This window comes from Marmota monax, unplaced genomic scaffold, assembly GCF_021218885.2.
Source record: "Marmota monax isolate L192 unplaced genomic scaffold, Marmota_monax_Labrador192_F-V1.1 WCK01_AAM20220418_F8-fsc00015, whole genome shotgun sequence".
Lineage (NCBI taxonomy): Eukaryota > Metazoa > Chordata > Mammalia > Rodentia > Sciuridae > Marmota > Marmota monax.
In genome coordinates, this window is record NW_026692194.1 from 1465012 (window position 1) to 1537100 (window position 72089).

Sequence of the window (72089 nt, forward strand, 5' to 3'; positions counted from 1 at the left end):
GGTTTCTGGCTAGATGACTTAGTTTCTCTCCCCATAGGTTTTGCAATCGTGCTACTTAAGCTTCCTCAATAAATGGAAGCTAGGTTCCATGAGTATTTCAAGTGACAGAAAGTAGAATCCATCCTGAAACTAGAAACTAGAAGCATCACTTCTACCATATTCTATTGGTCAAGGAGTTAGAGTGTTTGCCTATTGTCAAGGGAAGAGGCATAGACCCCTCCTCTCAATGGGAAAGAGGGTCAAAGAATTTGTAGTCATCTTTAATCTGGAGCAAGGTGTTAAAAATACAAGGTCTAACATGCATCCATTTCTTGTTATAAAATATCAGCTTCTATGACTACAGCATATTTATGTTTTAAAAGCATCTCCTCCCCTTTTGGATCTCTATATGAGATAGATGTCTCAATTCCCTGTGTCCTCATTTCACAGGGGATTTAGGGTTATTTGAGGTACATAAAGAACACTGCAAAGTCAAGGAAGTTTGTTTCCTTCCAGACCCCAGATGATTTCCATAACCTTGTCCAGTTGTAGTTAAGCTTTGTCTAGTCATATACACTGGTCTGTGGGTGAGGAAGACCACGGTTTTAATGGTCAGAACAGTGTACCACTGCTACCCAGAGTTTTACGATATCCAGCTGCAGAATGTATCGTTGTGTCTCTAGGCCTCACTGAGATCATTGTTCAGTTTTGGTGTACCATCTGTTGTCTGGATCTTCCTAAATGATTTTCTGGTCTGGCTTCCTTTTTTCACTGGGAATGGAAGAAGTTGTCAAACGCCCAGTACATTCTTTTCTGAATTGTAAAGCCATCAGGAATTAATTAGGGAAAAATTCCTCAGTAACAATTGATTTGTTGAACTATCATTCAATTTCAAGTACTCTTTAAAAAAAAAAAAAATTACTTGCAAATTGTTGGATGACCAGCTTTGGGCTTTTTTTTTGTGTGTGTGAGTCTCCATCTATTTTACATCTTGTCTTTAGTGAATTTTCTATAATTAGATTATAAGTTTGTAAACTACTTCTAGTTGGAATTTGTTAGACATTTTCATTTAACACTGCTTTTTCTTAGATATCTGTAGATTCAGATAACTAAGCTAAAAAATAGAGCTGATTAAAACTGACAGCTTTGAGTTTTTTGAAAATGTTTTAAACTATTGTCTAGGTCTTTGGAAAATCGGCTTCATGTTTGTTTCTAACTCTTTTCCCTGGATTTTTAGCCTCTTTTGTATTTAGAGAAAAGTTACAGCCATATGTTTCTGATTCATTTATAATTAACTTATTTAGACTTAGCTCAGGAAGCTATTGTTTTGTAAGAACATCTACTTTAAAGTGGCATGTAAGCCATTTTAAATGCTTTCTCTTCCTTAAATAGGGGAAAATTTTTTGCCAAACTTTACCTGAAAAATTAAACATTGGTTTGTTTTAAGGTGATGAAGCCATAGACAGTACTAGATGTAAGTCGGTGTCATGTACCAAACTCTCTGACCCTCCAGGTTTGCCTCAGAATCTGTATGGATAAGGGTTGTGAGCATGTCATTGGATCATGAGGCTATCCTATTTATAGTTGAGGTTTCTTTATGAGCTAAAGAACATCCATTTACTTGGCTATGTATGAGTTGATGGGTCCCTTCTTTGGTGAGGCCATACTAGGACTTTAAGAGATTCAGGGATACAACTTAATATAGGGTCGAGTTCTCCCTTACTGAAAACTTTCAGAAATTGAATGAATGATAGTTGATAGTTCCATGTGGAAAAATAAGCAGCTTTGTAAATCCAAGAAAGAAATAGTTTGTGTAGACCAAATGCACATCAAAATACAAAGGGAAAAAAAATGAAAGGGAGATTAGAAATTTGGGAAACTAAATCACTAGAAGAAAACTAGCAAAGAAATGGTAAGGGTTAGGTGAGGAATGGAATTTATGTCAGTAATTGTACTTTCAGCCAATAACCAATTACCTTGGCTTGGTATCTGCTTCACATGTAGAATGATTCCTGGGCCCAGGGCTGGGATAGTCTAGGCATCTCTGTTTTTAAGACCTCCTCAAATGGTTATGATGATCAATCTAGTTTAACAACTACAGAGTTTCTGAGAACAACTTGTGGAGTCTTTACATACATGTATGCACACGTGCATGCACACACATACACACACACACAAATGCATAATTATGAAGAGGAAATCGAGTCCAGTCTAGGCCACAGCATCCTATCCTCATCCTCTGAAACCTGAATCTGTCCTTCCTCAAGCTTTAGAAATTAGTCTCAGGTAAATTGGCAGTTTTACTGCTATGTTCTTCTATATAGTTAAGAGCACTTCTTCCACCAGGTCTCAAATCAAGGCCTGAGGAGAAGAACAAACCAAAATAGGTGGCTATTAACATCTGCGGTTCTGAAGAAGCTCTTACCTGACACTTTTTTCAGCCTTTTACTTCCAGCTCACAGCTTCACTATGTGCTTCATGATGAAAATCCAGTGCCCTGAACAGAGCACTGACACATGCTTAAATCCTTTAAACCAGAATTATATTATATATATTTTATTGCTTCTTGGAATCTTGTCAATATCCTCAATGGAATTTCTCAATCGTCCAAACGGAATTGAGTAAAAGGTTTGGTCATGGCACCAAGTCCAGTGAGTGAGGTAGAGCCCTGAGATGGTAAATCCAGAGCACCATATTGGTCAGCCCACCAGAGCTGTACCTTCCCATATCTTGTTTGAGGAACATATAGGGTCAGAATTGATTGTCTCAAGACAGTGTTTAGGAGTGGGTCCAACTTGGCTTCAACAATTAAATTTACCAGCTGAAAGCTCTTCTTATGAGTTTAGTAGACTAGCATTTTCAACAGTCATTAATGAGCCAAATACTATGCCATTTTAATAAATGAAGGGATTTGGGCAATTATTATGTGCAAATCCTCCTCACATCACCTGCTGTGGTTCGAAGACATGATCTGAAAAAGGAAACGATAATGTTTTGGAAGATGATGACATCCTGGAAATAAGATCTGGAAGCAAAAGTTCTTGGCAAAAGCAATGCTCAAGTCAACACACCTCAATTTATTGCTATGTGAATCAGAAATTATCCCTTCTCCAGTTATTCCTGTGCTCCTGGAGTGTAATGTCATTTGCAGGGTCTGAACCCTGTACTAGCACCGAGGTACTTAACATAATAAGCCCAAATGAATAGAAACAGTTGAAGAGGGATGTAAGTTAACTTTCTTGAAATTTTCTGGAGAATGGAGTCTATGGTGACTAAAATACATAGAGTTGCCAAAGGATGAGGAGTAATGGGACAAATGGAATTATTGTGACTTTGGTGTCCTTTTGGCAGTTTGTAGTCCCTGGGTGATAAAAAGGGTCAAGCACTCAAAGTCTATATTGACAGAGCCATAGTTGCTGAAAATAGTTTTTTAGCCAACTTCTTCAATAACTTCTTCATCTCCAAAGAATGGTACCAGTTCTGAATCTGCTTCTAGAGCACTTTCCAGCCTTCTAACGTTCCATCCAAGTGTCAGAGGGTGGTGAAAACATCCCAGTGCCACGCTGAGGATAATAGATTTGCTACTGATGATGTTTGGCAAAGCATCTCGATGGGGTGTTTTAGATGTGAAAAGTTAAGCCCCAAGTCAAGACCCAGAAGGGTAAGTCAAAATTAATGCGAAACCACATTGCTTTTACAAGAAAAGATGTACAAACTTTTTGTATGACCAACCTGAGAGATAAAATGAAGGAGGGACACAGAGAATTGGAGTCATGGAGCTACAAGAAGACCAAGAGAGAGAGGGTGACATAGCTACATAACGGACATCAAGGATGGTGGGAGATGGGCAAGAGAGTTTTTATAACAGCACTGTTAAATATTATATTTTAGATTGTTTGCCGCATATTTTGTGCTGGAACATAAGCTCCCTGGGTACCTTAAACCTTAGAGTCTGTTATGGTGGTGATGATCTGACAAAGGAATTGCAAGGATCTCTGCATTCCACATACAGGGTCAGCACGTAGTAGGATGATTGTCGCAGGAGATGAGACACTGGGTAGAGAGTCAGAATCCAGACAGAGCAAAGTATCAGAGCAGGAGGACATTAAGAGACCAAGAAGCACCTGAGACCCCTCGACCCTTTGTCCAAGTTGCCATCACATCTCATAGGCATCACTGAGTTGATCTCTCCTCTGACCTTTCTGTTCCCTCTCGTTCCTCACTACGGTCCATCATTCTGCAGCTGGAACTAGATGAACTTTTAAAAAGGTAAATCTGATCATGATGGATTCCCAGTCCTTTTAGGCTTAAGTCCACATTCTCCGCCTTGTTCAACGTGCAGGCTGACGTGTAGCTGCCCCTCTGAACACATCCCTTTCATACTCCTTCCCAGTGATTTGACCACACTGGCCTCCTTGCCATTTATCCCACACACCAAGCTCCTTCCCATCTTAGGGTTTTGCACTATGGGTCCCCTCTGTTGGTATCCTCTTTGCCCAGGTTCTGCCATAGCTGGTTCCCAAACTTTATTCATATCCTAACTTATATATCATCTTTGCAAAGACATCTTCCTTGACCATTGCATTTAAAACCCTTGACCCTCAGCTGATTCTCTGTTCTTCTTTCTGTTTCACTCTCTTCAATAACATTTATAATTGCCTTTAAATTTTTTTGTTTTAGTTATACATGAAAACAGAATGCGTTTATGCTCTTTGATATACATAGATAGAATACAATTTCTCATTTTTCTGAGTGTACATGTTGCAGAATCATATTGGACATGTACATACAGTAATATATATATATATATATATATATATATATATATATATATATATACACACACACACACACACACACACACACACACAGTAATAATGTCTGTTTCAGTCTACTATTTTTCCTTTTCCCACATCCCTTCCCCTCCCCTCCCATCACTTCCCCCTACCTAATCTAAGGTAATGCTATTCTTCCCTAATGCTCTCCCTACCCCCGCCCCCCACCTTATTGTGAATTAGCATTTGCATATAAGAGAAAACATTTGGCCTTTGGTTTTGTAGGATTGGCTTATTTCACTTAGCATGATATTCCCCAACTCTGACCATTTACTGGCAAATGCATAACTTCACTCTTCTTTAAAGCTGAGTAATATTCCATTGAGTTTATATATCACATTTTCTTTATCCATTCATCTATTGAGGAACACCTAGGTTGGTTCCATAGTCTAGTTATTGTGAGGTGAGCTGCTATAAGCATTGATGTGGCTGCATCACTATAGTATGCTGATTTTACGTCTTTGGTGTATAAACCAAGGGGTGGGATAGCTGGGTCAAATGGTGGTTTCATTCCCAATTTTCTGAGGAATCTCCACACTGCTTTCCATAGTGGTTGCACCAATTTGCAGTCCCACCAGCAATGTATGAGTGTACATTTTTCACTACATCCTTGCCAACATTTATTGTTGCCTGTTTTCTTGATGATTGCTATTATGGGATGGATTCAAGTTAAAAAGCTTCTTCTCAGCAAAAGAAACAATTAATAACGTGAGGAGAGAACCTACAGATTGGGAGAAAATCTTTACCACATGCACATCCAATAAAGCATTAATTTCTAGGATATATAAAGAACTCAAAAAACTTAACACCAAAAAAACCACAAATAACCCAATCAATAAATGGGCTAAGGAACCGAACAGATGCTTCACAGAAGAAAAAATACAATTGATCAACAAATATATGAAAAAGTGTTGAACATCTCTAGCAAATTAGAAAAATGCAAATCAAAACTACTCTAAGATTTCATCTCACTCCTGTCAGAATGGCAATCATCAAGAATATAATTGCCTTTTAAAAATTTTATTTACTTATCTATTTAGTGTCTTTTGGTGGTTGATGGCTTCTAAAATAGCACCCAGTAGTCTCTGTCTTCTGGTATTTATGCCCTAGCACAAACCCAACTGTCTTAAGTGTGGATTTAGCCTGGTAACTTCTCTCTAATGAATACAATCCAATGACAGTGATGGCACTGGATTACAAAAAGAGACTGTGACTGGCATCTTATCTTCTCTGGCCATCTCTCACTGTCTCTCTGGAAGCTGCAACCACCATGGTGGGTGTCACCTATGAGAAGGCCTACGTGGCAAAGCACTGACATCTCTGGCCAACAATCAGTGAGAACCTGAGTCTTTTCAACGATCTCAAGAGTGAGTCTGGAAGTACATCCTCTCCCACTTTGGCCTTCAGGTGACTACAGCCCCATCTGACACTTTGCAGACTCTACCTAATCTAAGGTAGAATATATGTATGGATTCCTGATCCACAGAAACTACAAGATAATAAATATTTCTTGTTTCAAGTCACTAACTTTTGGGGTCATTTGTTAGCATCAATAGATAATGAACATTCTTCTCCATTGAAACATAAGCTCCATGGGAAAGAGTGTTATTTTTGTCTTGTTTAGTATGCTCCCTAGATATACATTCTGCTAATACCAGCCTCACCATATGAGTCTCTTGATCACAATTATTGAGGCTGGCCTATTTGCTTAGCAGACCTTCACTGACAAGTCGGTTTGAGGACAGGGCAAATGCACAGTGCCTTTTGGAAGAATGACTCAAACCTCACCCATGTTCTTCATCTGTAAAGGCTCACAGGGCTGTTGATGACACAAAAAATATAATACATAATGGGCTGGAGTTTGTTCTCAGTCAGTGGTGGTCTCCTCTCTCCTAGGGAGCTTATTATCTGAGGGGATAAAATTTGTATTTAAGAAAGATAATTCACAACACTGCACAGGAAGTAGCACAGGTTTTTGAGGCAAGAATTATAAGGGAATGATTATTTTCTGGTTCTTTCTTTCTATACTGTAAGGTGGATACACATTTGTCACCTGGGAATACTACCAGCAAACCCCTTAATTTTTAATTTAATTTTTCCCCCAATATATTTTAAAAAGACAAAAAAATGCTGAAAATGATAAATGTATACCAACTTTTTCAAAGTGAATCTAGAAATCTCATAAAGAAAAGTGACAAGAATATAAGACAACTCCTACTACTAATTACATTATAGTGATCATTTCATGCATTTCGAGGACAATTCACTGTTCTCAAAACCCAGAATCCATTTTTAGGGAAGACAGCATAGGTTTTCTGAATCCATCCTTTCATAGGAAAATCACATAAAAAAATAATAATAATTTCCTTCTAATGGCTCACTCTAAATTATCTCAAAAATTCCTTGGGATAATAAGAAAAACCAATAATAATACCGATTTTTCTTTTGCTATGTGCTATCTAATGTGCAGATTTTGAGTAGCTGTTTGGGAAGGAAAGGGGAATGAATGGATGTGAAACCATTTCAGAAATTTCCAGCTTTCCCAAAAGAAATTTGAAAGGAAAATATAGCCTAATATGAACCACATTGGAAACGGCATATCAAATCCTCTGGAGAAAAAGTGACCATGGTTGTCTTCACATACAGGCAGGTCATTCAAGCTGATTCAAAAGCTCTACTTCCTTTCGTGGTCTGTGTGTGTCCACATGGTGACAAATGGCCCCGGCAGAGCTTTTGAGGTGTTGGCGCCACCAGTGAGTGCCAGATGGAAAGTGGTGAAAGTTCTGATTTGTACCTTTCAGGCCAGAGGTACTTGCCAGAATGGATGGGTCCTTCTGGCCACCTTTTGTAAGTAGAGCCACAGGTATTCAATTGAAGCCTGTGGGTGAGAAAGACATAAACAGGTGCTATAAATTTGTCAGACCAGGAAGCCACAGGCTGTTTAGTAAATGGTAAACCCAATGGCCCAAAAGAACAAAGGAGTCTCTTTTCATCAGAATGATCAGGCTCATTCACCAAATATTTATGGAGTGCTCACTCAGCCTGTCGGAAGAGCCATGGACAAGGTCACTTATTTAAAGAGCGCCTGAAGTGAGGGAGCAAAACCTCCAGTCACCTGGGATGGTATAGACATAACTCTAGGCTGCTTCCTGATGAAAAGGAATTGCCCCTGTCCTGGGGACAGGCTGGACAACCTGGACACTGTGACATTCATTCTTTCCATAGACTTCCAGGGCCATACTTTTCATGGGATGAGTTTTCTACCTTGGCTTGCTCAGGCCAAGACTTTTTTCATAGTTTGAAGGAAATTCAGCTTTTTTTTTTTAACTAGTATTTTACAAAGAAGTGAATTATCTCAGTGGAAGTATAAGAGCTTTGCTTCTCAACTGAAATCTGAATTTCATCTCCCTGAGATTTTATTTTGGGGTAGCATCTATTGAGCCATAAAGCTACAAAGGATGTCAAAATTTAATTTACTCACCTCCCTCCTGACTTCCACTATTGGAGAGAGGTGAAAATATCTCCTATGAAAGCAGATCTTCTGAAAAGGAGGAGCTATTCCCACTTCTAGCACCATTTTATCATGTTTTATTGCTTTTATAGTTAACTGCTTTTATCATATCTATGCCCCTCAAGTAGTATTTTACATATCTTTTATAATAGTTTGCTCCTGGATAGTTGAATAGCATTTCATCACAAGCCTCACATGATAACAGTTATAAAATGATCATAACAGTGTTTTTCAGATCCATTCTTGCTAATTCTTTCTTTGTATCATGAATTCTTATAAATGAGCATGTTGAATGGGACACCAAGAAAAATGATGATATGGAGCTGTTACTGATGATATTGACCTGGAGATGTTGAATTTCCCGTGTAGTCATCTCAGTCACTCTGTGCAACAAACCACTGGAATTAGGTTCAATCATTTCTCCAATTTTCTGTGAGAAAATTGAGGGTTTTATTTGCAAAAAAATTATTTGTTCTTTTTAGTTATACATGAAAGTGCAATGTATTTTGCCATATTATATATACATGGAATATAACTTCCCAATCTTATGGTTGTACATGATGTGAGTTACAAAGGTTGTGTATTCATATATGAACATAGAAAAGTTATGGCCAATTCATTCTTATCTTTTCTATTCCCATCTCCCCTCCCTTCCCTTCATTCCCCTTTGTTTAATCCAGTAAACTTCTATTTTCCATCCCACCCCCCTTATTGTATGTTAGCATTCACATATCAGAGAAAACATTAAGCCTTTGGATTTTGGGGGATTGGCTTAGTTTACTTAGCATGATAGTCTCTAGTTCTATCCATTTACAGGCAAATGCCATAATTTCATTCTTCTTTATGACTGAGTAATAGTCCATTGTGTATGCGTACCACATGAAAATTGAGATTTTAAAGAGAGATTAGTACTTTACACTAGATTTCAGCTGAAGAGTGGGGCTGGGATGTGTATAAAAGTCCCAAAGTTTTCCAGTTATTTCTAGGGATAAGATTGCCTACCCATTGTGCCAATAGATCAAATATTGAGTTGAGTGTGTGTTAATTCATCAACATGCTACTTTAATTTTTTTTTACTTGTAGAGGGACACAATACCTTTATTTTTATTTACTTATTTTTATGTGGTACTGAGGATTGAACCCAGTGCCTCGCACGTGCCAGGCACATGCTACTTTTGAAAAGAAGCTTGCTCACATTTTATCTAATGCTCATTTGTCACTCAAGTATTTGTAAAATAAATTTTTTTCTAGATTCTAAACCTTTTTCCAGATATAAGCTCTTTTGTAAGCCTTTGTTTAATCTTTAACTTTAAATCCATAAATATAATACCTTCTTAAGCTAGTAACTCTCAACCTTGAATGATCATTAGACTCATTTAGAGGAACTTTTAAAGATTTTAATGCCAGGCCATACCTAAGATCAATTATATTAGAAGCACTATGGATGGTACTCAGGTAATTACAATGAGCATCCAAGGTTGAAACCACTGATTTTAAATAATGCTGGCCTAGATTATTCCTATATATTCATTCTAACTGCCCTCTCTGGCTTTAGCTCATATAGCTAGAGTTAAAATTTGGCCAATTCGATGCCCGTTTCTAAATGATACCTCATTACCTGCCTTTAATAAACAGACTAAAAAAGATAAATATTCCTTCTTCTGGAATTCCTTGCAGCTGGAGGTAACACATAATACAGTTCTGGCTGGAATAAGAAAGTGAATATTTGTTGAGGGTTTCCAGAAAGTTCATACAACCAGGTTCTTCCAAGAAGGTGTTAGTCAATTCAGGAGGTTGAATTCTTTACTTTTCATCTGAATGTTGACATTTATCTGCATGCTGACATCTATCTGAATGTTTCTACAGACATAGACTGAGCATGTGATTAAGTCAAAGGCAATTTGAATGAGAAACCAGTGGAAATTCTTTCTTTTTCAATGTGTGGTCCGGTGTCTGTTTCCTCATAGAGACTTTGAAGTCCATGTCAAGAGAATTCCATGGAGAGCCGGGGGTGATAGTACATGTGGCTCAGGAGGCGGAGGCAAAAGTATTGCAAGTTTAACACCAGCCTCAGCAACTTAGTGAGGTCCTAAGCAATTTGGTGAAACCTTGTCTTAAAATAAAAAAATAAGGGGCTGGGGAGCTAGCTCAGTGGTTAAGAGCCCCTGAGTTCAATCTGCAGTAAAGGATAAAGAGCTTTGAGAACTTTAAGGTTTCCTTTGAAATCCTGTGGGGATGATTGTGAAATGATCACTTCTTAAATGTTTTGGGGACATAATTCTACATTGGAAGTGTGGTGTTTCTAGGGAGAAACCTAAGGGATTATAGACAACATAGAGTTTCAAGGAAAAACAAAACGAAACAAAAATAAATGCTGACTCAGAACCTATATATTTATGGTGTGTGTGTGTGTGTGATTTATTTATTCTTTGATCAGTTTTTTATTGTAGTGTAATGTACATGCAAAAAGTGCACATATTACTGGGTGAAGTGGTGCACACCTGTAATTCCAGGGAGAAGGATCACAAGTTCAAAGCCAGCCTCAGTAATTTAGTGAGAGTCTAAGCAACTTAGCAAGACCCTGCCTCAAAACACAACATAGAAAGGGCTGGAATGTTGCTTGGTGGTTAAGTGTCCCTGGGTTCAATCCATACACTACCCTGACCCCAAAGTGTACATATTATAAAGTAAAGCTAAAAGGATTTTCACAAACATATCTTTGTACCCAATTCCACCTCAACAGACAGAGCATTATCCAGGACCCCGAAAACTACTGTCCTTCCAAGACCACCTTCTTGACCAAAGAAAACCATAATGCTGCTTTTTTAAAAAAAAATTTATTTTGTAAAAACAAACCAAAGAATGGAAGTACAAGGTCACTTCTTCTGCCGTTTTTCACGTGTTCTCTGTTGAGATGGGGAAGTCAAATCTGTACCATGACACATTTAATTATGGGAAAATGAAAAGAAAGAAATAAAAATCCAGACCAACGAAGCAAAGATTTAAGTTGGCATCGCTTTCCATATAATTGTGATGCCGGCAGACACTCAATAAACATATCAGCATTGTTAAAATGATTTATCAGCCAAATAGTTGAATGTAAAATATTATCAATACAGGTGTCATCATTGATCTTTCTTGGATTTCAGTGCTGAAGAATGGGGCTGTAAGATGATTTCAGCAAACAATCCTTGACAGGAAACCAAAGGCAACAAGGCACAGGGACAGACAGCTGACAAATGCAGTATGGGGCCATTAAAGCATGTGATGGATTTGCCAGGAAAGTATATATTTGTGCAAGAGGTGAGCTCATATCTCCCATAAATTTGTCAGCTGTGACACAGTGTTCTCTGGCTTGGCATGAGTAATGCTTTGAGACTTGCTGCTTTTGTCTGGCAAAAGCTCTATCAGTCACTCCAGGGTTATTTACAAAGAAACGTGTCTATCAGTTACAAGGACATGACTTTGCCGCTAAAAGATAACAAAAGAGGAAATCAGGCAGTGGCCTCTCAGCGAGGGATGCGTCTTTTCCAGACAGGCTCTGGACTGGAATGAATCAGATGGACGGCAATTGGCCGGGCTGGCCCTGTGCCTGGCATGACCAGCCTTAGTGCATTTATCCACACTGATTAGATTAGAAATTATTAATAGGGGGCTATGGAGTAGAGCAAAAGGTCATTTAGAGTTTAATTCTGTTCTCAGATAACTTCATTTCGGCTGATGGGATTGTTATTGTAGGGGTTTTATATGTTTATAGGAAACAATATACTCAATAATGAAGTCCTGCCTCCTTTTGCAAGGTCAGGAAAGCTATTGTGTAGCTAGATTGAAGTCTTCACAATTGTGTTAATTAAGTAACAGTGATTGGACTTGGTCTCCTCTTGAAATGCATTTAAGGGCCTAAAAGCTGCTGAGAATGTATTCTTTCAATATAAATATATAGTAAAGCAAGTGAGACCAGAAAGCAGCCTACGATTGAGTAAACAGAAGTAAGAGCTGACACGAAGCTTTTACTTAAGGAGGACGGGAGCCTGGATGGCAGATGCAAATTCTTGCCACATAAATACAAATGTCTTGTCAGTTTAGGATTAAACCTAACAGGTCCCTTTTTCTTTACTCAATTCCTGATGAATCTGAGAGATGAAGTTATAGAATTCGATGTTGATGGTACATTATGTCTAGTGAGTGAATTGACTCCCTCTCAGGCCTGTCTGTTTGAGGTACATAATCAGTGCACAATAAAGGTACATCCTTCTGGGATAAAAGGCCATTTCTTTGGTCTTGCCTAATAGACCAGAGCCATTAGTGATGGGGAGCTCAGCTCTGTCCTCCTCTGGATCCCTTCCTCTGGAGGGTTTATAACTTAGACACTGAACTTTGCAGAAGAGGAATGTAATTTTGTTTGTTCTGAGATACAAGGGCCCTTCTAAACAGCCAAACAAGAATTTGATTGACTTTAAATGGAAAATGAGTTCATAGAGAGTCATCATTGTCACATAGGTCTAAAAGACCACAGAAAATGTTTGGTCTCTGTTTAATAAAATTCCCCTCCATTGGGCTCCAGATGTTGTAAGGAACTTTGAGGGTAAATCTTGGTAACTGGTGATTGACTATGACCTTTCCACCTCTCCCCCAGATAACCCTCTTACAAGAGAATCCCATCCCAATACAGAATTTCCTTTTCCCCATAGAAAGAATATTGAATAGAAACAAAATCTTCATTATTATATGCTTCTAAAAATACCTCTAAGACAGTGATTTTTTTAAAAAAATTTTAGTTATAGTTGGACACAATACCTTTATTTTATTTATTTATTTTTTTATGTGGTGCTGAGGATCGAACCCAGGGACTCACACATGCTAGGCGAACCCTCTACTGCTGAGCCACAACCCCAGCCCAAGACAGGGATTCATAACTAGGAGTGATTTTTGTCCCCCAAAGGACATTTGCAATATTTGGAGACATTACTGATTGTAACAACTGGTGGTAGGGGTGTTAAGTACCATTGGCATCCGGCAGGTAGAGACCGAGGATTCTGCTAAATATTCTATAATGCACAGGACAATCCCCAGAATGAAGAGTTATCCAGTCTAAAATGTCACTACTGTCAAGGTTGAGGATCCCTTTTGAAACTATGAAGAATGAGGACTTGGGAGAGATTATTTACCCAGGGAGCAGAACACCACAGAATTTCTCATTAGGAAGCATGTATACTTATAACATTAGAAATAAATAATCATATTAGAATTTTCAAAATAAAATATATGTTATAAAGCCATGCATTTCAATAAAAAGTTGGGAGACAGAAAAAATTGGGTGAGTGTGTGTATTATAAGATGTTCCACATGGTTTTAAAATTATTGTGGTGTGGCATGATGTCAAGACTCAAAGCTTTGCATGAAATATGCATGAGGTGGCATGATATGCTGGAAGACAGGCTAAGCTGAGATTCCAAATATTTAAATGCAACTTTGCCATTAACTAAACATGAGCTTGGTCAAGTTATCAACCTTCCCAAGCTTTGGTTACTATTTCTGACCAGATACAGACTGAGAAGCTTGACATCCACGCCTTGACCATTCCTTCTCCTTCAGTGACAGCCATAGTCAAGACAAAGACTTCTCCTTGTTTTCAAGGCTCACAATCATCTCCTCCTTCACTTTCCCACTGGCCCAACTTGAGTTGTTTGGTTCTTTGTGATGTTAATGTCATATCTGGTTGGTGCTGCAGTTTCCATTTTACCCTGGGGCATATAATGTGAAATGCTTCCATCTTTTCTGTTTAAACCCTGACATTGTTCATGGGTGTGACAACCCAGACTCTCTCGTCTCTGCTCAAGAAGGAAAGGTAGCAGAATACAACAGTTACTAATAGGGCATTATGTAAAAATGTGGATGTGTAACCGATGTGATTCTGCAATCTGTATTTGGGGTAAAATTGGGAGTTCATAACCAACTTGAATCTAATGTATGAAATATGATATGTCAAGAGCTTTATAATGTTTTGAACAACCAATAAAAAAAATAAAAAAAATTTAAAAAAAAAAAAAAAAAATAAAAAAAATAAAAAAAAAAAAAGAATGCTTTTCTATACTTGTCCCAGGTGTTTGCTCTACTTGGATCTTCATGGTCTCCACTACATTAATGTACTCACAACCTTGTTCATGATAACATATACTTGATAATCTCTCTGTTGGGTTTTTGTTCAGAAGTATCTTCCAGCCTGGAATATTCTCCCCTGTCCCTTTGTTATCTCCTAGTCTTCCCTTAAATCTTAAATCCAATAGTCTCTCAGAATGTTGACTAACATCTCCAGCAATGCCTCTGTCTTCTAAGTTTATATGTACTTATTATTGTGTACAACATACCGTATTTGACCTTGTACCTATATGTCATCTTTTTCACTTATTGAAATCTTTTATCTCCTTTCCATTATCTAACAGACACAGACCACACACTAGGATTTCTACCTGAACAAATAGGAAGTTCAGCTGGGAAGGTAAGTAAATTCTTTGCACCATACTCTGGATTCCCTGAACATTCATGATGGCTTAAACTAAGAAAGCTAAAGTTGCCACTTTTTTCAATGTGCCTCTTATATTCTAAAAGTAAAAGTTTTTTTGAGGGCCTCAGGTGATATATATTTATTTTTTTTTATTTAATCAACGATTAAACCTAGGAGCACTTATCCACTAAGCCACATCCCCAGAACATTTTGTTTTTTATTTTGAGATAGGTTGCTAAAGCTGGCCTCAGACTTGTAATACTCTTGCCTCAGCTTCCTGAGTTGCTGGTATTACTGGCCTGCACCACTGTGCCAGGCTCTCAGTTGATTCTTGTTAGACATTCCAAAGATGATGGTTTCCACTACACTGTTCTAAACAAATGAAATTCTCAAATTTGGGTATGGAGTTGGAAGACATTATCTGTGATGCTTAATTGCTAAGTGATTTGGGTTTTGCTTTTTTCTTTCCTTTCTCTTCCCTTCCCTTCCTTTTCTTTTTCCTTTCTCCTGTCCTTTCCAATTCTCTTCTCTTCTGGGAACAGGTAACAGTGTGGAGTTTTTATAGTCACAAATGCACCAAAGGATTCTTTTCATTTTTTCCCTTCTGACCAGCATGCTCAGGGTTAGTGAATGCCATTTGTTTTCAGTGGTGGAACCTCTGCCTTGTCTTACCTGTAAAAGTTTGCTTGCTCTTATATTATTATAGGTCCCCAAAGTTTTATACTTTGGGTTTAAAAAGGTTAGCATCTCTACACTGCAACGTTCACTCCAGGATTTCCAAATCTCAGCTGTGATTTTATTTTGTTTTTAAATGAAATCACAAACATGAAAAATGTAGTTAGATGAGTTTTTTTTTCCTTTTTACCTGACTCGATCTCTTTTTAATCTATGCATTTGCTGATGTGATTCCCCGCAACCAGAAAAATCACCTAGTAAAAGGGCACTATAGCTTCCTGCGGTAATTCTCAAAGTATGGTCCCAGGACCAGCGGCATCTGCATCCTAGAAAAACTTGTTAGAAAGGCAAATTCTTCCATTTATTGAGTAAGAACTCTGAGGCTGGGCTAGGAATGTGGGTTTTAACAAGCCCTCCAGAGATTCAGATGGAAGAGGAAGTGTGAGAACTACTTTGCTATTAACACTGCAGGCTCTGGGGCAGACTGCCTGCATTCAAATACTGAACTTTCTAATCACTTAACCTTTCTGTACCTCAGTTTTCTTGCCCACAAATGGGATAATAACATTACCATCTGTAAGAATTATGGTGAGGTTAAATTGAGGTAATGCATGGGACAAATTTAGCAAGACCTTGTATTCGATAAGCACTTCATAAGTTTCAGCTGTTATTGTTCAAATTCTGCCCATTCTATAGACTTAGAACGCCTCCTCCTGTGTGTCATCATTCCAACCCTTGCTGGGGAGCCCTTTTTGCTCTTGTGAGTATCTCTGCCACCTCTCTTTATTTCTTCTAACATGGTGAAATCAAGGGGAGGAATGCATATACTTTTCTATAGTCCAATATCAAGTTTCCCCTCACAAACTTATTTTGTCCTTGAAAAACTAAACCTAATAATAAGCAAACATATAAAAGGCAGAGTATAACACTTTTAATTTTTTTTCTTAGATCTGGTTTCTATTCTAACAATAATCTAATTTCCTTAGGGCCAACCTGATTTTTTTTTTCTTTCAGGTCTACAGAATGTGAGCCAGTACTGATTTTCAGGGCTAGTATCATTGATATGAGGATGGATGGGGATATGTTTTTACCCTGTCTTTAGTGATGAATCATTCTTGTTTGTTCTAGATGCTTCTGGACTTGTTATCCTGTGTCATTTCTAACTGGTGCCAGTTTTTGACAAATGATAGTAGCAAGGCATGGTGTGCTACTTCGACTTCCTATTTTCCCTGAGTGTTTGAATGTAATGATTTCAGAGACGGGCCACATGGCTAATGAGTCTTGCCCTCAGGAGCTCAGCACAGAGGGAGCCCTCACTAGCCTATCAGACACCTCTTTGGCAAATGGTGGAAACATGAGAGAGCAAGATGAATGGACATCCGCGCATCATATTCTTTGAGAATTGAATAGAGGATTTATGGTGTTCCCTGACTTGACACACTTCACACTTGTCATGTTGGCACATTGCATTATACTCTGCTGCCCATGGGGCTTTGGATGATGTTTCGGAAACAGGTAATAGATGTCTCTGAGCCCTACCCATACATTTGCAGAGAAAGATCCAATATTAAAAACAGAGGTATAGTAGAAACGATTATCAACCAAACACAAAAGCCTACCTCTGCCTCATGAGTCCCAGTTCCTTGCCTAGGAATATGGAGTCCTCCTGCAAATGGAACGGGTCCCACCGGAAATAACAATGTAACCCAAATGTCTATTTAGGGGTGAAATAATTGGTGACTACTATTAGGGGAGCCATCATGCGGTAGGAAGTACATGGTATTAAGTATCCAGAACTCTTCATTTTAAGCCTGGCTTGACCGTGGATTTCCTGTGCATGAGCTCAGATGAGTCTCGTAAGGCAGTGTCCTAATTGCTTCATCTCTCACATGAGGACAAGAATTCCTGACCCGCCTCCCTCCCAGGAGGAATATGTGAGAACTTGTTTTGAAAGTATACTTTTCATACTTTCTCAATTTGAAAAATGGAAGTGAGAGAAAACTAGTTGGCTATGCATGAGGCAGCTGGAATACAAATGTATTTGCCCTCTGTGTGCAGAAGGAGAAACAGAGACTTTAAAAGGGTGGGTTTTTTTTTTTTTTTTAAGGAATCTACATGTGATGGACAAAGCCTGTCTCCTGCTCCTCAGTGGAGATGCCCAGAGATTCCTACGTCTACCTCAAACCCACAATCCAAGCTCAAGGGGCCACTGCAGTGAGGATGAGCTATGGCTATATTGTACTCACCTCTCAGGTATGATTCTCTGTCAATCCTTGAAAGAGAAGCCCTCAATAATGGCTATTACCAAGTTTTCCATTATCCAGGCAAGAGAGAGGCCATAGATGGATTTAGTTTTATTAGGGAAAAGTTTTAAACGGGCATTTCATGTACAGCTGCATTTTTGAACTGAGAGTCTTACTAGTCACCTATAATTAGTGGGAACTATGTGTTTACTGCCTTCTGAGAAATTGGGACTGTGTGTTTAGCATTTTGTAGGTCTTTCTCATACATATCTCATCCTCATTAATAAAATGTTGTTGGGCTGGGGATGTGGCTCAAGCGGTAGCGTGCTTGCCTGGCATGCGTGGGGTTTGATCCTCAGCACCACATAAAAATAAAATAAAGATGTTGTGTCCACCGAAAAACTAAAAGATAAATATTAAAAAATTCTCTCTCTCTCTCTCTCTCAAAAAAAAAAATAGAATGTTGTTAAAAGCAGAAACTTTCTTACTTCTTTAACCATCATCCCAAATACCCTACTTCAGTGCTCATTAAACATAGACTTAACAAGTTCAAGTGAAGAAAAGATAAAAAAAAGCATCTGGAGTAAAACAAAGGGAAAATCTCAGCTCACCTTCCAAATTAGGATCCCTTGAAGACATGATCTGTCAGGACTGACTGTACATATTCCCCAATGTCAATATTTCTGTTCCTATTTAGGGCTTTTGTCGGGCTGTGACAGGTTCTTGTGAGACTCCCTGCTAAATACGGTGATGTTCGGGCTGCTGATAGTGCTGCCTCTGTGTCATGAGCTTTCAATATTCAACCTCCTGTCTTTACTTTCTATTTATGTCACAGGGGTAGTACCACTTTCATCAAGGTCCTTCTCAAAGGATCTGACGTCAAGGGGAAAGCCCTGAGAAACATGCATAAGACCCTCACAGGCTCATTGGTGGTAAAGGGAGGACTGTGACTACCTGAGTCTCCATCCAGTTAGCATGGGAGGTGGGTTACACTGTTCAGGTCATGAGCAGAGTAATGTTTGGGATGGCATCCCAGTGTTGATCTGTCACATAAATCAAGGGGCTTTGATTTTTGTATAGCTGACGTTGCCTTTATATTACTTGTCTATTGCCATGTAACAAATTATAAAACCATTTAGCAGCTCAAAATGACACACATTTATTACCACATAGTTTCTATGGTTCAGACCCAGCTAAGCTGGGTCTTCTGCTTCATAGTTGTTCATAAGGCTGAAATCAACGTGAGTGGAGGGGCTACATTCTTATCTGAAGCTTGGATTTAGGAAGGATCTGCTTACAAAGCCACTCAATGGCTGAAGGTATGACTCAGTTTTTTTTTTTTTTTTTAGGGTACTGGACTGAAGGCTTCAGTTCCTAACTGACCATTGGTGGAAGGCCACCACTCAGTTCCTCACTATGTCGGTCTCTCCAACATGGCAACCTCCTTCATCAGAATATGCAACCCTAGAAGGCCACTATACACTGAAGGTTTATGTCCCCTCCAAAATTCATATGTTGAAACCCAATCTTGATGTGTGATGGTATTAATACATGAGATTTGGGGGACGTGATTAGATCATAAGGACAATGCCTTCATGAATGGGATTAAAGTCCATATAAAAGAGGCCCCATTGATTCTGTAGATTACTTTCTGTAATATGGTCATTTTAACAATGTGAATTCTGCCTATTATTCCATGAATGTGGGCAGGGGGTCTTTTCATCTTCTAGTATCTTCTATTTATTTTTTCAATGTTTTGTAATTCTGTAACATTTCAGTGTTCTGTAGTTTACCTCTTTGGTTAGATTTATTTCTAAGTAATTTTTTTCAGGCAAGTGTGAATGGAATTTTTTTTCTGATTTCCCTTTCATGGGTATATAAACAATATTGATTTTTTTATATTGATTTATAATAACCAACTCATAGAACTAGACTAGATGAATGAATAAAGAGAATGTGATATATATATATCACATTTTCTTATACTTTGTTATATATATATATATATATATATATATATATATATATATATATATATAAGTTTTATCCAACTATAGAGAGGAATGAAATAATGTAATTCACAGGAAAATGGATAGAACTAGAGAGCATCATGTTAAGTGAAAACAAACAGACAAAGAAAGTCAGGGGTCATATGTCTTCTTTCATACATGGAAGCTAGAGAGAAAAAATGTTTAAAAAGAGGCCTTATAAAAATAGAAGGGTGAAACCCACTATTCTGTATAATTAGTATGTATCAGTAAAAAAAAAATTCAGGAAAAGAACCCCTGAGAGCTGGCTCTTCTTTCCCCATGTGAGGGCACGGTGAGAAGACAGATGTCTGACCTGGGAAGCAAGCCCTCACCGACTCTGCACCCAGGGACTTGATCTTGGACTTCCAGCTTCCAAAGCTATAAGAAATAAATTTCTGTTTCCTATAAGCCACCCAGTTGATGGTATTCTTTTAGAGCAACCAGAAAGGACTCATACAAAGGAAATGAAGAGAATCTGCCAGAAAGATGAAAAATACAATCTTTTGTAGCCTAATCACAGAAGTGGCACTTTTGTCTCAATCTGTTCATTAGAGGCAAGTCACTAGGTCTAGCCTACCTCTAGGGGAAGGAATTTCACAAAAGCATGAATACCAGGAGGTGTGAACCATTGAGTGCCATCTGGGAAGTCTGCTGTCTAAAGCCTTCCCTATCTATGTCTGAAAAGGAAATCCACCATAGTTATTACATGTGTCCTAATCACCTGTTCTGGATGACATTAAGCATAACCAAGGTAATTGTGAAAAGAATCTTCAGTAGGAGAGTCTGTCTTGTGTCTAATTTCTTTTTTTCTTTTTTGCTTCAGAAAACACTTGATATGTGTTTAACTTAGTAATAGTCTGTGCTACCCTGTTCTATCATCAGCGTTAGAACAACAGCAACAACAAAACTTCCTTCATTTTCTAGGAGGTCTTAGATCATGGATTTACTTTGCTGGCATAGTAACTGGCTCTCACAGTTTCTAGTAAAGGTTACCTATTGACTGTACTGGTGGCTTGGGACCATCAAGGGTCTAGAGTTAGGATACAGGGGACAAAATATTAAACTCTGAATCAAGGTGTCCTAAAATGACTTGTTTATGTACCTTATCTCTTCCATCTGCAAACTGTAAGCTCCAATATTTTTTCCTCAGTTGGTCACAATACAGTTTTGGAATAGAGATTGTGGATGAAGATGCTGTAAATTCTTCAGAAGAGATGCACTGAATAAACATTGGAGGGTTGTTGTTTGATTAAAATATCTAGTTTTAGGTCTTTATTTTCTTTCCATTCCATTACTACTACCTCATGTCAGATCCAGGTCATACCTTGTCCTGTTGCCTTCACACCTCTTCTTTATACTGCAGCCACAAACTATGAATCTGAGTATATCGCTCCTCTGTTTAAAACTCTTTCATTATGTGGAAGGAGCACTACAGTGTCAGGTGAACAAAGCAGGCTTATATGTGCATATTGTTTATAGATGTAAAGCAGATATCCTAACAAATGTTTAAGAAACTTGCGTCAGAAATTTCCATTGCTAAAGGAAAATAGGGAAGAGAAATTTTTAAAGTTATAAATCTTTAGTACTTTAGAATTTCATGCCATGTGACAATATAACTTCATTTAAAAAAAGCAAAGCAAACATAAACCTCTTCTATGACCCCCCCCACCCACTTCTATAAGATCAAATTCATGGGGCTGGTATTGTGGCTCAGTGGTAGAGAGCTTGTCTAGCACATGGGAATTTCTAGCACAACTCCTCTCTTAGGTCAGATTCAATCCTCAGCACCACATAAAAATAAATAAGTAAAATAAAGGTTTTTGTGTTCAACTACAACATATTATATAAATGACCAGTGCCATTTCTTTGTGCAAATTGTGATTGTAGAATTTATTATGTATGTGTATATATATATGAATATATATATTCTAAATTCCTAACATGGAAGAATCCATTGATTGGGCCCTTTGCTCCCTGTATTCGTCAGCTTTTCATCACTTTGACAAATACTTGAAAAAAACAACTTAAAGGAGAGAAGAGTAATTTTGGCTCACAATTTCAGAGGCTTCATTCTATGGTTAGCCAACTCCATTGCTTAGGACCTCATCTTAAGGGGTAGAACATCATGGCAGAAGGTCATGGTGGGGGAAAACTGTTAGCTCATGGCAGCAGGAAGTAGAGAGAGAGGAAGGAAGAGGACAGAGACACGATATAATCACAAAAAGCACAGTGACCTACAACCTACTTGCCCCACTTGCATATAATTTCTACCACCTCCCAGTAGTCCATTCAGCTACCAAAGGATTCATCCACAGATGATGAGGTTAGAGTCATCATACTTCAATCACTTCCCCATGCCCCACCTCAGAACATTGCTGCACTGGGGACCAAGCCTTCAACACATGAACTTTTGGGGGATACTCACTTTGCAACATCTGTGCTGCTCTCCCTCTGCCCACCATTCTCTCCTCCCCAACATTTTATGGTCTAAGCACCCTGCAAATACACCTTTCTGCAGCTATATGCCACAACTCTCTATAGCAGACCTACAGAGCCAGGTGCAGGCCCCACACATTGTGACATTTGCTTGTATCTGCACTTGTGCCCTTACTGTCCCTTCTTGGCATGACATCCTACCACTCTTCACCCAGCTAAATCATCCTCCAGGGTGGCCTTTATGCTCCTCTACTATGGACCAGTGCCATTTCTTTGTGCAGATTGTGATTGTAGAATTTATTGTATTATATTTTCATCAGGGTCCAGGCTCAAGTTTCAACTCAGAAATGCAATAAGTATAAATTTGAAAATGTTTTCAGTTACTAAGCTTAATTTCTAACACAACTCCTCTCTTAGGTCAGGTTCCCCCAAAAGAAGATCCTGAGATGAAGGTTTGCATGCAAGTAATTTATTAAGGAAGGGCTCTCAGAAAAAAAAAAAAAAAACAAGGTAGTTGGAGAGACTAAGGGAAAGCTATCGAGCAAGGGTCAAGTTTCAGAGAAAGTCTAAGGGAGGATGACTACAGCCTGATCCTGCAGGGAAACAGAGTCAACTTATTACCTGGTTCAGTGTTTATTGTTTATCTCCCCTAATAAAATACAAACTCCAAAGGGGCAGGCACCTTTTTTTCTTGTTCATGGATTTATTCTGAGCATTTGAGCAATGCCGATAGTCATTCACCCTAATCTTTGTTGCATGAGTTTAGTTCAACCCCCCTCTCCTGGCTATTTCAAAGAAGCATATTAATTTATCCACTAAATAAATTAAGAAACTCATTAGGTCCCAGAAACTATTCTAGGCATTGGGATTATAACAGTGACCAAACAGTTAATAACCTTGCCCTTGAGGAGATTTTAATCGTAAATTTGAGAAACATTTGGCTTCTTCCTACAACACATCAGGTGGAGAAAAACTTGTGACAACATGCCGTCTCGTGTATAGAGGTACCTTTTGCTGCTGTCTCTGTGGGTCCATCCTACCTGAGTGTGGAGAGTTGTAAGAGGCCCACCATTTCCCTTGGTGATCTCATGCAGCCTCATGCTTAAATACCAGCTACATGTTAATGAGGCAAATTCATTTCTCCTGCTCAGAACTCACTCTTAAACACCAACTGTCCAGAAAACAAGGGATAATCTCTTCTGGATCTTTCCAAGGCATCCCTCTCACGGACTCATCTCAGAGACTCTTGCCAGCCTCCAACTATTTAGCTTCTCTTCTCATTTTCCTTCTCCTCTTCTAGAAGGATGGGTAGAAAGAGGAAAACTGAGCCAGACCTGGAATCCTCCTGAAGTCTTCTAAATCTCTTGTTTATGGTGTAGTTTATGCTCTGGGTTCTGTAGAGCCTGGAGTTTGCTTCTAAAAATTTCCCTTCTGCTTTTTTTGCTTTGATAATCTTGATATCTAGTTTGGATGAGAGACGGGTCACGGAGTAAAAGGGAATTACAGAGAATAAAAAGGTAATCAGTTAACATATTGAAACATTATCCTACATTAAATTGAAATTAGCTTAATAAGGGTCTCTCTCCCTATTACACCTCCAGTACCTTGGGGGCAGGACCTGTAGCTTGTTCATCATGTAACATCAGCTCTTGGTACAGCACTTGTTTCATAATAGATGCACTGGTTGAGCTGAACTGGGGGTATTTGAAAACTCCACATCTTTAAACCAAAGAAAGGCAGCACAAAAGGCAGCACATGATAGTAGTGAAGATCACAGAGCTGGGCACAGTGGCGCAGGCCTGTAATCCCAGCACCTCAGCACTGAGTCAGAAGGATTGCAAGTTCGAGGCCAGCCTCTGCAACTTAGCAAGACTCTATCTCAAAATTAAACATACTACTATTACTACTCCTGATAATAATGACTGAGGATGTGGCTCGGTGGTAGAAAGCCCTTTGGTTCAATCCCAGGTACCAACTTCAGTCTACCCGGGTTCTAGTTCTCCTTCTCTACTTTAATGGCAGTTTGTCCTTGATCAAGTTATTTGTTCTCTTCCTGCCTCATTTTCCTTACCTATAAAACAGGAGTGTGGATGATATCATTTCTTCTATATGGCTGTTAAGTGAATTAATATTTAAAGTGCTGAGACTTGTCTGCAAGTGTTACCTGGGATTACTCCCTCTTAAAACCCCTTTGTCTTTGTCAACCTGGTTACTTTACTGCCTTATCTTTTCAAGTCTTTTCTGGAAAGACTTGTATTATTTTCCCCAGAAGCATGCCTTTTTTTCTGCAGGATAAGTTGCATGCTGCTCTATCCTGCTCACCCTTAGCTAGGAGTCCTTCCACCTTTTGTAATGGGCACCCCACTGGGTATCCTGGGGGTAGTTCTGCACCAGCTTGGACTGGCCTCTTACTCATCTTTATCTCCCCGGCATTTACACTATGCCTGCCATACAACAGATACCAGACAAATGATGTAAGGGAAGTAGGTAAAGATTCATATGCTCTAATTGCTATTCTCACAACTAGCTTGAAGTTGTAGCCTTGCTTCCGCCCAATGCCCTCATTTTCCATACCAGGAATCAGTCTTGCCAGCAAGAAGGATTGTTGGTTCCTTCAATAAGCTCAGAGAATGTGGCTTACCAGAGGCAGAATGCCTCTGAAGGAGCTATGTGTGTTGGTCCCCTCTTTGAACTATATTATAGAATGATTCATCTTCCATGAGCCACATAACCTCATATCAGGGCTCCCATCCACCTTCATCTTTCATTCCTTCTTCCGTTGCTCATTTTTCCTCCCCTCTTCCCATGCCTTCCATCTCCCTCCTGCCATGTCTGTGCAGACTCACAGGCATGCACACACACACCTTTGATCCTGCTGACATCCAGTGGCACTAAGGAAAGAAGTTCAATATGTCCACTGGTGTCAGAATATAGTAATAACAGTCCTTCAAAATGACAATCACAGGCAGCTGGGGGCATTCCAGGGCTCTTCTGCCTTCTGTCTTCTTTAGTGTTTTTCTTTGGTGTTTTAAAGCACAGGTAACTGTAGTTCGCTCGACATGAGAGGTGCTAGTGAGCTGGCATTGAACAGACAGACGGTTAGGCAATTCCTGTGGCGAGGAACATCAGAGTGGGGGGTTGTTTTGTGCCACATCTCGTAGATTCCAGCAGAGCATGGTCTCCCGTTAGCAACCAGTTACTCAGCTGCATTCGTGTTTTGTATTGTGTTGACAAGGAAAAAGGTGCCATTTCTGGCAGCATCTCTCAGCTTCCTGAGCCGCCCCAGGCACTTAGACAATGCAGGAGGCACATATTGACTTGGTTGCCACCTGACACCTCTTCTGCTTACCTAAGCCCAGAGTACCCATTGGGAGTCCACAAACAGCATCCTAACTAGGCATCTGTTCACTGGATGTCTCTTTGTCTTCCTGTAGCTTCTGCTACGCCCTCTCTGCCAAGTACAACCTCACATCCAGGGGCAAAGAACACCATGTTATTTCTGACTCCTAGGACAAGCCATGTCGACCTTTCCTAGTGAGATTTCCACCCCCCTCTCTGATTTTTTTCTCTTCCCCTTCTCTATCAGCAGAAGTAAGGAAACTCTGAACTTTAAAACCCAAATACCACCTTGAGCTGCACTGAGCTGGAATTTTCTAACTCTGATTCAAAATGTAATGTTCTTTTTATGGCAGATGAAATATAGCTTTCTGGTTTAGGAGGGCAAGTGGCTGGTTAAAGGAATCATAAAACCACAAGATGTTTCTGGGTGATCCACCAGCCACATCAAATCAATATTTAATAATTTATAAATTAATTAAACACACAGATTAGCTTTCCTTCTGAATACACAGTGCATGGACAATACTGGCAGAAATGATCCTGGTTTGGTGTTGTCTGGGGCACTTGAAACATAGATTACAGATATGAAGATAGGGCATTTTTAGATGTGCTGACATAGAGTCTGGTGTAATTGTGTTGAATAACTTTTTTTTTCACTTCTCTTTTGATAGCATGTGGGGGTGATGTTAGTTTGTGTGTATTTTTATCACATTTTCAAAGATGAATATTTGACTATCTGGTTATAAGAGAGAGAGAGAGAGAGAGAGAGAGAGAGAGAGAGAGAGAGAGAACCACACACAAGATAATGAATCTAGAGGTGATACAGGTTCAGCTAGAATGAATGAATGAATCTAGAGGGCATCTCCTCAGGGTCACAATGAAGGGCATCTGCTTTCCAAAAGAACCCACATGGCCTGATCATGCAGGAGAGCTAGTCCCTAAAAACAACTCTCAACCAAGCGGAGTTAAAGTTAGCAAATAAGGCCCAGCCTCCTTTTCTTTGGTCTGACAGGCCAATTCTGAAATATGTTTTACACAGTGTTTCAGACACACCCAGTAGAACTATGCCTCAGTTTTCCACAGTGGTAGCCATCACAGCCCTGTTCTTCCTTTACTGTTAGAGTCTGTAAACAAGTCAGGATGGCGCCTGGCATTTTGCCAGAGGGAGTGGTTTGTGAAGTAACGCCAGCGAGCCATTAAGTGTGGAGATTCCTTATTGGTTGACTGCTGTATCTAGTTTGTGTTAATTAGATAAGCTGTGTGGAATGTATAAATACCCCTCCGGTCCTACAATAAATGGCTCCTACTCCTGCTGTATTAATCTACACAAGTTCTTCGTCACCCCCCGGTTATTTTGCTGCAGCCGGACTGCGGCACTTTACCTTTTACCTCCCTCAATCTCTAGCCCACCACCATGTTTCTGCTCCCTGGGATCACCTCCAAAACACACAACCTACAGCCAGATCCTTTTCTCAGTTACTACTTTGGGGGAAACCCAAACCATGCCATCAAGTATGGTCCCATTTGTATGCAGTTCAAAAATAGACAAGATTAAATATACATAGATAGATATACATCTAAGGTAACACTAATAAGGAAATCAAGAGACTACTAAATGTAAAATTAATATGACGTGTTCATTCCTGGGAGAATGGAGAAAACTAGATTTTGGGAAGGACACACATACACAGTGGCTCCAAAGATGGAAGTCTTGTTTTATTCCTCAAACTATGTTTCCTATGTGGCCATAAGTTTTATTATCTCTTTAAATGATTAATTATCCCCTTTTTAGTCTCAGGATTGCTTTATGGTTCCCAAAATCATTTCAGACATCAAAGGACTTTTGTGTATAGAAGTTATACTAAATGGTACTTTCTGTATTCAAAATTAAACCTGAGTAATTTTTAATACTTGTATTTATTTGAAAATTATAATAATAAACTCACTACCTGGTCATGTGAATAATTCATTTTTATGAAATTTTTTTTTTTTGCAAAATAAAAACAAAACAAAGCAAATCAAAGTTGAATGAAAAGAGTGGCAATTGGTTTTCATTTCTTCAAACCTCTTCAATGTCTGGCTTAGTAGAAGACAGTAGAGTCCTGTATCTGGTCTATCATCCCATTCATTCTATAGAATTGTGCTTCTGGATTTAAGAATATGAAGAAAATTCAGCCACAATCAACTATGCAATTGAATAGAGGTCTATTTTGGATCAGGCAGAGGGGAGTGAAGGGAAGGAAGGGGATATGGGTATAAGAAGGATAGTAGAATGAATCGGACATTAATACCCTAGGTGCATATGACTACACAATCTGTATAACTCTGCATCATGTACAACCAGAAGAATGAGAAGTCATACTCCATTTATGTATGATGTATCAGAATGCATTCTACTGTCCTGTATAACTAATTAGAACAAATTTAAAAAATGGAGAATTTTCATAGCTTTAAAGAATCTTAATGTGAATCTTCTTGGATACTATATTAAACTTGACAAGTGGTAGTTTCTCAAAGTTTTTCTGGAATGTGGCATCTAAAAGACTTAGCAATGAGCTTTTAAAATTCTGTTATATCAAAATCCAGTAGTGATGTTGTACTTTGAATGTCTGTGTTTTACCCATTTGTGATGTTACGACATTGGAAAACAATGGTTCATTGAGTTATTATATACCTTACAATGTTGATACATTTCAGTCTACAACACCAAAAACTCAAATCACCAATATCACCACTGATACAATCAAAAAAGTCTTTAAGTATCAGGAACTTTCAGGCTAATGGTGGTAAATAAACATTTTGTTCAAAATTCCAATTATTGGCTTGAAAGCACAAATTTTACTACGAGCAACCAATGCTGTCAATGGTTTTCCTGCTGATGACAGGTTCACTTCATTCATTTTTGAGAAAAGTTTTCCATATGTCCAAGTCTGAATAATCTTAGTTTTCTGTCACTCACGTTTCCCAGTACAAATCATACTCCCTGAACAAAGCAGCCAGTTGGACTCACAACACACACACACACACACACACACACACACAAGTGCTTCACCTTGAAATGGCTATCACACCTCCCTGTGCAGAGTGCTTGCTGGCTACTTCCATTTTGCTGTGTTCTTATGTCAAGATTTAATGAAGTGAACACTCTTTACAGCTTCATCAAAAGCATTCTTCAGCGAGGCTAGCACACTTTCATCTGCAAGCGCAGAGTGATGGGGAATACAGTGATTATCCACAGAACTTGGTGCTGGGTCTTGGTTCAGGCTCCAGCATTTTCACCCACTATTATTTTTGCGTCATCGGTGCAAATGTCAACACAAGGGAAAGGCATGCAGTGACGGGATGTTGTTATGAATAGAGTTTTGCCTCTTAGAACCTCTGAAAGAAAGGGTCTCGGGGATCTATAGACCACACTCAAATACATGACTTGCATCTTTTAAATAAATATTTCTCAATAATCAAAAAGACAAATTAAGTTCCTGTGCTGCTAAATAGACATTTTACATAGTCTTTCACTCCCTTTGAGAGAGAAAAATTTCTTGTTGAATGGGGTTCCCTCCTCTCCTTTGACCACACCATTTCTCACTTCCCTTCCATAGCCATGCAAGTACTCCATTTTTTTTTGTACCAGACATTGAACCCAGGTGTGCTTAATCACTGAGCCACATCCCCAGCTCTTTTTATATTTTATTTAGAGTCACGGTCTCACTAAGTTGCTTAGTGCCTCACTAAATTACCCGGGCTGGCTTTGAACTTGCCATACTCCTGCCTCAGCCTCCAGAGCTGCTGGGATTATAGGCATGCGCCACCAAGTCTGGGTAGGCACTTGAATTCTTAAGAAAAAAATAATAAACTTTAAAGCAAAACTGTTTTTGAACCTAAGCAATCTTAGGTTTATAGCAGTATTGAGCAAATGGTACAGAGAGGTCTTACGTACATTCTGTATTCACACATGCATAGGTACCTCCATGGTGGGCATCCTGTACCCCAGTGATCCCTTTGTTACAACAGATAAACCTACATTGGCATATTTGTATTACCCCAAATTGTAATTTACTTCAGGGGTCACTCTTTGTATTGCACATTCTACTTGTTTGAACAAATATTTAATGACATGTATTCATCATTGTAGTATCATACAGAAGAGTTTCACTGACCTAAAAATTCTCTATTCTCTACCAGTTTATTCCTCCCTCCCCCATAATCTCTGCCAATCATGGATCTTTTTACTGTCTCCATGGTTTTGCATTTTTCAGAATGTCAGTTTGAGTAATACTGTATGAATGAAGCCTTTGAAGATTGGCTTCTTTCACTTAGTAATAATTCAAGTAATATGAACCCATTTCTTTTCATGACTCAGTACCTCTTTTCTTTTTAGTACTGAACAGTGTTCTATTGTCTGCATATGCTACAATTTGTTTATGCATTCACCTACTGAAGGATATCTTGGTTTCTTCCATGTTTTGAAAAATATAAATAAAGTGGCTGTAAACATCTGTGTGCCAATTTTTGTGTCAATGTAAGTTTTCAATTCATTTGGGTATCAAGGAGTGATATTGCTGGATTGTATGGTTAAGAATATATTTCACTTCGTATACTGTCTTCCAAAGTGGCTGTACCATTTTGCATTCCCACCAACAGTGAATGATGATAGTTCTTGCTGCTCAACTTCCTCTCCAGCTTGTGGTATTGTTAGTGATATGAATTTTGATAATCCTAATAGATGTGGAGTGATATCTCCTTGATTTAATTTGCACTTATCTAATGACATATAATGTGGACTATCTTTTTATATGCTTGTCATCTGTATATAATATTTCTTGGTGGTGTGTCCAGTTCTTTTGTCAGGTTTTAAAGAGTTGCTCATTTTTTTTAAATTGCTGAATTTAAAGAGTTCTTTGTAATTTTGAATGATACTTCTTTATCAAATGTGTCATTTGCAAATGTTTTTTCCCAGTCTGTAGCATATCTTCTCATCTTCTTGGCAGTGTCTCTCACAGATTGGTTTTTAATTCTAGTGAAGCCCCACTTATCAATTATTTCTTTCATGGATCCTGCTCTTGGTGTTATATCTGAAAACTCACCGCCACACCAAAAGTCAATTGTGTTTCCTTCTATGTTCTCTTCTGGAAAGTTTTATAGGTTTCCTTCTCTACATTCAGGTCTGTAATCCATTTTGAATTATTTTTTGAGAATGGTATAAAGCCTGAGTCCAATCTTTTTCTGATTGTTTTGTTTTGTTGGGTTTTTGTTATGTTTGCATGTGAATGTCCGGTGGTTCCAGCATCGTTTGATGAGAGGACTATCTCTGCTGCATGCCCTTGTCTTTGCTCCTGTGTCTTAGATGAACTGGCTGTGTGTCCATTTCCAAGCTTTCCGTTCTGTTTCATTGTTCTATTTGTTTATGCCTCCACCAAAACCACGCTTTCTTGTTTACTATGTCTTAAGTAAGTCTCGGAGTTGGATGGTGTCCTCCAACTTTGTTCTTCTTTTTTTAACATTGTGTTGGTTGTTCTGGGTCTTTTCTCTCTATATATAAACTTTAGAGTCAACTGCAATAATTTTCTAGCATTTTTATGAGGGTTGGATTGAATTGATCAATAAAGTTAAGAAGAATTGATCCATTGACAATTCAGGAATATGAATATCTTCCCATGTATCTAATTCTTTTGCTATCTTTCATTGGAGTTTTGTAATATTCCTCATGTAGGTGGTTTACATATTTTATTAGGTGATACTCGGCTTCTACACTCCCCCCCAAAAAATTTATTATGTAACCCAGACATTTGATGCCACCATTTTAATTTGAGAATATTGTGACAATACTTATAAAACCAACTCATTCAACTTCATAGTTTAGAGACTACCAAATTCTTAGCAGGCACCTTGAAAACATGTTTACCAATAAATTATTTTTAAAAATCTGAAGAGTAATCTGAGAGATGGACTGAGGAATGAGATTATAGTCAGGGATATCAATTGAGGACAGAACTATTTTAACCATGTTAACATGTTGGCAACTATATGACGGTCTCAAAAAACAGAAACAGAAAACAACAACAACAACAAAAGCTATGTCAAGATATACTGTTTGGGCAATTATTTCTATAAAAATTCAAGTTGGCAGTTAGAATCTAGTCTCAGGGAAAAATCCAGCATAGCTCAAGTGTTCCAGTGGGTAAATCCCAGAGCATATAAATACAGTTCTTGGATTCCCTGACCTTGAGGACTTCATTTCATTTTGTGCCATAAGCCAGAAGCTGTACCCTTTCTCCCCTTGCTGCTTTTTCTCTCTGGTGTCACCTGACTCTCAAATAATGGTGGCCCTCTTGTGCATTTCCAGCTCATGCATTTCATTTCCCCTGTTTGTTTCTTGAGTGAATATTTCATATGGGTTTCCAGTATCATTTTTAGTGATGCATAATCACATTCTACATGCCAACATTTTTCATGCTTGGTTTCCGACCCCAGTGTAGTGGTTTTGGAGTGCTCGTTCAACTGGCTTTGGCTTTTCATGTGGCCAAAAAAATAATCCAACAATCCACAAACAAAAACAATAATAAATTGGTGGATGATTTAACCATGCGTTTTGTTCTTAGTGAGAAAAATCTCTTGGGTAATTTTGGAAAACAAATTAAAAAGTAATGAATTTCTAAATGATCAAGGGCTGCATTTGTGTATGCAACTAGTCTTTCTACCATGATATTTACAGCATATTTACACATTTGGTCCTAACTTTTTAATTCAAAATCTCATAGTAGTATTTGAATAATTTATCCCTATTTATCTCCTTCTATCTGCATAGCACTTTTAGACACAAAGGGTTAGATTTTAGCCCAAGGTATTATTGTGCGTGGCTGGCTTTTAATATGGTTGTTTTGAAGTTGCAGAACTGGTGGTTTACTTTATCTATTTCCTTTATTGTTCTTTTTTTAATATTTAAAATCTTTATTAACCCAAATTAGAATTATCAAAATGCTTATGTAAAACCCAATAATTTTGATATTTAAGTACAGAATTGTGGTGCAGCCTTCTTGTAAACAATGACTTGAGCTAAGTAAGCAGCTGGGCAAAGGAAGCTAAAGGCAGAGAATGGAAAGACACAAAAGAAAACAAATATAACAAGAAGCAAAGATACAATGGATACATTTCTAGTCAGATACAATAAACTATTTTTTTAGGAAAGGTAAAAGTGCTTAATACAAAAATTTTCAATGTCACTATTTTAAGTTCCATAAAATGTTATTAAAATAACTTTATTAAGAGTTGGCCAAACTTCAAGTACTAGTATTATTATAGTGCTTTGCTCAAACAAACTTTCAATGTTTTGTTTGTGAGTTATGCCCATTTTTATAGAACTTTCTTTCCTTTTTGATGTGATCCTTTACTGTTTTAGAAAACTATCTGAGAAACTCTAAAAAAATCTAGCTAATGGTTATTCTCTTTTCATGACTTCTTTTCCATGAATTCTGCATTGATGGTGTGATTTAATATGGAGTGGCAACCAGCTTGGGAATATTCTGATTCCACAGGGAATTCAGCAAAGTGACTGAGATTCCATCTCTACAATATTTTGACACCTGTCAAAGAATGTACAAGTCAATGAAACCAGTAATTTTTTTCAAAGTGTTATTTTACTCCACAAACGTGACTTTGCTGAATTCAAATGCTTAAAAATGATTATTTCACGGGCTCAATTATATGACAGTAGCCAAATCCTTGAGGTTAGGTTTTATACTTCTTGTTTTACCTCTTAATTTTTTAAAAAAGAGTTTTATAATACTGAAAGATAACCAGGTATAATGGGAAGGACCCTGGTTCTAAAACAGAAACTCGATTTTGATTTCCATGTTGGCAACATGCTAGTTATTTGACCATGAACAAATCATTTAACCTAAACTTCAGTTTTAATTAAATAGAGCTCTTTGACTGATGTGACTATTGGGAAGATCAAATATTAGTTACTATATTGTTCTGGGATTAGTGCTGATATTAATCTTAGCACATGAAGGAAGTGCAAGGCAGTCAAATTCTAGCAGCATCACGTGTCTTTTCTTCCCAATGTGGTTTACAGTTTCCCAAGAACAGGTATGACATCATACATCTCCTGATGTTTCACAGAGCCCAAATCAGGATTAGTATATGTAAGCTAGTAAAATATTCCCTGAATTTAGCTGAGGCAATTCCATGAAGGGAAAGGCCCCCAAGGAAGGTCAACATGAGTTATATGTTCTTGTCACTGTTGTATCACTAATTTTAAATGTGTTAATTTTCACTCAGGTTCTTCAACATTGATTGGGTCAATAGGCTAGGCTCCCTAGAATATGTCTTAAGCTGAAGTTACAGGAAATGCAGCGGCTTTCTCTGGAAATATTCAACTAGGCCACTTCCTATTGCAAAATTGGAAAGAGTCTATTTCCAAAGAAATACATCTGTGAACCTTCTAACTCTTTCTTCTTTGCAGGGAATATTGTGTCTGGACAGGGCAATTCTTCCTCCCTGTTTGCTTATAAACACTGAAACTGGCCTCTTTTGCCAAAGTAAAGACAATTGCCTATTCCTTCTATTTTCCATTCAGCTCTAGCCTCCCTGAGGCCAGAGAAGGAGTTTGCTTCTGACCTTGTGTGATTTCCCATACTAGTTCTCAAGAGAGTGAATGAATTACAAATCAGGTCTTCTTCTCTGTGAAATTCAAACTCTTACTTGATCTTGCCCATTGCAAGGTTTCAGTTAGGCTGCTCAGTAAGTGTAAATCAAATCTATTTGACCTCTCTAGGGAAGATGGAAAATGCTCACTAGCAAGTTCTCCTTCTTTTCCACAGTCCCTGACATTAAGATTCTGGCAAATACTTATTTCTCTCAGTTTGATCAGCTTCTCGGGTGCTCATCCTTTTCTCTGGTGTCTTATTTAAAAATACATTCGTATGTTCCTTTCCACCAGGTCTGGTGCTCTGGAATTGATGCACCAAGGAGGGCAAACAGATGCAAGATAAGAGGTTTCCACACGTAATAAATTCCAACCTATCTCAGACTTCTCACCTCCTTGCCCAGACCTCTGCCAAGGGACATCATGATGGAATCATTGTCTTCATCAGGGAAATATGAAGCGTTCAGATTCAAAATTAGAGATCAGTTATCCCCAGTCTCAGTTCTTTAAGGACTATCCCCTCAGGCCGAGCACTCATTCATTCATGCTTCTGTCCAACAAATGTCCATTGAATGATCAGAATATCCCAGGCACTGTCTATAACATTTTCCCCTTTGTTCAATCTCTTGTACTTACTTCAGTGTCTGAAGTGTCTATTCTTCCTCCCCAGGATCCCACTGAAGTGATACCTTAATCTGAGGGCTTCGTCTTCAAATTTATTCCTGTTGATTCTAAAGCAAATGCAAGAGGGGTATCTTATTTCCAAGTTTGTTAGGATAAAGACAGTTAATGCTGAGAATGGGCAAGAGAAGCTGGACCTGGTCACTAGACTGCTGTGGGGGATGGACAGGATTGAAATGGCCCAGTTTCCTTGGCTAATGAAGAAGCTCACCCATGGTTATGGAGTCTGCCCATGGGTCACGGTGATTTCTGTTCTCAAACCAGATAAACCATGACTTCCCATTCTGACTCCGAAGTCTCCAATTGCAAATAACTTCCGTGTTCACTGTCTACAGCAGAGGGGAAGGAAAGTGCCCTTATGTGTCCCTGAGGGGACTTTGTTTTGCTTGCATCTTGATCCTCTTTGGTGCTCTGTGACCTGGAGTATCAGCACATCATCAAATGACACTCTGATTTCTTACACACCCTGTCCTCAATCTTGCCCTATCATCCCCAGTCTACTGAATCAGCTCTTTCAGTGATTTTGGCCATTCTCACGTTGGCTTTGAGTAGCATCAGAATGGCAGGAGTTTCAAATCCTGCTTTAAAAAAAATGGGATAAACTGGGAAAAATGAATAGGCTCTGTAATAAGAGCTTACTCTCTTCCTAATGCCAACAAATGCTATCCGAGTCTACAAAAGAGCTCCCAAACATTTTTCAGAAGCAGAAATGATGCCCTCCTGCCTATCGGAAACCTCAGGTGAGAAAGAGAAATCAATTGACAAGCTGGCCTTAAAGCTCCAACCAGCAAACACAGCAAGAGTGCAGCTCTCCTTCTGTCTGGAGGAATTTTTTGCTGTACAGCACATGCCCACAAGCCTTTGTTTTTCCACAGATGGAAAAGCTCCTGCCATTCTGGGCAGCACATAGCAAAGGGGAGGCACTGCTGACCTTCTGTGTCACCTGCTGTGACAACCTGACAGCAGACTAACTGGGCCTTCCTGACTGTCACCAAAGATGTCACAGATGCTTCTGAGGCACAAGAATGTAATTTTCTTTACGTAAAATAAAGAGATTGGTTCTCATTGTCTCTCTCTCTTCTCATCTCTCTCTCTCTCTCTCTCTCTCTCTCTCTTCTTTTTACTATCACTTCTTTTAATTCTACACAAATTTTATAAAGAATACTAATATATAGCAAGGACCAAAGTGGAAGGGCTTTGGTCCAAGCTGAGGATAAGTGATAGACGTGGGCAGAGCAGACTTTCTTTCATTATTCTACTCAAAGACCTTCAATTAGTTCCCAGGAATTCAGTTTGACAAACATAAAAACTGTGGGCTAAATGATCTTTAAGGTACATCTATTTCCAGCTCCATGAGGTCAAGAACTTCATCTTAGCCATCACTGAATCCACAGGGCATGTATGCCTCCGGCACATAATAAATACAAAAACAGAATTAAAAGTGCTGCTGGGTACTGTAGTGCATGCCTAAAATCCCAGCAGCCCAGGAGGCTGAGGCAGGAGAATCATGAGTTCCAAGCCAGCCTCAGCTTTGGTGTGGCACTGAACAACTCAGGGAGACCCTGTCTCTAAATAAAATACAAAATAGGGCTGGGGATGTGGCTCAGTGGTTGAGTGCCCCAGAGTTCAGTCCCCAGTACCCCCCAACCTATACACAAAAATAGCTTATATTGAGATGTATGTTTGTATAGATATTTAATGGATGAAAGGTTTTTTTTTAGACATCGTGAAATGTTCCTGTCTATTTAGGATGATAGCTCCGTGGACCAACAGAGTTGGATTTTAACCATTAACCTCCCGTTCCATCCATCTCCCCTAGGCTTTCCCCAGCTTTTCTCTGCACATGTAAAAAAGCTCAGCCTTAACCTTTCCAGGAATGCATTTACAGTACCACACGCAAATGTCACTCAAATGGGGGCGACAGCTTGTTTGTATAGGAATAATTGCTTCAGCTCACTGTCCTCCTTTACAGCAAAACTAGTAGGCAGAGTCCACCCCATTTGCATTGGGAAGGAATTTAAAACCTACTTCTGTTCTTTCTTGGGACTTGTATTAAAAATAAAGCTTTTTCTCCACAAGTTTAGGATGAAGTTAAAAAAAAAATTCTAGCTTTGACTTCCACTTTCCTGGTCTTCGAAAATAAGTCCAGGTGATTTGGAAACATACATTCTGCCTCCTGTCCTTAAGTTGGGGCCAGTTGGAGGTGAGCAGATGTTAATGTGCCAGCTTGAAACTGCTGTGAAAGGTGTGCATTGTTGTCTCCCTCTCTCTCCTCCTCCCCCAAAGAGGGTCTCATGCTAAGTGTGAATCTTGCCAACCACACTAAGGCTGGAGGCTTCCCGGACCCTGGTGCAAGCCATCAGGTGGCTGATTCACCAAGGAGCCCGCCAGCTGTTTGGCTTCATTACCGTTTATCATTATGTCTGCCTTAAAAAAAAAAAAAATCTTTAATCACCTAATACTATTTTTATTGGCCTGTCAAAATGTGGGGGAGTGTGTGTGGGGGATTCATTTCATGTCTGGTGGAACATTATTTTGGTAAAACATTAGGACAAGTCTATACCATCCTCCTTTGAAAAATAAGATACAAAACCAATTAAAGTTAAGTGATTACTGAAATGCATCTAATTAGTATTAACTTACACACGTCAAACCACGGTGGCAGCTTCCACGGCAGAAATCCTGCTTGGTGTTGATACAGAAGATAATTGATATCACAGGGGCCTCTCCTTCTCAGGCAATTGCTTAAAAAAAGCACCTTCACAGCTCAGAGCCTTCTCTCCCTTTGGGTTGGGGTACATTTTCGTCAACCTGACAAGATCTGTCACATATTATCAGACAATTGATCACCGACTCCTAGCAAGTCTTAATCCATCGTTTGATCACACATCAAGAAAAATTGCTTTTTATGTCTTACATCTTGGCCATGAGAAAGGGGGAGAAAGCAGGAACTTAGGCTTCTGGCTTCAGCTCATTACGTTTTTGCAAATGATAGATGGGTTCACTAGGCAATTTAACTTTAAAATGATCTTTTCCCCCTTCTCAAATAAGCAAACACAGGAGCTCTGCAGCTCCAGCTGAGGGAAAAGGGAGTCTGCCTGCTGTTCCTTTCGTATTTCTGTAATAGGTGCCCGTGTGTGGGTAGAGGCACGTAGGGTTAGTAAATATGTATTTACTTAGTATTACTGCATCTGCTTCTAAATAATAGGATTTAAAGTGGACACACACAGAGAAACTAACTTGCACTCTCCAGGACCTAGCCATAATCATTCTTACATATTTCTTCTAGAGCATTTATGTTCTATATAAAATAATTTGAAATGACTTCTAGTATCCAAAAAAAAAAAAACAAGCAAAAAAAATCCATGAGTATTATATAATGACACAGTAAAACCAATTCTAAAAAAAACAACCACTACAACAAGGAATTGCTTTCTCTACTGTTTGACATTATGTTAATGTTAAACTCTTGACTCTATGCACATAATAATATACTTTCTTTTTAGTTTGTTTAGAATGGTGCAAAAAGTAATAATAGATGAACTAGTTCTGGTTTTAATGGGTGATTGCTATTTACTATCAAAAATAAAATTATTTGTAATTACAAATAAATGAATAGATAAAACCTCCAAGTTTTTGAGGGATTGCATTTGTTTTAAACCTATACACAAACACATAAAACACCCTGATGATCTCTAAATACTTGTTATGGTTTGGATGTGGTGTGTCCCCCAAAAATAAACTCATGTGTGAGACAATGCAAAAAGGCTTAAAAGGTAAAATGATGGTGTTATGAGAGCCTTAACCAAATCAGTGAGTTATCCCTGATAGGGATTAACTGAATGGTAACTGAAGGCAGGTAGGGTATGGCTGGAGGAGGTTGGTTATTGGGGTGTGACTTTGTGGTACATACTTTACATCTGGCTAGAGGAGTGTCTTTCTCTGCTTCCTGATGTGATGTCCAGGGCTGCTTTCCTCAGTCACACTCTTCTTCCATGATGTTCTGCCTCACCTTTTTGCCCCAAGGAATGAAGCCAGCTGTCTATGTGCTGAGACCCCTACAACCGTAAGCCCCCTAATGAACCTGTCCTCCTCTAATTGTTTTCTCAGCATCAAAAAAAAAAAAAAAAATGGCTGACTGAAACAATATTATAGCATCTCCAAAGAACACAGTGTTCGATTACATTCTCTGAAGCCAGAAAGGAAAGTTTCCTAATTCCCATGGCTTTTCTTACCTCTCCTTCACTAAATACCTTCCTGAGAATCTTTCACTACTGTACATCAACTATAATTTGAAGACACAAAGAACAGAATCAGTCTTTGCATGCTTAATGAAATGAAGAGTTTAAAAGGTATGCAATTAGTGCTTTTCCTATGTTAAGGCAAGTTGAGGAGATAACAGCATTTCCAAATACCAGCTACAAAATTATGTACTCAAGCAGTATGTGGCTGACCTGTAAGATTTTGTCAATATACTACAAACAGTATAAGATCAGGAATTGAGTCTGATCCCTAGTACAGATTTGGTCAAGCATGAAAAGATTGCCCCCAAGTATTTATTTTAGTAAAATGCAAATAAGCTGTGTAGCATATTTAAAATTATTGTGCTAATGTCAATTTCCTGGTTTTGATCATTGTATTTAAGTGAGACGTTATCACTGGGGAGAAGGTAAGAACAAGATACATGAAAATTCTCTAATATCCTTTTGCAATTTCCAAGTGAGTCTCAAAGTATTCCAAAATGAAGTTTTTAAAAAAATATTGGTTGTAAAGACAATGAATCTCTAATCCTTTAAGCCTAATGAATGTGCTGTCCATTTGAGGCACTGTTGCCTTAGGGTTGCTCCAGGCGATCTCATGCACCCTTTTTCTTGCTCTTATTTAATCTCTTTTCCATTTACAGCCCCTTGTCTCAGCCCCAGATTCTGATTCTACCTCTGGTTTTCTGATTGTGCTCTTTATATTTGATCTTCCCAAAAGGTTAGCCCTTCGTGCACCATGAGGAATTTTGATTCGGAACTTCCTCCTGAATTTACCTCTTCATCATATATCTTTCTCATCGGCCTTTTCAGCACTTGGTTTCTGTGTGTGAGTGTCTGTGTGTGTGTTGTGAAGGGGGATGTGCATAGGAAAAGCATTAGGGGGAAAGGTTGAGATTTAGTTATGGTAACCTGCATCTCTGAAATAATTTGGTTTTTGGAAGGAGCCAATTTTGGTTTTGCAGTGGAAAGACTCTACCAAATTCATTATATCCATCGAATTGAACTCCTTCACCTCACTATTTATTTCCTGAAGATATTATTACAGTCCCCAAATTTTAACTGGTTTCATATTTGTCCTCACTGCCAAGTGTCAAAAGCATGATTCTTGTCCAAATAAATAACAGAGAGAATAGAATGAACTTGGTTGACTTCCTGGGGACAAACAGCATTGGTCCATGCATTCATCTTGAACCTAATTAGGAACCACATGAAACCCTCCATTCCTTCCCCCCACAACCCCTACTCACACAAAAGACAGTGTAATGAATTTGTTAATAACACAGGCTCTGGGGCCATATTGTTTTGGATCCAGCCCTGCTTATAAGTGGTGTGATAGATAAGGGTTTTGTTTTGTTTCTTCATACCTTAGTTTTGCCATTTATAAGATGAGAATAATAAAATTGTAGAAATCTTATAAAAGTTATGAGAGTTAATTCTTTAAGATTACCAGGGCTTGTCCATAGTTGGCACTCAGTGAATGCAACCACAATTCTCTTATGCCTTTCACCTTCCTATCTTATGTCTTTTCCTTGGATCCCCCTTTACTGCCTTCTAAAAGTTCAGCATGGAGATTGATGTTTAAAAGTCAAAATTTTTTATTTGTTTTGAATATTTCTAGAAATAATAGAAGATAATAAACGGAGTCTCTGAAATATGGTTGGAAATTAATCAGTACCAGAGAATAAACCTATATTCAAATTTCAAAATCTCCAAATCAAATCACCATTTGGATGAAGATTGGGGTGGGATGCTCGTGGCCATCACCCCTATGGAGACATAGCTGCCCTTGAATCTGATTTTTGGGCTGGGTTTTTCTTATAGTTTGCTCAGAGCACTCTGACATGGGGAGATGCAGGCCATCTAGGCTAGATGTCACACTCCTGGGAGAGGTAGGCTTAGTGACATGGTTGGACATTTTTGCTCTTTTGTTATTGTTGTTGTTGTTTTGTTCAGCAATATTAGATGAACACTGGCACCTGATTCCAGCTCATGTCTGCTAAGTGTAGTGTTCTTGCCTATTAAACACTACCTATATAAGCCACATCTATGAAGTACAATTATGTTTTCAAAAGTCCTTGTTTTTTCCCACTTTTCAAGCATAAGTATTATTTCCAACAGTCAAACTAATAGAATCCCAATCCCAGCCTAACAGAATCCCAATTCCAGCCAGATGGCCTTCATCTACTTCACTCTTTCAGAGAAATGAAATACCAAATAACAAAAATTTGTTGCCTGAGTAGCCTCTCCTAGTTATAGAGAGGAAGATTTTAAAAAATCATCCTTTGGTAGCATTATTGCATGATCTGCTATGCAAGAAGCAAGTATAACAAACAATGAGTTATAGCTAAAACCAACGTGAGTGAGCAATAGATTCAAATTAGAAGAGATAAAATTAAATTTTCATGTATCGTAAATGAAATATCCATCAGGGACTTCACAGGTGACCTTCAGGTTCAGCAAATTCTGTATGAAAACTTCCAACCTAAAAGATACAGGGGCAGAACCTGGCCATATGCATTTCAGGTACTGTGGAGGGAAAGGCCCAACCAGCCACAGTAAACAAATGTAACTAGTTTTGGAGAAATGCTATTGACAGTAAAATTCTAATTTTACTCCAGCTCCCAGAACAGATGTACCTCCGAGTCCATAGACTGCAATACTTAACTGCAGCTACTCAGCTGTGACCTTCAGCCCCAGGCTCACTGCAATAAAATTTTCATGCAACCATATGGAAGAATATTTTAATAGAGATTTACTGTCAGTAACTGTCCCAAAGGAGCAAATAAGGAAGCTGTAACATATTGCGTACAGTAAATCAAGGGGACTTCAATGGAAAAACGAAACCTCCCGGAGGCAAGCATCTTTAAAATTACAGGCAACACTTTGTACAAATATGTGTACAAAGGACTAGATTTGCACTCAGTTAAGTAGCTCAAAATGGTTTCGATTTGCAGATATATTTATTTAGAATTTATTTATTGGATTTTATAAGTGGCAAGCACTTACCTGTCAGGGCTGAATGCGTATGTATCTCCCTTCCCTGGGGCAAAACGGAAGTGAGGGAGGATGACTTTAACTGAAAATCTTACCCAACCAGGGAATGTGGCAGGCAACATAAATTGCACCCTCTCTATAGCTAGCTTTACTTCAATTTTGGGTGAGGTATTAACACCAAAGACAAAATAGTCCCTTAGCCAGTTCATAAACAATCCTGGAGAAGTTAGTTGAACCGTTAAAAATTCAGCTTTGAAAACAATGACTGCCATGACATATTGATGAAAACTCCCAGTGGGGGCAGAATACCATCAGAGTCCCTACCTGCATCCTGGATTATATTTTACCCCACCATTTTTATGAGTTAAAAATATTTCCTTAGATTATGAAGCTATAAAATGGCAATTTTTGTCTAAATGGGCCTTGGGCTGGTTGGAATCAGTAAATCAGATCTCATTCTCATCTTCTCTGGATCCTGTATCTGTTGAAGACAAGAGTCCATGGCACTGGGCACTGCTAAGCAGCGGGGTTGACGCCTGAGCGTGTCACCTGCCATGTGGCTCCCCACCCACTTGAGTTCGCTTAGTTAACCAACCCGTCACCATTACTTGCTCAGCTTCATCCCTTACTGTTAAGAGCACTTGAACTTCAGATATTTGTTTCCTGGGGGCAAACAGGCAGCCATCTATCCCCCTCTGCTCAACTGATGGGAACTCTAATGCGAGGGGCAGTAATTCAGAGATAAATAGACAGAACACTGCCCATGACAGTTCATATTTTATGGCAGAGAGAAAACTTAAGACTGAAAAGACTCATGTGTAGGAGGCAGAGCGCAAGTGCCTCATCCATGGTACATAATGAAGGAAGACGTCTTGGCATCAGACCGAAAATCAAAATAGCCAAGTGACCATTAATAGCGGAATCGGGTGATAAATCTTTATGTTTTGCTAAATGCCCGTGGGTTGTGGCATTTGACAAAGAGTGACAACAATAGAAGAGTTTTCGTATCTGAAAAATGTGTCTGGGCATTCCATTCTTCTCTCGAAGGGTTGTGGCATTTGACAAAGAGTGACAACAATAGAAGAGTTTTCGTATCTGAAAAATGTGTCTGGGCATTCCATTCTTCTCTCGAAATGGTCCCAGCTACTGTAAAACCCAGGTAACACAGTTGCACATGCAATCAAACAGGTCAGGCTACATGCTAAAAGTGGATTATCTAAACTTGGTTGGAAATTGTCATGTAATAGGAAAAAGCCATGAGATGTTAGTTCATGCTATGAGATTAATGAACAAGTCATGTTACACGTCCATCAGCCCACCAAGTTTCCCAGTGTTTTAATTAATGTGCTTTTTCCACGGATGGATATTTATATTCTCTGAATCCTCTAACTGCACTCTCTTTCTCATGAAAATTGGAACTAGAAGCGTCTCCTGAAAAATGTTAGGTTGGGAACCCAAATATATGTATAATAGATTTACTTCGTTCCTTTGAGAGAAATGCCGGATGAGATAAATCTCCAGAGTCTCTGTCTTATTTATCTTATGACCATTTTCAAAACCATGCTTTCTGTCTTTATAAGGAATAGAATGGGCACGTAACGACAATTTTTGTCTGTGTTTAATTTTGTGAATTTATCAAGAAGAGTGAGTCATGCTTAATTTATTAATCCCATCTCTAAAACAAGTGATGTCAGAATGCTTACTCATTAAAGGCTCAAGTTTTCCCTCCATCTCCAAGAGGACTCAGTGACCTTGGCTAGCTCTTTCCGAGCTGAAGCTGTAATAGATAATCTGGGCAGCACAGCTTGTCCCATTTCTCCCTAAACAAGTTGCTTTGCTCTCTGTCCTCCATAGGTTTTACAGTCAATTTTTTTCACGCCCCTTGAGTCACATGACTCCAGGATGGAATTATTTTCCTCTCTTTACAACTCCTCCAACTTCAGCTATCTTTTAAAACTTCTATCGAAGGCCCAAGCACCCAAACAATCTTATCCAACCAGTCTAGGTTCATCACTAACTGTACTGAGTAATGGGTATATTCTGAGATCACTGATAATTGTTTAATAAATACCATTGATAATTGATTTGTCCATCTTTTAATATTCTCCTTCTTTTCGCCACTTTGTCATGCACTTCAGACTTGGACTTCCCCAGAGAAGAATGAAAATGTACTCGGAAGAAATCTTTATTCTTACTCTGCCTACTAGGAACATGATATAGAAAGTCACCATTACTTAGTGTAATTTTCTACCAGTGAGAATCATTTTACAAGTTACAAATAATGTAGGCAAGATATAACAACATAGTCAACCAAATCAGCCAATTAAATTGCCCAAATGAAAAGCAATATCAAACTGGAATGAATAAAATAATTTGTTAATTAGAAAAGTATCCAGGAGAGATAGTGAGCTCCTCCCAGCTGGAAGTTATCAAGCAGAGTAACTGAAGAATCTGGGAGAGAGGAGTTCTATAAAGAAAAGGAGAAACTGCTCAGTAATTCTAGGATTTCTTCCAAACCTAGTATTCTATCATAACTGAATTTAACCAAGTTAAAAGTGGTTTTTGGTAATACTGTATGGTGAATATTTTTTTTTTGTATTTACAAGTGCTATAAAATTATAGCCAGAGTTAGGAGATTAATTCAGAAGAAAATCTGAAAATAACTGGTCACTAATTGATTTGCTGATTAAAGTCAAACTGATGGTTTTTCAAACTGGTTTCATTGTGTGGATACAGCTGCAGATCACTCTGAAAATCAATCTTATTCTCGGAACATGCATCTACAATTTAATTAAGTTTATGCTTAAATGGAATGGCTATTGTGCACATTTTCATAAGCAAATATTTATATGCCCATCAGTCTTGTCAGTTTTCCTGTCTATAATTTGTTAGCCATGGGTACATAAGGAGAAGCAATGGAATGTATTGCCCTCTGGGGAGTCCCGCTATGCCACTGCAGTGGTCCCCTGCCAAGGACAGGAAGCTAGGCTGTATTTGTAGGGTCATGCTTTCAGACAGAATTGATATTTCACAAGGAGGCACCGATACAGACATACTAACTACAAGCTGCCTGGTATCTGTTCTTACTGTTTGTTACCTGGATTTTCTCAGTTGCTGAGTATCTAGAATGATACCACTGCAGACACTTGAGAATGTTTGAGCACCAGATGTTTGGGTTAAGTAAACCAAACATCTAATAACTGTTGTTGTTGTTGTTTTCCACTTTAATCTTTTGATACATGTCCAGAGAAACCATGAAATGTTCTTTTATTATTTGGATTTAAGTGTGGTTGGTATAAAAAGAGGATTTTGAGATGTGGGTGGATAATTGACTCAGCTGAAAGTTGTACAGATGTGTACACATTCCATTTACAATATGTATGTAAGACTTGATAAGACCTCATTAATTTGTAACAATTTAGGAACGTTTTATTTGTAGAATTCTTAAATTGATACCATGCTGCTGTTTTCAAATGAGTGAGATTTTTTTTAATTCATGAATGTCTTCTAAGCAAATGTATTTATTGCTTATAAGTAAATGTGTGCTTTGAAAGTGCTTGAAAGAAGTTTATTCACTTATGCTAAACATTGATTTTGGAATTATTCTTGTTCTTCTAATTGTAAAGGAATATTTTTTCTTCATATGAAATATATATAAAAAAACTTCTTTCTGACCTAAAAATTACACACTTTCTGATTTAGTAATGTCTGAATGCAAGCTTTTGTATATATTATGATAGGTCTGGAATACATGTAGCTTAGAGTTAAAACCCAGAGACATTGTGGTTTCATTGAATATGTTTTGATAAAAGCCTGATTCTTCAGTTCTAAGTTTCCCTGACTCACAACTCAGCAATGTTTTATGAACTTGTTGATTTTTGCCCCATCTCCTTTTATCTGGGATTATACCTGTGCTCCAAGATGTATCCAAGATCAGAAAACTGTGCAGTATGTGGAGATGAAGGATCTGAGGTTACAGTTGGATTTCTGTTTGGACACTTACAAAGCAGTGACATTAGGAGCTGCACTTGGCCTACTGTGGTGGTCCATGGCAAGGGTGATCCCAATCATAGCCATGAAAAATTCTGGGCCTCTTTTGAGGTAAGATGTTGGATGGGTCCATAAGAATAATGGTGCTCTTGTTGTTAACATTCTTTTTCTTAATGTTATTATAATTTATTTGCGATAATTGTATGAACTAACATCACCCATGCATACTCCCTTGTGTTGGGGAAGGAGACAGAAAAAAAAAAGCATAAAACAGCTGATCTGTAGTATTGTTTTCATTTCTTGCCTTATCCTCTTAAAGTTGGCCGCCTGAATCTTGTTCAGCATGACCCAAGATGATTCTGGAGGCTGACAGGAAGCACTGAGGTTCAACTGGGGAGGTCATGATGAGGTATGACCTGTCCTGTCGGATTTCAGAGTAAAACAGATCTTCCACAAGACCTCCCCCACACTCTCCACCTCCACTATTTCCCAACTTGTATTCCCAGAACATGAGTAACAAGATTTCATTTGCCTTGGAACCCTTCCAGAAATTAACAGCGTTAAGAAGAACCATTCTATTAAGTCAGGATGGTGTCCAATAAAAGCAATGAATGATTGGAAAATGGACTGTTTTAATGCTCTTCAGTAAAACCATCATGAATGTTCTTAATTATGTAATTCCATCCTTTCTGTGTAATTGGCTTATTCTTTTTTTTTCCTCTCATGGTATAGAGTAATCTGAATTTGGGGTCAGAGTCTTTTAATGTTGTTAAATTTAACTAATATTTGAAGACGATGAGGCAAAATATGTAAGAGTGTAGGATGATTTGGACTCCCCTTGACAACACAAGAAGCACAAAGGCTCATAGGATGGATAATAATGGAAAAATAATTGCACCCTTCAGAGGCATCTAAGCTCTGTTCTCGAGAATAAGAGTGCTCCATTTTTTAAAACTTTAATCCTCTGGTTATGAATAGTTAATAGAATCACATATTCAAAATACAATAAAAATTCAAGAGGTAAAAATGCAATTGAAAATCAAGAAGCACAAAAACATATATAGTGAAAAGTGTCCCTCTTTCCTGGCACCCAAAGCAACCTCTATTGTCCTGGAGACACTTTATGCAATTCAAGCAAATATGTGTAAGCCTCCATTTGTTTCTCTTATTTGTGTGGACGGCCGCATTCTCCTCTAGGATTCTCTACTGGAGCCCTTTAGTTCAGATGCTGGAGACACAAATAGGGAACAAAACCAAACCCTGTCTGAGCATTTACGTTTCTAGAGGAGAGAGCAAGCAAACAAGCAAAGAACAAACAAGATGGTTTCAGATAAAGAGCTTCTGATCCTGACTGGCATAAAGGAGGGGCTAGCTAACAGACAAGATGATCATGAATTCTCACCAAGGAAGTAAGAATTTAAGAGAAAGAAAGCATTTTTACCTTCTTATATTCATCTAGCTACACATCAAGTTAAACTCCCTCTACATAGTCCCACAAAACACATGTGTAGACATGTAGATTGAAGCACAGTTCATAAACCTGATGACTCTTCATTGTAAATTACAATGGTAACCAAAAGTTTCAAATGCATGTTCACCACTGCCAGCTGATGCTTGAAACCACCGTGCTAAAGTCCCATTGGATGACAAAAGCTATAGATAGGACAGGCCCTGGGAAATTCACTCCCAAATAACAATATTTCATGCTTTTTCTACCTAGAGGCTGAGACTGTGTGGTTGACTTCTACTTTTCACCTGTTCTTACTATTCTGATAATTTCATTTGATCCATTGACAGAACCAGCAATTGGAGAGGGAGGGTTAGACTTTTCTGCTACTGGGGTTCTCCACGAAAATTGGAATCCTCTAAGAAAATTGGGAGGGCAAGGAGAGAACAAATTGCTGAAATAACAATTCAAGAAGACACTGACAGTGAGACCAGTAGAAATTCACAAGTCAACAAATTGAGCTAGATATCTTAATTAAAAAAAAAAATCTGTGCACATCTGAACACTTTCAAAAATCCTTTCATCAATGAATCTTTTAGATCCCAACATGGACTGTCTATTGAATGAACTTTTTCGATACTCATCCAGATATATGGTAAAATGTAAAACTATCCCAAGAGGGCAATGTGATATACTTTTTCTTATATGTAGGAATTAAAACATTAACTTCTATCTCGCTAAAATAATTGAGGTGTGTTCCAGTTAGTTTAGGTATGTTGGTCACTTCTAATTTGCAATCTGAAAGCACAGAAATGACTTGAGATTTCCGGGGCTGATCTGTCCTCATTTGGGGCCTCCATTGACAATTGATTGTAAAACAGATGCAAGAGGTAAAGAATATTGGGTAAATTTTGAAGCAGCTCCTCCCTCTTTCCTCCTGAGATGTGTAGGAAGTTGCCTTTTGATGGTTCCTCACAGCATACTATATATCTATATGTCTCATAGTAGATGAATGGAGGAAAGAGGCAAATTCCCACGGTGCCATCCAATTATTTGTGCTTTCTACTTGTTTGGGTTTCAGATACATGGATTCCCCACCTTTTAGTTATCCTTCTCTGGAATTTGCCAATGTTACTTGTACTGGTTCTAAAGGATGCCATTGCTGTTTGGACCTTTCTCAAAAGTCTCCATCTCAGTTATGAGTCCTTCCAGGAAAAAGCAGTGGAAGCTTTATTTTATATCACTTTTATATCTAGCATTACATCCCACCCTCAAAAATTCCAATAAAAGAGGCAACCAAAATAATACCTTGGATGTCCCGAATCAAAGGGATGAATCTGTCAGGAAGCCCCTGACACAAAAGTTAGATATGCGATCAGATGACCTTCTCAGAGCTCCACCAGGAATATGAACTCCTAGAGAACTTGAAGTCCCGTGATTCCTTCTAGTGCCAGAGGAATTACAATTTTTTGTAGAAAACGAAAAGAGCTCAGGGAACTTTGAGTCTTGCTCACTTCCCTATTTCATTGGCTATTTCCTCTCATGGAGGGGAAGCTTCTCTTTTGGGGGGCCCTCTTCCTCTGTCAGGACCTGGGATGGTGGGTAAAGAGTCATGGAGAGAACCCCAGGAGCTGATTCTGTATTTGTTTCTATAGGGGGTGATTTGGGTTATTAACATCTGTGGTCACTTCCTGTTTCCCCAGTGCAAACACAAGTTCTTCTCCTCACTCCCACTCAATCAGTTTGGCCCATGACCAATTCCTAAATCAAACTTTTTTTTTTTTTTGCCAAACATGCACAGCTGCCTTCAGCCTGCTGTTGGTTAGCAGCACATAACATGCCACCTGCTTGCTCCTTTTGCAGAGAAAAAAGAGAAAAAAAGGAACAGAAGACAAAGTTCAGAGGACAATTCAGGATCTCACCCCCATAGAGTATTGAAAATTTACATATGGTTTGACGAGCCATTGGGGTGGCTACACTGTTTTATCTGCTCCAAATGGCAGAAAGCAACATATGGGTTTCTTCTCAAAGGTTAGACTTCTTTGTCTGGGGAAAGGGAATTACTTTCAGAAGAATAGGTCAAATCATGCCTCATATGACAGTTACCAAAGTGAGGGAGGAACAGACCCACCCTCATTGAGGGTGATAAATGTTAAGTAAGAAATGAGCTAGCCCACATTTTTTGCTCCCTAGAGACAGAGAGAGAGAGGGGGAAGACTAAACATGGTCAAAGTTTGACAGAACACACAAATTCAGAGAAACTTCTGGAAAGTTTTCTTACAACTTTACCAGCATTTTTTCCCTTGCCTGAGGTCATTTCCTCTCATCTTATAATCCATGGTTTTCAAAGAGAAATTTCATAAAAGAGAGTCTTTTTTAATAGCCCGATGGAAGCTCATGTGATGAAAACAATAAAAATTCTCGTTTGAAAGTGATTCTTTTCCTGCTTCTAGGACAACCAGGGGAATAAGATACCAAAATGTGCGGCAGCCCAGAGCTTATGATTGTCAAGGCCAAGTGAAATTCGAACATCCAGAGGTTCAAAAGCATCACATCTGGTTCTAAGCCCAGAAGGCTTGCTTCGATGGTATTTTTTTTTCTTTTGTAAATAGAATATACCTCTGGGTACAGGGGGTCTTTTGTCGTCTACCAGTATTTGCATATTCTGAGAGAATGTAGTATCCATTTCACTTTCTTCTTCTGTCTTCAGGTTCTCCTTCTTCACTAATCTCAGCAGGCTCTAGAATGGCTATGCTGTGTTTTGTTTAATTGGTTATTTTTGATAGGAAATGGAAAAGGCCAAGAGATTGGAATCTGGGCAAAAATATGGGGTTTCAAAAATAATTGTTAATATCTTTTGATGTGAAGGAAGTTTACTCTGAGAACCCCCAAATGTCTGCATCTCAAAGTGGCTCCTTCCAGGCAGACAATGAATTCTTGGCTTTTTCCAGCTCTTGTACATGAGGGGAACCAAATGGATTAGTACGGATGTGGCAATCCTATACAGTTCCTGGCCAATCTTCCTGCTATAATAAATCCTTCCTGTTTTGAAGAATTTCATCATAAGTTGGCAACCATTGTAAGTTAAATGATGAAGAGGAGAAGAGAAATTTCTATCTTTTCCAATCAGCTAGATATACTGTAGCAAACTAATTAGGTAAAGTTTCCTTCTAGATTACACAACACACTGATGGTAGTTTACCTGTACAACTCCGATGTCCTGCTCAGGACTTATTTAGAGCTCTGATTCCTTTTTATTTATTTTATTTTATTTTATTTTTATTAGTTGTTGATGGACCTTTATTTTATTTACTTATTTATATGTGGTCCTGAAAATTGGACCCAGTGCCTCACACATGCTAGGCAAGCACTCTACCACTGAGCCATGACCCCAGACCAGAGCTCTGATTCTTAATGCCCTTGTTTGGACTTGCAGGTACACTATTGGGTTTTTTTTTTTTTTAGTTCCCAGGTATTTTTAATTCACAAAGGATGACTTGTCATTTCCAAAATATATCCTGGATTCTCTTGCTCCAATATCTCTGCCCACCATGACTCTTGTGCTGAGAGTGCTATTCCCCCCATCACACATATACCCATTTTGTCGTCAAATTCAGATCCACTGTTCAGTGGAAATGTCATCTTTGACTTGTGAAGTAGTCTGCAGTCTCCTGTGCATTGGTGTCACCAAGCCTGTCATGCCCTTATGCCACCTTTGTGTTAGCTGGCAGGTAGGAATGAGCATGGCCGCCTCTTCCCGTGAAGCACGTGGTTCCCTGAGAGCAGCTTGCACAGCAGGCTTGTTCATCCCTGTGTCTTCCACTCTTCCTAACACAGACCTTGCATACTGCATACACTCCATGCATGTTTGTTAAATTCAATGGAATGTGAGAATACTGTGAATGATCATAGAGTTGCTTAGAAGAACATAATTTAAAAATATGTTAAAAGGAGAATGACAAGATTAAAAACAGCAAGGGCTCTGGGAAGACTGAAAGCAAGTGACTTTCCCAAAAGAAAAAAAAGAGGGGGGGGAGGTGGGGTGGGCAGGGAACCTAAATTACAAGGTTTTGAAAAAAAATCAATTGCATTTCCCTCTAGCTTTATAATGAGCATGGAAATGGTTCTTTGAAAAGGAATCATGGGCTGTATTATCTGTGTGAGAAGGATTTGCTCCCTTCCCCATGATAACAAGATGTCTCATACAGCAAGTTACAGGTGGATACTAGCTTGTGAGGACCAGGTAGCTGATCATAGTGAGGACCCAAAAGGCTCCCAGAATCAGGTTTCTCATTGCAAGAGCTGCCAACCATGAATAAAAATCTGAAGCAGCACACCTCCAGGCTTTTCCAGTATGTGAAGTGCGTTAGTATATAGACTGAAGTCAGCCAAGAATCTTCTGGAATTGTCCATACTCTATACATACTTATGGAGCCACAGAGGCACCAGGGTAGAAACAGTGAAAAAATAATGGATACAATTTCTTCCTTCTCCTTCATAAAATTCAGCTGGTTATACTTCCCATATAGTAGTTTCTGTTAATCCAAACTTTCTGTTATAAGTCTGTGGTAAAAGGACTATATAGTTCAGACATTCCCAGAAGTGTCAGGAGAGAAAATATACCTCTAACTGGTAAATCAATAAAATTTTCCACCTGGAAAAATTAACAAAATTGTTCTTGAATGAAGATAGCACATGTCAAAAAAGAAAAACTATGAATTCTGCCCCATTCTTGGAAAATTAGGTCTCTAGTTCTACATGTTTTTGAGAGCAGTTGGAGTGGGAGGGAGTAGGTCCCACCACCAAAGCTAAGTGGCTTCAAAGGTCCCCTTGGAGGGGCTGGATGGTGAGCTCATTATTAGACCAGAGGAAGTTCTGTCCTGAACCTGATTGAGAAAGATGATCCAATGCTGTCTTTTTCCCATGCTTTGCTTTATTTCTTCTCTGAACAAAGGCCTACCTAGCTCAGTACCTCAATAGGTTCTAAATAAATATTAGCCATATTAATAACTAAGTGACAGCCATTTGATTGAGAAAGCAGAAATGTGATGTTTAAAAATGTCCACAGTTGTTCAACATGGTTAGTCATTACTGCCTCAAGGGGAAAAAAAGGCCATCCATCTTTGACAGCTAAACACTATGGGGAAAGAGACATTTCTAGCCTCAGAATTTATATTTTAGATTTCTGTTTGCTCAAAGTAGGTCTAGAATAAGTATCATTAATCTCCACGTGATCATTAATCAGAGGAGGCGGGCAGAGGACTTATATTGGAATGCACATGGACATGATGTGAAGAAAATAAAATCTGACACTGCAAAGAAATTTGGCTTACCTGTAGGCCACAATTTTTACATTCAGAGTACTTTTAAGGAAGTTTTACTGGAAATTCCTGAAAGGCATCTACCTGTGGCACACAACCCAGGCTGCTGGGCTGTTCATGGTGTATTTTCTAGATTCACGGGTCCTTTGGAAATGTCTACCTTCCCCCAGATCACCTGAAATCATCCAAAGTTTCCAAGCATTCCATCTTCAGTTCTCACTTCAGCCCAACCAATAGGCATAGAAGGAAATATGAACTGTAGAAGTTATTATCTGGATATTTCAAACAACAACTTCTCTCTTCTTAATAATTATGACCAAACTGTGTTTTTCATATGTAATCAAGATAAATATCTTTAGTTGCCATTTCCTATGTGGCTGCAGATTCTAGCTCTTTCCAGGTTTCCGGAAGTCTGCTGGAAGGATAGGCAAGAGAGGGAAGCTTTTATGCAAAAGCACTAAAAAGTTTTTGATCAGAGAGTTCAGGTCAACCAGATGATCATCAAAAACCCCACCTGCATAGCATGACAGTTGTCTAGAGAGGATGCTTGTTATCTTAGAATGGACTCTACTTTCAATTAGGTGATGGATTTTATAGAGAAAAAAAAACACTGAAAATACCAGTTTCATTTTATTCTCAAATATTTCTTGGGTTGGAGCTTTGTGTTTCGCATGTCTTCTTATATCAAACCCACCAAATTTTTCTCCATTTTACCCCACCTACTCCTATAACTGGGTTACTTCAACATCTATTTTTCAGTATTAAAATGTTCCAAACACTATACCACTGTGGCACACACAAGAATGAATAAAGCAATTCCTGTCCACTAGCCAATTCCAATCTAATGGGGGAAGATAGCAATATTCCCTGATATTTTCAACTTGGTCAGTACTATGATAGAGGTAATAACCTAGAGTGGTTTCTCTAGGATACAGCTACAGATGTCTGCCTGAAGGTATGTGCTATTTGGTACTTTCTCATATGTTTTTCTTTTCTCCTCAGTTGCTCTAAAACTTCTTAAAGGCAGAGCCCATGGGTTTGCTACTCCCCTATCTTCTCTCTTGGATGCTGTCCTCAGTAAATGATGGATGAAATGTTTCTCCATCTATGGTTTACAATGAAGTCACTTTATGATTGACTTTTTATATAGTTCTTATAATTTAGACTCTGAAATCACTGGGAGAGAGAAAAGGAGGCTCCAAAGTCAGATTGGTTGGTGAATCTATTATTTGGCATGAACTTTGTACCTTCTCTGAAACACCAATGATATTTACTTGATTCCGTGTCAAGAGCTTGATGGAGTCTTCATTTGAAAATACCATTGACTGTTCCTGACTATCATGATGCTCAAATGGCCAAGAATGTGAGTGGTGTTTCATGTGATCTTACTCATTACTGTTGTGATATAGATAAGAGTTGTCCCCAAATGCTAATGTATGAGACAATGAGAGAATGTTTCAGAGGTGAAATGACTACATTATGAGAGCTGTAATATAACCCATGAATTAATCCCCTGATATGGATTAACTGGATGGTAAATGTAGGCAGGTAGGGAGTGGTTGGAGGATGTAGGTCACTAGGGGATTATCTTTGGGTTTTATATTCTGTTCCTGGTGAGAAGGGTTCTTTATCTCTATCTCTATCTCTATAACTCTCCTAATCTTTGTTTTCTGGTTGCCTTGTCCTGAGCTGCTTTTTTTTTTTAAAGAGAGAGAGAGATTTTTTTTTTTTTTGTAGGTGGACAGAACACAATGCCTTTTTATTTTTATGTGGTGCTGAGGATCCAACCCGGGTCTCGCGCATGCTAGGCGAGCGCTCTACCGCTGAGCCACAATCCCAGCCCCTGAGCTGCATTTCTCCTCCATGTTCTTCTGTCATGATGTTATGCCTCATCTCCAACCTAGAACTATGGGGTCAGCAGACTATGGTCTGAACCTCTGAAGCCATGAGCCAAAGTAAACTTTTCCTCCTCTAAGTTGTTCTTGTGGGGTCTTTTGGTTACAGTGATGAAAAACTGAGTAAAAAACAATTTATGTAAATCAGAAAGGGGGACCCAAGTGCTACAGGTGCTGTTAAGCAATGCATGAAAAATCTTCTGGGTAACGTTCATCATTAAAAAAAAAAAAAAGCTTCGACCAGTGCTGAACAGAGACCTAATGAAACATTAGGAACTTGTGGCTGAGACCATGTCTCCTACCTGAAAAGTGACAAGTGTCAAGTGTTCTCACAGAGTAAAGAAACTAAATCCACACAGGCAGAGAAATGGCAGGAATGCTGCTTTTGAAAGGATGACTTTTAAGAGAATTATGGTTTGCACCTGGGTGTGTTCCTGAAGCTTCTTGCTGTCCTGTCCAGTCCTGGCTTATTTTAAAATCTTCTGTTTTGTTAATCCACTGCAATAAACTCATGAACTTAGAACACAATCAAGCAACAAAAAGCTTACTGGGCAAAAGTAATTTATATTAGTTAGAATTGCAAATGATAAGCAAGACTTAGATCCTTCAAAGAAATCCCTATAGCAAAACTCCTATTAGTATTACTTTTCTGCTTTTACAAACCCAAGCTAGTAGTGTAGTGATATCTTTGGCTTAAAACGCTTCATTCAATATGTGACAGCAAATTTATCTGTCTAGTTCTAACAGAAGGCTTATAATAAGCTATTTAGAAATTTTTACATCCTCTTAGGAAGATTCTTTGAGTCTAAAAAGAAAACTGTTAAAGAATTCTAAAAGTCATTTGTCTAGTTAGAGGAAGAGTTTCAGGGTCTATTTCTTCATGATTTTATCTAATTGATCATGCTTGCTGTCTTGGTGAATGGCTGTCATATAGACAGGAATTGTGAGTATTTCTATAGGTAAAGTCCAAGTCTAAGATATAATTAGCCAGGTCCTACATGAATATATCTTGAATTTATTCTGTTGCTTTGTGTAGATCCAGCTGGTAAATGGAACTGGATTCAGTGAGACACATGATTTCCATCCCTGAAATACTTAAAACAGGGTGATAAGTTCCATGTAACTCTCCATGGAACAATGTTTAGAGATAGGGCAAGATGGTGAATGCTTCATTTCCTTTTTCCAAATGAATTATTCTGGCAAGAACTATACTAGTGTAGAAGGGAGAAGAGCCAACTTTAGGTCCAGTCACTCAGGAATTGGTGGTGTGAAATTAGCAGTGGTTCTGAAGGAGCTGGTTTTCAATGGCAGAGAGGGAAATGAAGGCCAATTCAGTGGAGATAAGTCTGAGCGAATGAGCAGAGGAATGTGCAAGATTGGCTCCGGGAAATGGAAATAATTCATAAACTAGACTGGTTATTGAAGATGATAAGGACATTTGGTAGGATTATTTATGACAGAGGCATAGGCTCACCTTTTACTTTGAACTGAGTTAGCATTCTACCCAATGTTCATCACTTTATCTATTGCTGGGGATTTCGGTTAGTCATTTTTGAATTTGTTCACAAAAAAATTTTTTTTTGCATTAAAATTGAAATGTTGGCTTCTATTTCAAATTTTTTTCCCACAAGGCAAATGGAGCATTTGAATCTTGATGCTTTCTGTCACTATTTATACAAAGTGCATTTTAATGTGGTTCATGATATTTAATAGTTGACTATTAAATAGTGTTGTGTATACTGTCTAGTCAAATCTGTTGGCAAAGATGGAAAAGTGTCTGAATTATTTCATCGCAAGTCAATTTATTTGGAGAATTGAGTAGAAGACTCAAGATGAGTACATAGAATGTTATTGATTTTATTTTTTATTGTAACTGAATATTTATTAATGAGTGATTCACTTAAAGAAAACATCTGATCATAAATTACTCTATGGAAGAGTCACTGTTTATGTTCTGGTAGAGCTGAAAGGACCCCAAAGTTCAGTGTCCTTTGTGCGTGAGACTCAAATACAATGAACCAACTCCTCATCTTGTCATCCCCATTAAGATACTGACTTTAAGGAAAGAGATATTTTGTTTTATTCTTAATATCTGAATTAAGTCAAATTCTTCTTATTACTAAGAAGAATTTTGTACCAGGGATTATTGAATCCAGGGAGGGCTTAATCACTGAGCCACGCCCCCAGCCCTTTTTATTTTAAGACAGGGTTTTTCTAAGTTGCTTAGGGTATCACTAAATTGCTGAGGCTGGCTTTGAAATTGTGATCCTCCTGCCTCAGCCACCCAAGCTGCTGGAATTACAGGCATGTGCCACCTCACCCAACATTAAGTCAAATTATTGGGACATGGTTGTTATAAAGCAGATGGTGGGCTTAAAGTACTTCATCCTAAAATTAATGGGAAGTTTTTCATCCTTGCCCAGATAAAGGGCAGCAAATAGATAATACTTGATGTAAGTGCTCTAGGGTGCAAACCAGACAGATAGCAGCCAGAACCAGCCAATGTGTATCCACTTGAGAAAAGAGGAAACGAGTCCAAACTTTCAAGTTTTGAAGTCAACCATTAGCTTTCTGGTTAGAGCCACTGAAAGGGAAGTGTGCCATTTGTCCTCTACCCATGGAAATCCTCAAATCTGGAAAATTTCACATTCCTAATGTCACTTCCTAATGTTTCCTTGCCTTTTGCTTCTATCCAAACCAATGGTAAGCATAAGTCAAGATATTGCTCAGACCCAAAGAAAGGGTTTTAGACCTTTATTATCTTCAATAAAATCCCTAGCCCCTAAATGCATAAGTTACACTTTGATGCAGTCAGCATGACTATAAAGTCCTCAGGTTTCATTGAGCTCCATTTCCAGGCTATTTGCATCATCTGCCAATCTTTGGGTAGATGGATTTTATAGGCTCCAGGTCAGCATTCATATTTCAGTATTCTCTGATTTCCAGATGGGCACAAAACTCAAGGAGGGTGAGAAAGCATTCAGTAGCTACCTGCCAATCCCCTACCAGCTCTGTTCCTCCTCAGCCCAGTGGCCCTAAATGTCTTAAACCTTGATTTCAAAGTGCTGATGAGGGTAGTCTGTGACCTGTAGATGAGTCTTCAAGCATGAAAACCTTCCTACATGTAGCTCTCTGCCTATTCCAATGTCACTTCTTCTAACACAGCAGCAGACAGCACACACAGGGGGAGTCTCCAGAGGGCTCCTCCTGGAGTCTCCAATCTATGAGACCTCAGCTCCTGCCCAAGCCTCCAGACACAGGCTTGCCCTTTAGGGGAGAATTCTGGCTGTTTACTACCCATATTCTACAGTTTTCTTTCCAGGAATCCCTTTAAATAAGTGAACTTAAATGTACGTGAATGCATCCTTCTTCCTCAGTTCAGTTTTTAATACACATTTTAGAAAGTGGCATGTACACTTCATTATAAGTTTATTTACATAAAAAGACAGGTTTGGATACTCGTGTTTTGACTGAGTTCTCTTTGGGGAAGGTTCAAGGATTTTCTGTGTTTGTATTTTACTTTTTTCAAAAAAAAAAAAAAAAGGAAAGACAATTCCTATGCTAAGGGCTTTATTTATATCATGTACTTTACTTAACCCTTCCCTTCCTATAAATTTATGGATATAGTGTTTTATTTTTTCCACATTGTGAATGAAGAAACAAAAACTCAAGGAAGTTTAAGTGATTGTTCAGGGTCATTCAACCCACACTGAACAGAGCAGAATTTTAATCCTACAGCTCTGATATGCAAATGAGTAAATAAAACATTAAAAAAAATTTTTTTTCTTTAAAAAACATTTTCTTTCTTTAAAAAGCTATGCCCATTCATCTGTACCATGCAATCTTCCTGATGGAGAATTTGCTTTTTTATTCTTATATCTTCATCTCTGAATTGAATATTCCCCCCTTTTTCTCTCTTTGAAAAACAAAACAAGAATCTCTGCTCTCTTGTCCTCCTCCAAACAAGAAAAGCACTTGACATCAGAGTTGGGGGATGTCAGAAGGTCAGCAGGAGTCAGCATGGTCTCCTCTGAGCTTCTCCCCAAGGACACGCTGGGCCATCGGTGAGCAAGTCTCCCTTCGGAGAAGTTCTCTCTACTCATAAGCAAAAGTTGATGTAAAAATTTAGGGGTATACATGCCATTTCTCTCTACTGAACCACAAACCCTGAAAACCAGGGCTAAGTTTGAGGTCTGACACCCAGAGAAGGGTTGAGCAGAAGCTGGCAACGTTCCCCAGGGAGAGACCACACAGAAAATCCTCTCTATGACCACCCAGCCCGACCTCTCCCTACTTCTCTGAATCCTTCAATGAGGACTATCTCGTTCCTTTTTCAAAAAATTGGAGAGATGGGTACTCCTATTAGTCTTGTTTCATAATTTTGGGAACTTAGATTTAGCAAGGTGGGTACTTTGCCTGTGGTGTCCTAGTTACTAAGTATTAGAGATAGATGAGAATGAGAATGTGGGACCAACTGTGAGATGTAGGAGTCCTGGAATATGGGGCTTTCATAGCTGGAATTGGGACAGACCTGGTGTACTGGGACCATTGGTCACCTTAGTTTTGAAACTGGTTCTGCTTAACCCCAACATCTATTCCAAACCTTTAATGGGTACTGGTCTACCAAATTTCTCTTTGAACTCCAAGTCATGGATAACACTTGATTGACACAAAAGAAGGACCAGAAGGGCATCCACCCCTTGCAGAAAAGTTTTTATGTGATGGGTCTGTAAATCCTTCCTCCCTTCCTCTCCAAACCCCTTTCAATCTGGCTGCTCCTGTTCTCTATTCCTATTCCCTACCTATTTGGACCCCTATGAGTGTTGGAAATTGCTGGAAGTTATAAGGTGTTCTATGGGAGAAGAGAAATCAGGATGCAATTTGGAATCATTCCTATATTATATTTCTGGTAAACTGTTTATGAACTCTCAAAAGAAAAAAAAAACTCTTCTCAGGTTAAATATGTATTCTATTCTACACCTAATTTTACTCTCATAATTTCATGTGACTTTTCCTAAAGAGAGATCCCCAGATTGCATAAGTTTCAGATCTAAGAAACACAGATTTGCTTCTTCCAGTCTCTTTGTGGCTTTACTCAGGTTTCTCCCTTACTTGGATAGAGCCTCCAGTTATCTCCATTCATGCTGAATATACCCTTTCAAATTTTTGAGTGCCCCCACTCTCTCTATATATACATATCTCTCTCCTTCTCTTTCTCTCTCTCTCTATATATACATATATGTCATATGTAAAATATACACAAAATAGACAGTTAAAAGACAAGATTAATAATAAATAGTAGAAGTTTTATATTATCTACTCCCTCCCCAAGAATAATCATGTGAACATTCTTTGGTGTGAGCAGCCAGTTTGGAGAACATGGTTAAGCCTTTGATTTGGAATGTGAGTTTTCTGGAACTAGGTATATGGTGATCTTTCAGAGATGGTACAGACACCTATTAAATGTCATGCTTTCTTGAGGCTACAGTCATTCTTTCCAACCTCCAATTAAAAATGCTTTGAAGCTCATTGACCTAATTGATAAACTTTATATCAATAAATAAATGTTACCATATGAGGTTTTCACAATATATCTTTGAAAATAAGCTCTGCTATTAAATAATATTTAAAATCCACTTCTTTATTTTTTTATATGTATGAAATTTCACCTAGCTACCATTACAAAAAAATATGATTGGCTCAGCCATTTTATTATTACCTAATATGTTTGCCAATAATTACCTAATATATTATCTCTCCAGAGGTATATAAATATTACATTAAATCACCAACATTTCTTGAGGATCTTCAAGAATCACTTTGAGAATCACTAGACTAGGATAATGGGTTCATATAAGGGTAGGGGAGTATTTTTAAGACAATGTCAAAACTTCACTTCCAGCTGGTGAGGAGCATCCACCTGATGATGAGTTGGGCCCATGAAGCATCCTTCCCTTCCAGGAGCATCTCGTCTCAGACACAGTGGGATGAGCTCAAATCTTTGCTCAGTACAGGCAGGAGGAGGTGACTGCCAAAGTGGTGTTTGGGGAAGTCACTATCTGAGCCTCAGAATTTATATGAATCTCCAATGTCTCTTTGAAATAAGGATGTGCTCGCCAAGTAGCCTGGAGCTTCCCTGCACTCTAGGGTCTATGTTTTTATTACTGCCCTGTGGTTGCGTGCAACAGAGGTCTGTGGACAGGGTTGGTGCCTGAGTTATAACTTACTTTGTCTACACCCATGTGGGGTCCATGCCAAGTGTCTCCACCTTTCATTTGAGTTTAATCTCTCAAACAATTTCCTCTTTATTCAATGAATCTGTAATGCACATCTGTCTCTGCATAGGAATTTTTAAAGCTTTTCCCATGGGCAAGTTCTGGTCTGCCTGCTGAGCCCTGAATTAAATTAATAATTAGCCATATATAATGATCTGGATACTAATCCCTGAATCATAAGACTGAAAAACTCCTTGAGAGGCCTCGTATTTTCCTTTGTGTACTTTCACATATAAAATCCATATGCCCTCTTAACTTCAGCTGTAAACACCCTCCCCAGCTTCCAAAGGCAGGACTTAAATGTCATTCCTGGACACAAAACCTTCCTGCATGTACCTGATTGTCCCCAACTTCTCCCAATGCATTGCTTCTCTTACAGGCTGCTCATGCCTCATGCTTCAGATATCACCGTTACTGGATGTTGCTGCTGCTTCTCTCATAATACGTGCCTTTACTTGTTTATTTTATTTGTCCTTGTTCTCTTTCATGCTCTCTCTTCCTCTCCTTTACTTTCTCCTTTTTCTCCTGTATAAACAGGCAGCACCTCTAGTGTTAGAGTGGAAACTTCTTGGGATTATTGTTAGAAACAACATTGTCAGTGTGTTTCTTGAAAGACTTCAATAGGGTGTGTTTTTCCTTACACATCAGTGGTGCATTTCACTAGAGGCCCCTCAACTTTCCTCCTGTAAAATAAAACAAACGAACAAAACAAAAAACGACCCATGTGTCAAATTTTGCTTGCCCAACCACCTCTCAATCATTGCACACTAGACTACACCCTGTACTTTCCCTCAAACCAAAAACCCCAAGCTCCTCTTCTGTACATAGGTCATTTGATATGATGTGAGGATGGAGTTTCACTTCCACTAAGTGGGTATTTTGAAGGTGACTAATAAAAGGGATTACTGAGATAATTGGTGCAGCTCCGTGGCACTGCGTAGAGAGGCCCCAGGAAAAGCCGGAGGACTGCCAGGTACCTAAGATGATAATTAACTTACAAAGTGCGGGTGGTGGGAAGACCTGCCTGCGGCCCTTCCTCTCCTGCACAAAGCTGGAGAAATGCTTCTGGAGGCCGGCACAGGCAGAATTCTCCTCACCTGGAACAGTTGTAGAAAACCAAGCTACTGCAAGGGCTGAGACCTGTGGCTCTGTCCACGTTCTCAGCTCATGAACTGGGCAGCCAATAGAGGAAGCTTGGGCTGGTTATTCATTTTAGTGAAAGCAGGTCATGTTTTGAATGAGTTTTTCCAAAAAGAACAGAAGGAAAGCATTTTCATCCTTTTTCATTTGCTTTAAGCCTAAAGAATAGGCTTAAGGTAAAACTGAAATAAAAAATTGCAAGGCCCAGTGGGGATCAAGTTTAGTATCAGTTACCATTTATTGAGTACCTACTATGTGCTGTGCTAGGACTGTGGTTGGTCTTCCAATATATTATCACTCCCCAGAAAATGGAGATTCTAATCCCTACATCCTAAAAGTTGTACAAAGGAAGAAGTGATTTATCTCACACAACATTGGCACGTGGTCTGCCTTCGAAAATGGCAGTGGTCTCTCCTTGTTTCATCTTTTTTTTTTTTTTTTTTTTTTAAATGAACAAGAAAGCCCAGACTTTATTCAGGAAAACAAAGGCATGCATATCCACTTATACGCATACCTAGGGTATTATATCTAGATTTGTTTTTTTTGTTTGTTTGTTTTTGTTTTTTTATTTTATTTTTTTTTATTGTTGGTTGTTCAAAACATTACATAGTTCTTGATATATCATCTTTCACACTTTGCTTCAAGTGGGTTATGAACTCCCATTTTTAGCCCATATACAGATTGCAGAATCACATCAATTACACATCCATTGATTTACATATTGCCATACTTGTGACTGTCATGTTCTGCTACCTTTCCTATCCTCTACTATCCCCCATCTCCTCCCCTCCCCACCCCTCTTCTCTCTCTACCCCCTCTATTGACCTTCATTTCTCCCCCTTGTATTATTTTTCCCTTTGCCCTCATTTCCTCTTGTATGTTCTTTTGTATAACCCTGAGGGTCTCCTTCCATTTCCATGCAATTTCCCTTTTCTCTCCCTTTCCCTCCCACCTCTCATCTCTGTTTAATGTTAATCTTCTTCTCATGCTCTTCGTCCCTACTCTGTTCTTAGTTACTCTCCTTATATCAAAGGAGACATTTGGCATTTGCTTTTTAGGGATTGGCTAGCTTCACTTAGCATAATCTGCTCTAGTGCCATCCATTTCCCTGCAAATTCTATGATTTTGTCATTTTTTAATGCAGAGTAATACTCCATTGTGTATAAATGCCACATTTTTTTAATCCATTCGTCTATTGAAGGGCATCTGGGTTGGTTCCAAAGTCTTGCTATTGTGAATTGAGCTGCTATGAACATCGATGTAGCAGTGTCCCTGTAGCATGCTCTTTTTAGGTCTTTAGGGAATAGACCAAGAAGGGGAATAGCTGGGTCAAATGGTGGCTCCATTCCCAGCTTTCCAAGAAATCTCCATACTGCTTTCCAAATTGGCTGCACCAATTTGCAGTCCCACCAGCAATGTACAAGTGTACCCTTTTCCCCACATCCTCGCCAGCACTTGTTGTTGTTTGACTTCATAATGGCTGCCAATCTTACTGGAGTGAGATGGTATCTTAGGGTGGTTTTGATTTGCATTTCTCTGACTGCTAGAGATGGTGAGCATTTTTTCATGTACTTGTTGATTGACTGTATGTCCTCCTCTGAGAAGTGTCTGTTCAGGTCCTTGGCCCATTTGTTGATTGGGTTGTTAGTTATCTTATTGTCTAATTTTTGGAGTTCTTTGTATACTCTGGATATTAGGGCTCTATCTGAAGTGTGAGGAGTAAAGATTTGTTCCCAGGATGTAGGCTCTCTATTTACCTCTCTTATTGTTTCTTTAGCTGAGAAAAAACTTTTTAGTTTGAGTAAGTCCCATTTGTTGATTCTAGTTATTAACTTTTGTGCTATGGGTGTCCTATTGAGGAATTTGGAGCCCGACCCCACAGTATGTAGATCGTAGCCAACTTTTTCTTCTATCAGACAGCGTGTCTCTGATTTGATATCAAGCTCCTTGATCCATTTTGAATTAACTTTTGTGCATGGCGAGAGAAAGGGATTCAGTTTCATTTTGTTGCATATGGATTTCCAGTTTTCCCAGCACCATTTGTTGAAGATGCTATCCTTCCTCCATTGCATGCTTTTAGCCCCTTTATCAAATATAAGATAGTTGTAGTTTTGTGGATTGGTTTCTGTGTCCTCTATTCTGTACCATTGGTCCACCCGCCTGTTTTGGTACCAGTACCATGCTGTTTTTGTTACTATTGCTCTGTAGTATAGTTTGAAGTCTGGTATCGCTATACCGCCTGATTCACACTTCCTGCTTAGCATTGTTTTTCCTATTCTAGGTCTTTTATTTTTCCATATGAATTTCATGATTGCTTTCTCTATTTCTACAAGAAATGCCTTTGGGATTTTGATTGGCATTGCATTAAACCTATAGAGAACTTTTGGTAATATCGCCATTTTGATGATGTTAGTTCTGCCTATCCATGAACAGGGTATATTTTTCCATCTTCTAAGATCTTCTTCTATTTCTCTCTTCAGGGTTCTGTAGTTTTCATTGTATAAGTCTTTCACCTCTTTTGTTAGGTTGATTCCCAAGTATTTTATTTTTTTTGAAGATATTGTGAATGGAGTGGTTGTCCTCATTTCCATTTCAGAGGATTTGTCGCTGATATACAGGAATGCCTTTGATTTATGCGTGTTGATTTTATATCCTGCCACTTTGCTGAATTCATTTATTAGCTCTAATAGTTTCTTTGTAGAGCCTTTTGGGTCTGCTAGGTATAGAATCATATCATCTGCAAATAGTGATAATTTAAGTTCTTCTTTTCCTATTTTTATGCCTTTAATTTCTTTCGTCTGTCTAATTGCTGTGGCCAGTGTTTCGAGAACTATGTTGAAGAGAAGTGGTGAGAGAGGGCATCCCTGTCTTGTTCCAGATTTTAGAGGGAATGCCTTCAATTTTTCTCCATTCAGAATGATGCTAGCCTGAGGCTTAGCATAGATTGCTTTTACAATATTGAGGTATGTTCCTGTTATCCCTAGTTTTTCTAGAGTTTTGAACATAAAGGGATGCTGTACTTTGTCGAATGCTTTTTCCGCATCTATCGAGATGATCATATGGTTCTTATTTTTAAGTCTATTGATGTGGTGAATAACATTTATTGATTTCCGTATATTGAACCAGCCTTGCATCCCAGGGATGAATCCTACTTGATCATGGTGCACAATTTTTTTGATATGTTTTTGTATCCGATTCGCCAGAATTTTATTGAGGATTTTTGCATCTAGGTTCATTAGAGATATTGGTCTGAAGTTTTCTTTCTTTGAAGTGTCTTTGTCTGGTTTAGGTATCAGGGTGATGTTGGCCTCGTAGAATGAATTTGGAAGTTCTCCCTCTTTTTCTATTTCCTGAAGTAGCTTGAAAAGTATTGGTATTAGTTCCTCTTTAAAGGTTTTGTAAAATTCTGCTGTATACCCATCCGGTCCTGGGCTTTTCTTAGTTAGTAGTCTTTTGATGGTTTCTTCTATTTCCTCAATTGATATTGGTCTGTTTAGGTTGTCTATATCCTCCTGACTCAATCTGGGCAGATCATATGACTTCAGAAATTTATCGATGCCTTCACTATCTTCTAATTTATTGGAGTATAAGGATTCAAAATAATTTTTGATTATCTTCTGTATTTCTGAAGTGTCTGTTGTGATATTGCCTTTTTCATCCCGTATGCTAGTAATTTCAGTTCTCTCTCTTCTTCTCTTCGCTAGCATCGCTAAGGGTCTGTCGATTTTGTTTATTTTTTCAAAGAACCAACTTTTAGTTTTGTCAATTTTTTCAATTGTTTCTTTTGTTTCGATTTCATTAATTTCAGCTCTGATTTTAATTATTTCTTGCCTTCTACTTCTTTTGCTGTTGTTTTGCTCTTCTTTTTCTAGGATTTTGAGATGAAGCATGAGATCATTTATTTGTTGGTTTTTTCTTTTTTTAAGGAATGAACTCCAAGCAATGAATTTTCCTCTTAGAACTGCTTTCAATGTGTCCCACAGATTCCGATATGTTGTGTCTGTGTTTTCATTAATCTCTAAGAATTTTTTAATTTCCTCCTTGATGTCTTCTATAACCCATTGATCATTCAGTAACCTATTGTTCATTCTCCAAGTGATGTATGCTTTTTCCTTCCTTCTTTTATCATTGATTTTCAGTTTCATTCCATTATGATCAGATAGGATGCATGGTATTATCTCTACTCCTTTATATTGTCTAAGCGTTGCCCTGTGACATAATATATGATCTATTTTTGAGAAGGATCCATGTGCTGCTGAGAAAAAAGTGTAACTGCTTGATGTTGGGTGGTATATTCTATATATGTCAATTAAGTCTAGGTTATTAATTGTGTTATTGAGTTCTATAGTTTCCTTATTCAACTTTTGTTTGGAAGATCTGTCCAGTGGCGAGAGAGGTGTGTTGAAGTCTCCCATGATTATTGTATGGTGGTCTATTAGACTCTTGAACTTGAGAAGAGTTTGTTTGATGAACATAGCTGCACCATTGTTTGGGGCATATATATTTATGATTGTTATGTCTTGTTGGTGTATGGTTCCCTTAAGCAGTATGTAGTGTCCCTCTTTATCCCTTTTGATTAACTTTGGCTTGAAATCTATTTTATTTGATATGAGTATGGACACTCCTGCTTTTTTCCGAAGTCCATATGAGTGATATGATTTTTCCCAACCTTTCACCTTCAGCCTATGTATGTCTTTTCCTATCAAATGTGTCTCCTGTAGGCAGCATATTGTTGGGTCTTGTTTTGAGATCCATTCTACTAGCCTGTGTCTCTTAATTGGTGAGTTTAAGCCATTAACATTTAGGGTTATTATTGAGATATGGGTTGTTCTTCCAGCCATATTTGTTTATTTATGTTACTAAACATGGTTTGTTTTCCTCTTTGATTATTCCCCCCCCTTTACTGTCCTACCTCCCACTGTTGGTTTTCATTGTTATTTTCCATTTCCTCTTCCTGTAATGTTTTGCTGAGGATGTTTTGAAGAGATGGTTTTCTAGCTGCATATTCTTTTAACTTTTGTTTGTCGTGGAAGGTTTTAATTTCATCTTCCATCCTGAAGCTTAATTTCGCTGGATACACAATTCTTGGTTGGAACCCATTTTCTTTCAGTGTTTGAAATATGTTATTCCAGGATCTTCTAGCTTTGAGAGTCTGTGTTGAAAGATCAGCTGTTATCCTGATTGGCTTGCCCCTAAATGTAATCTGCTTCCTTTCTCTTGTAGCTTTTAAAATTCTCTCCTTATTCTGTATGTTGGGCATCTTCATTATAATGTGTCTAGGTGTGGATCTCTTATAATTTTGCACATTCGGCGTCCTGTAGGCTTCTAGAATTTGGGATTCTGTCTCATTCTTCAAGTCTGGGAAGTTTTCTCGTATTATTTCATTGAATAAATTGCTCATTCCTTTGGTATGGAGTTCTATACCTTCCTGTATCCCAATGACTCTTAAGTTTGGTCTCTTAATGTTATCCCGTATTTCTTGGATGTTCTGCTCATGGTTTCTTAACAGTCTTGCTGAGCTGTCTATGTTCTTTTCAAGTTGAAATACTTTGTCTTCATTGTCTGATGTTCTATCTTCTAAGTGTTCTACTCTGCTGGTAGTACTCTCAATTGAGTTTTTAAGTTGGTTTATTGCTTCCTGCATTTCTAGGATTTCTGTTTGTTTGTTTTTTATAACCTCTATCTCCCTGTATAGTTGATCCTTTGCTTCCTGGATTTGTTTGTGTAATTCGTTGTCGAAGTGATCTTTCATTGTCTGATTTTGCTGTCTAATTTCTTCCTTGATACTCCAGATCATCTGAAGCATATATATCCTGAATTCTTTATCTGACATTCCATCTGCTGCAGCTGTTACCTCTTCTAAAGTTGCGTTGACCTGCATTGCTTGTGGTCCTTTCTTTCCTTGTCTTTTCATACTGCTTGCGTTTCTTTCTTCTTGGTGAAACTGTTGTGTTTTTGAAATTTTTTCCCCCCCTATATATTTATGTTGCTCTTGTATAGTTGAAAATTCTCCCTTGCAGGTGCGGGCAGGGGCTCTGCTCTGCCCCTCCTCCAATTGGTGTGAGGTGTCTACCACGCCCGCGGACCCCTGGGCCTGATCCGCTGTTCTGTCGCAGGTCTGCCTACCTTGCAGGTGGGGGCGAAGGCTCTGCCCTGCCCCTCCTACCACGCCCGGGGACCGCTAGGCCTGATCTGCAGGTTGGTCGCAGGTCTGCCCACCTTGTGGGCAAGGGTGTCAGTTCCGCTCTGCCCCCACTCCAATTGGGGTCACTTGACCACCACACAGGCGAGCCGCTGGGCCTGATCTGGGCGCGGCTGAAGGCTCTGCTCTGCCCCTACTCCAGTTGGGGTGAAGTGTGTACCACGCTGGCAGGCTGCTGGGCCTGATCCACAGGTCTGTCGCAGGTCTGCTTACCTTGCCAGCGCGGGCGGTGGCTCTGCCCTGCCCCTCTTACCACGCCTGCAGACCGCTGGGCCTGATCTGCAGGTTGGTCGCAGGTCTTCCTACCTTGCGGGCGCGGGCGGCGGCCCCTCTCCTCGCCTCTGGCTCTACGACAAAGCGAGAGAGACTCTGGTATCTGTGACTCACCCTCCCTACCAGGGGACCAACTGTTTCCGTCGCCGCTGGCACCGATGAAGTTTTCTCCTCGGCCGCTCTCCGATGACATCAGATCTCTGCCATGCTGGCATCCCCTGTTCTATGGCTGAATCCCATTTTCTTCTCTTCCAATAGGCGGAGCTGTGCCCTCTGAGCTGAGCTTCTGCCCTCTATGTGCTGACAGAAATCCCTGTACGGTGGCTCCTGGGAGTCTCTCAATCCTGTTAGTCCAGAGCCCTTTCACTTATCCGGCCCCTCCCCCTGTTCCTCCTCCCAGCCAGCCAGCCAGGTCCTGTTCACCAGAGGCGGTTCCCCAAGGATCTGATTACACTTGCAGCCCCACCGCGTGTCCTATATCCTGAATGATGAACACCCTCTCTGTCATTCAATTAAGCCCCAGTGCTGTGGTGGGGTGATCTGGGAACCAACAGTTTAATTTTTCAGGACCCCTTTGGTGGGCACGCCCCCAGAAACTGGGGGCTAAGATCTTGGGTGTCGCCGCTGGTGTTAAGGGGAGGTGGGGATCTGGAATCCCCTCTGCTTCCCTACAGACACGCCCCCGGTGGTTTCCTGGCTGCTTGTATCTGGAGGGGGTGGGAGTCACACACCTGCTAATGTGGATTCCGCTGGGAAGGAATTCTGTCGGCGGAACTCTGGTGATGTCACCACTCTGCTATGGCGGGCCCCAGGCTCCTTGCCGGAGTGTCCGAAGGGAGGGGTGGGACTGGTCTGTCTCTGGTTGGTTTCAGCTCCCGGTTTGCTATTTCATGAAGGCTTGGCGAGAGACCTCTTCCTAGAGTCCCTGCACCGCTCCTGCTGCGCTGCGCCTCGGAGGCTATCCGCCCTGACGCGGGGGCCGCGTGCAGGCAGCCGACAGTCGCCGAGTCACGTGGGCAGCGGCTGGCGGGTCTGGACCTCTGCGCTGCGTGGCGGAGATTCACTCGTCTAGCGCAGACTGTCACCTCCAAAAATCCTTCCAATTCCCCGCCGGTCTCTCTTTAGTGGAATTTTGCTAGGAGTTTCTCAGCAGGTCATATCTAAGCGTATCCATGCGTCTCTCTGACCCCTTTGTTGAGGAGGTACTGAAAGCGCTGCCTCCCCTCTCACCGCCATGTTGGATCCCCCCTCCTTGTTTCATCTTCACAAAAAACTCTGTGAGGTAATAGACATTCCACCTGGGATGTCATTTGCCTCCTCAACCTGAAACATTTTAGGTCTCAGGCAGAGAAAATAATAATAATGCTGCGGAATTCATAACGTGTGACAATTTACATAATGCATTCACATATATTATCCTCTTTAATATTCAAACCCAACTTTTGAAGTAAATAGTTTCTCCATTTCAGAGATGAATATGTGAGATGGAAAAGCCCTCAAATGACTTGCTCTAGGTCACAGGATGAGGACAGGACTCACAGCCACCTAAACTTACTGGTGGAAAAGCATTCGTGAGAACCACAGTGATCTCAAGGTTATGATGATCACAGCACCTGGTTAGCCTCCTATTCCTAACTGAAAGTGTCTTTCGCTTCACCAGACACAGTCCTGCAATCCTCCCACTAAAGTTTTACATTGGAAATAGGGTGTCAAGTTTCCAAAAGGTCCTTGAAAAGTATGCGAATATTTTCCTAGAGATAGGTGACATAATAGCCCAGTGTATCTTATACTTTTCCAAATAATGTAATTATATACGTATGAATGCATTACATTCTGGTGTAGCAAATTACCACAAATTGATGGTTAAAGAAATCAACATAAACTTTTTGGCTCATAGTTATGGAGGCCAGAAATCATATGATTAAACTGAAATCAAGTCGTCAGCAGGGCCATGTTCCTTCTGAGGCTGTAGGGGAGAGTTTGTCCCCTGCTCCTTCCAGCTTCAGGTGGCTGCAATAGGTCCTGGGCTGTGACCCATTCTCTGCCTCTGTCTTTGCCTTGAATTTTCTCTTCTGAGTCTCTTTGTGGCTTTTTTGAATCTCTCTCTAAGTCACCCTTTATAAGGATGTGTGTGATTGTATTTAGGGGCTACCCAGATAACCCAGGACAAGCTCTTTCTTTTGAGATCTATTGACACATAGGATGATATCCACCCTTTGCCATATAGGGTACTGTTCACAGGTTCTGGGAATTGAGAAATAAATATACCTCTGAAGGCCTTTGTTCAGCCACTACACTGACTTAGTAGAATGCCTCATTTGTAGAACACAGCCGGGGTCTTCAAAATATCAGTTCACTTTCTCGGAAAAACCATCCATCCACCAACCCTCCCTGCCCCTTTACTTCAAAAGTCCTTTTCTACCAATTGTTCAAGGCTTATCTACAATTCTTAATTGCAAAGCCAGTCCTGATTGTCATTGCTGAAAATCATCACCTCTGAATTTCAATAGCATTTTACGTGTCTTTTTTATATTACACATATCACCGTTTACCTTGCATCATCCCAACGTATATTCTTCAGCACTCTTCCTAAATTCTGAATTCTGAGAGTTGAATCCATCTTCTCATGAGGACCATCACAATAACCTTTTAACCACCCTTTCTTTTCTGCTTACCCGCAGTCGATTCTTCACTCAGCACTCAGTGCATCTGCACTTGGCTTCACCACCAGAACTGTGTCAACTGGCCACTGGTCCCAAGGAAAGCTGGGAAAGTAGTTTCCTTTCCAACCTTTACAGTGGGGGAGGGTGTGAGAAGGAATATGGGAATAAGAATCTAATCATTCATACGTATATAACTACATTATTTGGAAAAGTGTAAGATACACTGGGTTATTATATCACTTATCTCTCTACCCCAGTATGCTGTGCAGGGGCAGTCTTTGCAATTTTTTTTAAAGAAGCTTTCATTTCCTTTGTAGCTAAACACAAATAAGAATAATAACAATAAATAAATCCTACCACCCAAAGGTAGTGGGGACTGTTATCATTTTGGTGCCTACCCTTCAAAATTTCCATCTCTTTCTACCTATACACACACATGCATATCTATATGCATATATATACATACACACATACATTTACATAAACATATAATAGAGCCTATTTTCATATATATATACACTCATGTACAAATTCATGTGTGTAGTGTGCATATATATATATATATATACACACACACACACAGGTGTGTACAGATGCAGAGGTATAAATGTAGCTATATATAAATGGGATCACACTCAGTTTCTTTTTTTGTAATCTGGGTATGTATAACATTATTGTTTTAACTGCTTCACTATTATTTCACTGTTTTTATTCACCAAAACTCCTGCTGTTTCTAATTTTTTGCT